The following is a 72,089-nucleotide window of genomic DNA, read 5'->3' as shown; positions in this document are numbered from 1 at the left end:
GAGTGCATTAAGGGAGAACGAGCAAGCAATAAGAACTGTAAACGTCGAAGGTATGTGAGGCTATTCCCTTTCTTTCAAAGGCATGATCCCTAGCTTACGATTTCATAAATGCTCCCATCTTTTCCTTGCTATCAAAGGTTAAATAATCTAAGATTCCGAAGCACGATTTCCTTCTTGATATTTCATAAATGTTTTCCAAAGTACTCCTATTTTCCAAACCAAAGGTTGCGATTATGTGAGCGTTATGATAACGACCGTGGATATTGTTTTCAATAACAATGATGATGTCAAAAGTGAAAGTATTATTATGCTGACCATGATGAGAGCAAATCTTATGTTTAAAAGTTTCAAGTTTACGATTTCAAGGACTATATGAGAACGTCGAGCTATTTACTGATTTCTCAATTTATTCATGGATGGTGACTTTATTCTAAATCTTCCAAAGTATATGAATGGATGCCTTATGAAGTTCATGATTTTATTCTATGCTTTCTTTTAATGCTATTCTTCATTGATAGTCTCGCCTTATAATAATTGTTCCTTCAAGGTAAGAAAAAGCGACGATGATTACTCCATAACACAATCGGAGGCTTTCGACCTTACGTCACTCCAACGTACTTACAGCTTTTCCTTGGGCTCTCCAGCATGCTATGTATATTATGTATGTATATATATATGATATGAAAATGTTTTCAGGGGAAAGGGGGGAAGGTGAGGCGCTATAGACGCATAGCTACCTGTACAGCTGGCATATCATGATTCCATCCCGGACGCGGGATGCCCGGACGCGGGGTATATGGGTTATGGATCGGGTCGTACGTTCCTCGGCACTAACTTATTATATTTATGGATCGGGCCGTACGTTCCTCGGCACTAACTTATTATATTTATGGATCGGGCCGTACGTTCCTCGGCACTAACATATGATGACATATGGATCGGGTTGCGCGTTCCGCAGCAATTTACTATATGATGCTTTATGAGTATGCTTGCATGGATCCGCCTTAAGAGGCAAGCAGTTATCGATTATCTCCTTGTTCTTACTTTACTTTACTTTCTTATTCTTACTTTATTTCTTGATGTATGCCTCACATACTCAGTACAATGTTCGTACTGACATCCTTTTCTTTGGATGCTGTGTTCATGGCCACAGGTAGACGGGAAAGCGGTCCAGACTGATAGGAGTCACTAGCCGAGCAGAAGAGCACTCCATCTTCCGGAGGTGCTAATTGGTTGTTCCTTTTGTGTATATATTTGTATGTCACTCAATAGAGGCTCATCGATGCTCGGTGTGGGTTGTGTGGTTCCACAACATGGGTAGTACGCATGTGTATAAGTATATTGAAATATGTTTCTGTATCAGCGCGTTATATTTTTGTAATGAAAAGCAAATCCTCTTTTTAAAGTTAACCGGAAATAGATGAATGATTGTTAAATGGGTTAGGTAAATGATAGTACGAGCGGTGCTCGGTGGTTAGTCCCGGGTACCCGTTGCGGCCCCTAGCCGGGTCGTGACAATTAGTTATGTTCAAAATAAGTGTTTAATTTAGTATTTATTTCAAATTTGTTAATAAAGTGATTTACGACTTAATTCCTATAATCTGTATTTATGAAATAGATAGTTTACTTTGTTAAATCAAGAAACTTGATTAATTAATTGATTAATGATTCATTTGTAATTGTGTTTTAACCTGGCTAGGCCACAATTTTAAACCAAACGAGACTATTTTTTTTTAATCCTAAATAAAATCTTCTTAAACAGCCCCATTTTCTATCATTATTAGCCCCTATTTTTGGCCTAAAACTGTCGATTAGCCCATTTTACCTTAAAACACCAAGACCCCTTCTCTTTGTCATTTTTTCATCCAACAACAAAATACCATCCAGCCCAAACTTCACCATACCCGGCCCACCGAAACCTTTAATCCCCCAACACCCACTTCAGTAAACATTTTCCTAAATCAACCAGCAACCAAACGAACCCTAACTCCTCTAAACTCTTCGACGCTGCCTCATCTTTCTCTCAAACACCTAATTGTCTTCAGCCCATTTTCGGCTAAATTTCAAACGTACTTCCATCCTCACAGACCTTGCCTCGCCATTTCGGGCTAGGTCATTAATGGAAGTTTGTCCCTTCTATTTTGTCCAACTGTATTCGAATGGTAACACTTCATTTTTCCCCCTCTTTTCAATTCTTTTTTTAGTTTTCTTTCTTACTTCCAAGAGAAGATTCAGATTTCAAATATTTTTCAACAAAAACTGTTTCAAATCCGAAATTCATGTGTCCCACGTCTCTTTTCAACCTAAAACCCAACCATTTGGGGTTCTATAATAGAACCCCATAATCTTCATCTCAGACCATGGCTGGAAGGGCTAGAACATTGTTCTTACAAAGCAATTGGAAAAAGGATTCTTATTCTAACCAATTTTCTGAGTTTAAAGCTTTGAAACCTAAGTTATTTTTCACTTAAATTTTCTCTGCTTTTTTTCTTCTTTCGAGTCATCGCTGGTGAAATCGGTCCTCGACGCTCGTCGCCTCAGTCCGTTGCTCAGAAAAAGGAAACTTTCCCGAACGGGTCCATGGACTCATCTCTTCTCTTGCATGATTCTGTGTTGGGCCGGTGGCGCAACATAACATCTGATCGAGTCCGATCAACCTCTTTGCCCAGCAAACTAAGAAGGCATTTTTGGTTCAAACCTAAATGGTTTAGAAGCAGCAGAAGCACATGGGCTAAGCCCAATTTAGCTATTTCTATCTCTACTCGTTCCATTTCTACTTGTGTTTGTGTTGTAAAAATTGACTAAAATTTCACTTTGCTTTTTTTAAAAAACTCAGATGAATCCCAGCGGAATACATGAAAACATTAGTTGCTCAAAGCTTGAGATGTAGTTCTTGTGATAAACCTTTTGTTTTTAAACATTTGCAATACTCGAAAAAGCAACAGCACGTTATTTTTTCTGGAATTGGCTAAAGATAGAGTATTGTTTTGGTACTAAATTTTACAAGCACTACGTTTTGTTTTCTCTTGTATCCTAACATGATTTTGAAAATTTGAGCTTAAGGCTCAAGAGGTATTTTTAAAATTTAGGCAAATGTTATCTTTTTTTCCTTCAAATCTTTAAAATATTTGATCAAAGTCCAACTATGATTTTCTTTAGAGGTGCAACAGGTTCTTCAAAATAGTCTAAGGGTGGATGGACTTTTCTGAAATCTCAAGTACTTGTCAAATGACTTAGGAGATTTTCTCTTTGGTTATAAACAAGGAAATCCATTAACGGAATGAGAAGTTGAGCTATATTTAAACTCAAAGTCTTAATAAACCGTACACATTTTGAAGAGATTTATTCCTTCACAATTAGCTAAATTATAGGCTTAACTCATTAATTGAATTAAAGATATAATTGAAACGCTAAAAATGATTTTCAAAGTCAAAACACTTGTTGAAATAGCTTAAAGATCTCTCGTATCTTTTGAGTCATAAATAGGTGAATTCATTAGTGAATTAAGAAGTTGAGTTATAATTTGAAGTCTTAATAAACCGCGCACATTTGAAGGTATTAATTCCTTCATAATTAGCCCAATTATAGAATTAATTCATTAATTGAATTGAAGATATAATTGAAATGCTAAAAATGATTTTCAAAGTCAAAACACTTGTTGAAATAGCTTAAAGATATCTCGTATCTTTGAGTTATAAATAGGTGAATTCATTAACGAATTAAGAAGTTGGATTATACTTGTAATTCAAAGTCTTAATAAACCGTACACATTTTGAAGTGATTCATTCCTTCATAATTAGCCCAATTATACAATTAATTCATTAATTGAATTGAAGATATAATTAAAGTGCTAAAAATGATTTTCAAAAGTAAAACGCCTTTAAAGCTCATTCTTCAAATGAAATATACTTTCTTTCCTTTTTCTAATTAATTAGCCATGAATATGCTTCTTTCAAACTTTATACATATAACTATTTGAACACATTTTCTAAACAAGTTATACAATTTTTTATCCATAAAATGTTAGATCTGTAGGTAAACCGCATTGGGCTGATCCTTAATACTTGGGTGCCTAACCCCCCCCCCCCCCCCGGGGGGATCACCAGAACCCTTACCTGTTCTCTGGATTTTGTTTTAAAAGTTTTCAAATAAAATTAACCCTTAAAACTGATTTCCTAATTCTCGTTCAATAAATTAGGTGGCCACTTTGTTTGTTCACGACAAAGAGCCAAAGTTATGAGAACCTTTTATGCGCGAGCGTAAAAGTGGATCGTAACAATAACCTAATCTCAAATCTATCTTTGAGAACCATTTAGCACCCTCCAGCTAATCAAATAAATCATCGATCCTCGGAAGTGGATATTTGTTCTTTATTGTCACCTTATTCAGCTGCCTCTAATCTATACACATCTGCAAGGAGCCGTCTTTCTTTCTCACTAATAGCACTGGTGCTCCCTATGGTGATGTGTTAGGCCTGATAAAGCCCTTTTCAAGCAAGTCCTTTAGCTTCTCCTTCAATGCTCTCAACTCAGCAGGCGTCATTCTATAAGGTGGAATGGATCTTGGCTTAATATCTAGTAATACGTCGATGACAAAATCAATCTCCCTCTCTGGTGGAAGACCTGGAAGCTCATCCGAAAATACATGTGGAAACTCATTAACCACTGGAATAGATTAAAGAGTTGGCGACTTCGCTTCTGTATCCTGAACCCAGACTAGCTGATAAAGACAACCCTTATCACTCATCTTCCTTGCATTAAGATAGGAAATAAACCTACCTTTCAGCGATGCTGTATTACCCTTTCACTCTAGAACTGGTTCTCCTGGAAACTAAAATTGAACTATCTTCTTTCTACAATCAACACTAGCATAACAAAAGGCCAACCAATCCATTCCCAAAATAACATCAAAATCAATCATATCTAACTCAATTAGATCTGCCATAGTATGTCGATCACAGAATATAACCACACAATTTCTATATACCCATCAAGCTATCACTGGATCACCAACGAGTATAGATACTTCAAAGGGTTTAATTGACTACCCCAAACCGACTAGCAATAAAAGGAGTAACATACAATAATGTAGAACCCAGATCAACTAATGCATATACATCATGAGAAGATACTGATAGTATACCTGTAACCACATCAGGTGAAGACTCAAGATCATGTTGACCCACCAGTGCATAAATGCGGTTCTAAGAACCGCTCGAGCTGGATGCTCCCCCTCTACCTCTACCACGACCTGCTGAAGTCTGAGACCCTTGCTTCGGAGGGCGTACCGATGATGACGATCCAGCTGCCGATCCTATGGGCTGAACTATACCTCTCCACCTCTTGATGGACACTCACGCATAAGATGGCCTGGCTGGCTACAAGCATAGCAAGCATCTGAACCCAGGCGACACTGTCCAGTATGTAATTTACCACACTGAGTACATCATGATAAAGGTGGCCTCATCTGACCTGAATCACCTCTATACTGAGAACCTGAGGCTGTGGAACTCTGACCTGGTCCTGAATAAATAGGTCGATCAAATCTCTAGCCTGCAAATTGCGGAGGTGTACTGGCCGCTGGATAGCCTGAGTGTCTAGAATACTGCAGCCTCTGACCCCCTCTGAACTCACTATCATCACTGGAAGATCTAGCTCTCTTACTATAACAGCTATCATACTCACGCTTGACCCTTCGCTGCTATTGACGCTTCCCAAGATTCTGAGCGTGCGCCTGAATGTGGGAAATATCCATACCTATTTGAAGTGAGGCCGTTAAGCAATCATCAATCAAATGTGGTCCCAATCCACTCACAAATCGGTAAATACGATCTCCCATGTCAGCTACCATAGCTAGAGCACACCTAGCCAAAGAATTAAAATGAAGACTATACTCCCGAGCACTCATCTTCCCCTGTCTAAGTTCAAAAACCTATCAGCTCTGGCCCGTCAAATCTCTGGCTACAAATAATGTCGAAGGAAGACATCTACGAACTCTTGCCACATGGGTGGAGGTGCATTAACCCCTCTGGATGAAAACCAAGTCTCATACCAATGAATGGCAATATCCCGTAACCTATAGGAAGCCAACTCCATTGACTCAGTGTCTGAAGCATGCATCACCCGCAACATCCTCAACATTCCATCTATAAAGTTTTGCAGGTCCTCATCTGGTTTCGACCCAAAGAATTCTGGAGGGTCTAAATTTATAAAATCTCGAACCCTGGCACTAACAGCCCTGTCACCATGACCCATACCCTGACGCTGGGCCTGAGCGGCTACTAACTGGGTCAACAAATGAATAGCCTCTCGCACCTCCTGGCCTGAGGCATCCGGTGGAGGAACTGGGGGTACTGTAGCTGCAGCCCCTCTAGGATCTGCTGGGCGGAGGGACTCTAAGATGACTGGGATGGGACCTCACTCTGAGATTCGCCCTGTCCCGCAGCTATCGCTGGCACTCTACTGGTACCCTCATCTACCACAGCCTTTTCTCTCTGGCTGGCTGAAGTTCTCCTCGTCACAAGCATCGCTGAAATCATAACATATAGTTAGGAAAAAAAGAATCCTCATAACATGGCTCTATCGCACGATCTAAGATGTGAAAGAAAGGAAATTTTCCTAAATGTCCTGCAGCCTTCTGCTTATAAGTGCGGTGCACTGCATACCTATAAACAAAACTCTACTTGACACGACTCGTAGATAACCCTAGGACGAACTGCTCTGATACCACTTTTGTCACGACCCAACCGAAGGTCCATGACGGCAGCCGGAGTTGGTCTACCGAGCACCACAAAACGTACTTCTCATATCTACTTCCTCCAACTTCAAAACAACTCCCAAACAACCATAACAACATCAACAATACCATAGCCAAGAGATTTATATTCAAATTAGACTCAAATCAATCCAAAACTCCCTTTCAGTACTAATCCATAGCCATCAACTTCCACTTAATTTCTTATGATTTCTCTACTATGATTCCCTTCACTTTAAGACTTACTAAACCTCCAAATCAACAGATGAAGAACATACCTTTTTCTTGAAGATTTTTAGCCACACACAACTTACTCAAAGATTTAATTCACCACCAATCAAACTAGAAGCAAGGACACACCTCTTTCATGAACTAGCTTAGGGTTTCAAAGTTTGATCTTCTCTTGAAAAGGTTTAGGATGATTTGGGATGATTAGGAAGGGTTGAGGGAGCTTGGAGAGGGCCACGGATCAGATTTTTGGTGAAATAATGATCCCAAGTCGTGGCCCCTCTAATTTATAAAAAGGGAAAATTTTCCACTGCCTCAATTTCACGGTACACTTTCACGAACCGTGAAAAATTTCACTGGCCGTGAAATTGGTCTAGTGGCTCCTCCTCACTGTCACCATTTCACAGTAGAAAATTTTTCATTTTCACAGTCAGTGAAAATGGGCCGTGAAAATGTCCCTGCTTCTCAGATTTGTATTCTGTTAGTTGCATTGGAAAGAAGAGTCGCTGAACTTGAATTTACATAGGTTATGCATTCCATAACTCCTCATATTCTAGGAGATATACTTCTCTCAAGTTGGACCAAAAATCTTGTCCAAAATTCTGCGAAGTTTTTCCCAAATTTTCGACAAACTAGATTTCTTTGATTCGTTTGTTCTCCAATCCTTTCATAACTTACTAAACATGAACTTAAACCCTCATAACCATAAGATAGGCATGTATAATCTCATATAACCTTGAAGATAAACCCGGTGTCCACGACTAGGACAACTAACATCCAACGAATCTCAACGTACAAAACTACGAGGTGTAACAAATTACCACTGAATACCAAGTACCATGTTACACCCTCCCCCCCCAAAGGAAATACAAACTTATCTGAATCAAAAGAGACACCCTATATTTTCCACATCAAATTCTTGCACATATAATTGTTGTAAACATTTTTGTCACCAGCAACTAATACAGCAAAAGGAGATATAGCAGTTAAAACACGCCCTAATCTCTTAGCAGTATTGAGATCCAAGAAGTTGTGGGTACTGCATGTACCAATCAACACATTAATAGCTTTTCCGTTGACAGAAATAGTGATTCTTATGGTCCTAAAGTCATGGATACCATTCATAGCATGAACTGACACGTGAGGTAATATGGATCCCTCGGAACCACCCTTGTCCTAGCATAAACAAACACTCAGCAGGATCAAATGTCACTTCTTCTAAATCAGTGATCTCTTCACCCTCTTCTACTTCCATGGAAAATAACTGCCTCTTCTTTTTGCAAATGTGACCAAAAGTGTATTTCTCATCACAATTGAAGCACAGACCCTTGCTTCTTCTCTCATCCATTTCAACAAGTGTTAGTAGTTTGGCTTTTTTGTAGGGTGTTTTGGGTCCTATACTTTGGGGCTTGAAGGATACATTGTGGGATTTGGTGGGTGGATTTTGGTTCTGGCTTTGGGAAAAAGAACTGGCATGGTATGGTGGTCTAGTATTTGAGAATCTTAACATATTTCTGGGATTGAAATTTGGATTGGGAAGCATACCGGTAAAAAGTTGTTGTTGGACAACAATGGTTTGTTCTTGAATTTTGGCCAAACTAACAGCTTTAGCTAGAGTTCTTGGCCCTAACATCTTGACAGTAAGCCCAATTTCAAGTCCTAACCCTCTTACAAAATAACTAACTACATACTCCTCAGGTAATTCAACTCTAGTTAGCAATTTATCAAAGATATCTACATACTCTTGAACTGAAGCTACCGGTTTGAGTTCTTTGAAATCTCCCATTGGGTCATCAAACAATTCTTCACCAAATCTGGCATACAAGCACCCCACATATTCACCCCATCTTGGCCAATCTCTAGTCAACCTACTTTTCATATATGACTGGTGCCATTGCAAGGCCTTTCCTTCCAGTCTACATGATGCCGTTTTTACTTTAGCACACTCCTCTATGTCCTCCACATCAAAAAATTGGTCACACTTATACAACTAAACTTTCAAATACTGTCCATCAAACTTGGGAAATTCTAATTGATATTTCCTATTAGTAGCAGCTTCATACCTTTCCTGTATGTGATTCCTCTCAGGTGCTGCATCAACAACTGCTTCAGGAACTGCATTTCCTTCATGAACTGCTGCGTATCCATTGGTATTCCCCCCCCCCCCCCCCCCATTACCTAGTAACATTCTCTTGATTCCATTGCTTGTGCCACTCTTTCATCAACCATATTGTGCATATCAGACACTAAAGTCACAACTCCATCCATGGACTTTTTGAGAGAGTCGACTTCCTTCCTTAATTCTAGCAGTAGTGTGCTATGATCACCCATTGTCTAGGTCAGAAGATCAAGGCTCTGATACCAATGATGCAACTCAGGACTCAATGAGAATCAAAAGTAGCAATTAAACTAGCCTAAAGAGTAAATGTAACAGAATTACTCTTGAAAACAAAGCTTAAGAACCATAAATTGGGATTTCAATCGAAGAGAAGAGAGAAAGAATATTATTTCACTTGTGAAAACTGATTGAATGCATTGAAAATGATTGAAACTATCATTTATAGATTAATCACACTTGAGCGGCAAAGTTAGTTATAACTAACTTTGTGACAGCTCAAGTCACGTGCACTGCAGGTGACTTTTAACTGCCAGCTAATCTCCCTTAATTTCTAGAAAATTACTTGAATTAAACGAATTACATGGATTGAAAACGAAAGAAAATGCTATTAACAAGTTTGGATCATATCAAAAGAAGGCAGAATTTTCTTTACCACATTTTCACCAAAAATTCAAAATATTTATGTGTATAATAAATGTATAAATCAATCTATAATCAGTATATAATATACAAATCAATGTATAATCACTTAATAATGTATACACACCGATTATATACATATTATACAATAATTATACACGAATTACACAATTTATTAATGAATTATTTTTTGCATTATCTCCAAAATATCAATTCCTAAAATTGTTTCAACAATTGCATCATTCATTGTCCCCAACACATTACTTCCAGGTGTTAAAGAAAACTTAGGTGAAAGGAATGTATAATTGCATCATTCATTATCTCCAAATCATTTATTTCCAACGTTGAGAAAAATTGGACTTAAGAAGGCTGGAAAACTATTACTAGATCTTCACCAAAAAGCGCTAAAAATTCTAGGAAATTTATCCGTGTATAATAAATGCATACAAGAATGTATAATTAGTATATGTATACATAATGATTATATACACACATATTATACAATGATTATATACATATTCATACAGTGACTATACATTGATTACACAATGTATAAATGACTTCTTTCCTCTATCTCTCAAATTAACTATATACAAATTATACAGCTATTACGCAGTATATGTACGGTTGTGCACACTTCTCCCAGTCACCATTAAATCCCGTCCAACTAAGTGAAAAATGTCACTATTTCTCAACTGAAAAACTTTTCAATTTCAGGTTCAGATTTGGAATTGAAAGCTTTTCTCTCCATTTTCGAGTATAATCTATGAAAACTAATTGATTTTGTTGCAAAAATCAGAAAGTACCCACCCAAAAACTTTGATAAGAATGGGGGAATATGGGTTTATGAATATTGGAGAAGAAAAAGTTGTGAGGGGTGGGTAAGGTTACGTAACGGAGAAATTGTAATAGTCAGTAGAGGATAAAACTCTTATAACTTAAATAAAGCCTAAAAATAAGGAAAATTATGGCTTAAAGCTAGTAATACTAATCCCTAAATTGTAGGCTTAGATAATGGTCCCTAAGTACTTGATTAATCGGCTAAAAAAAAGAAAAGAGCTATCCCTGGACGTTTAAAGCTGGTAAAGAAAATTAGATAGGGTTATTTTAGGTTTACATTAGTTATGAGCTATTATATGAGTTAAATTTTCTAAGAAAATATTAATTAAAAGGATAATTCGACTAAACTATACATAATTATTTCTTGATTTCGATTTAATGCTACTGCCACATTCAGGAAGATTAAAGTGTAACACGGATGGAGCAAGCAAAGGCAACCCTGGGAAAAGTTCTTAAATCTTCACATTATAAGTAAGGTTTAAGGTGGAAAAAGAAAATTAATTCTATCTTGGTTTTCTAAAATGACAAGTACTCTGGACCAAATATTTATAGTGACCATGACAAGTAAAATGAATTGGAGGGAGTATATCATTATTCCTTATCAATAAATTTTAATATTTGTATGTTCTTAATCTAGTTGTTAATATCCATGTAGAGATCCTACTTAGGAATAGTCATATTGTCAGATCGTTATATATTTTCCTTGAAAAAAAATCTTTTTAATGTTTAAATTTGATATATATTACTCTCCTTTCCAATTTATGTGTTACTTTTCGCTTTTCGAGAGTCAATTTGACTAAACTTTGAAGCTAAATTGTATCCGATTAACTCAATATTATAAGATTAAGTTTTATATTTTTGAAAACTACATGTAAAGTACTACAAATTGCAACTTTTCTCATATCAATTTGGTGAAAAAGTACATCTTAAAATGTTGGTCAAAATTCATGCAGTTTGAATCTCGAGAAGTGAAAAGTATCACATAAATTGAGGCAGAGGGGTAGTAGAATTTTACTTGAGAAAATGGCCAAATGAGCCCCCAACATTTGGTCGAAATCCCAACTACACACCATACCTTTGAGGGGTATTTTTAGCAAAATAGGTGGATGAAAAGTATTTTTAGACTTTTTCTAATGGTTTAAGGGCATTTTTAGCCCTTTTCCATTCTCTCTGGAGCCAAACTAAACAGGACAGAAGTTAAGGGGGCCGAACATACGAGTCTTCCCAGCAGGAGGGACGAAAAGTAAGAAACAAAAAAACGAAGCGCTACTATTCAATCTTCACAACCCCAAACCCCTTTTACAAACAAAACAAAGCACTTACACAAAAATCTTAGCTCAAATTTCATTCACTTTCGATCGAACCATCACAAACCTCAAAAAGGAGAATTGATTCTTCCAAAGTGTTCTTAATTCTCTTTCCCATATATATATGCATATATACATGTAGTTCTCCATAGCTGCGATCGGGTAAAAACCCTAATTTCTTACTTGTCACTCCAAAATTCGAATAATTTCTTATTTAACCCTTTTTCTGTGAATAATTTGATATTTAGCCCTTTTTCTGTGTGTAATTTGATCTTTGCTAGTTGGAACCTTCAGTGGTTAGTAATTAGAGTGAAATTTAACTGTATAGATTCGTCATTATATTCAGCTACATTTAGAAACTTGATTAAAAATACTGTTTTTTTCCTTCTGATAGTTAACCCTTTTTATGTGAATAATTTGATTGTTGCTAGTTGTTACCGTGAGTGTTTAGTAAATTGGAGTAAAATTTAACTGTATAGATTCGTCACTATATTTAGCTACATATATATACACATACATGTAGCTCATTCATTCCTCGAGCTGCAATCAGGTAAAAACCCTAATTTTTTACTGTTTTTTTTCTTCTTTTTTCGCTCTGATATTTAACCCTTTTTTCTGTGAATAATTTGATTATTTGATTGTTGTTACCGTCAGTGTTTAGTAATTGGAGTTACATTTTAACTGATGATAGGTTTGTTATTATATTTAGCTACATTTGGTAACTAGAATTAAATATTTTATTCTTTCTCGTATTGAAATAGTGAAAACAATTGTGCTCTACTTTTTAACATACTAGAAAAACCTAACTGTGGTTGTTATAAACAGGTTTCTCGTCATTTACCCTTTTTGGGTGTTCTAAGTGGTTCTAGAATGATTAGTGTCTTGTTTAAGAATGGAATTTGGTTGTTGTTTACGGGCTTTACTGTATAATTAAACACTGAAGCGGTGTGTAGAAGAGGAATAAATGGTAACTTTACCTAAAAGTTTAGTTTGGTTTAGTGTGTGTTTGGTATGAAGAAGAATATTTTCCATGGAAAATGTTTCTTTCAAAATAAGTGGATTTCTTACTTATTTTCTAGTGTTTAGTAAGTAAGCAAAACAATATTATTCAAAGAGCATTTATAAGTAATTTAGTAAAACATTATAGGGGTGGGATGGTCAAGAGGGATGGGTGGGTGGGGAAGAGTCAATGAACTTGGATGTTACCTTCTCAAAAAAAAAAAAAAAGAGTCAATGAACTTGGAATGTCACTTATGAAACTTGTTTCCTAGAGAAAATATTATTCAAATCATTTTGACCAACCAAACATGAGAAAATTGGAAAATATTTTTCGGAAACTGTTTTCTCCCATACCAAACACACCCTTAGAAGTGACTCTTTTCCCTGGAAAATTTCTGAATTGAAGGTTGAAATTTTAAATTAGAAAAGTTAGGGGGAGGGGTTTGGTGGCAGTTGCTGCCCTTGCCTAGGACTCCTTGGTTCAACCGCCACAGTGATGTACTTGTTGCTTACACTTTTCTGCTATTGGTGAACCCATAGCAATCAGTAAGAAGTGCTACTCAGTCTTCCCGGGGAGTGAACTCCACCAAGAGGTTCTTCTCATGTAATTTCGTCTGCTCGTCCATTTTGGTATTGGAGGAAATGAGATTTGAACTCATGAGTAATTTTCTCGACAAGCAAATGCCCTGGATAGATACGAGAAGGATGCACTTAAGTACCTGAGCTATACAATGGGCTTGCTCTCCAAAGCCACTAGCACATTTATTAGTTGCGTGTTTCAGTACTTGTATAGGATGAATTAATGGTGACCAGATGCTTTGAGTTATCCTTTTGAAATGTTGCAATTGGGTGGAAGTTGGAAGTGATTATTTCGTGCTCTCCGTTTGTTTTCTCTTTCTTTATGGTGCTGGATTGGATGTTGCTACTAAGTCATGGGGTTTTTATATGAGTTATGACTTATGAGTTGCTAGATTTGACTTTTTGCAATTTTGTGTAGTTTGAGCAAGATGGCCAATCCAAATAATGTTGAGCTGGAGGCAGCAAAGTTTCTGCATAAGCTTATTCAAGAGTCTAAAGATGAGCCGACAAAATTGGCTACAAAGCTTTATGTGGTGTGTTTACATCTTTATGTTGTATGGTTTCCAAAGTTTGAGTTATTTACCTGTATTAAGTTGTACTACTCATGACTCAGATTTTACAACATATGAGATCCAGTGGGAAGGAGAACTCAATGCCCTATCAAGTAATATCAAGGTATAGTGTCTTAAAATCCATCCATATATTTAGAGAATTATAGAATTTCTTGCATATTGCCTGCATTTTCTGGTCCCAACCCCTTTGTCAATCACCTCTCTGTTCAATAATTATTTTTCAATCATTGTCTTATTGTACTTTCCAGTTACGATGGGGAAGTATAACTGTCATAGTATAAATGGTAGTTGCCCATGATACTGTGCCTCCTGGCTTAACAAAATGCTGATGCTAAAATCTACTAAGAGTTGATTGTCATATAGTTCAGAGTTCTGATACCCGTCTCTGACTCGCCGTACTGTTACAATTTTCTTAACTGCCCTAATTTTCTTTTGTTGATTCAAGGGCCATGGAGACTGTTGTCAAGCAACATGGTCTTGACATCGAGGCTTTAATGTCCTCGCGTCTTCCTATGTCTGCGGGAGCACAAGTAGGAGAAGCTGCCTCATCACAAGTAGCTGGTAAAATGATACTTGTTGCAATTTAATGCACTTCACTGATATCTCAGTGCTAGCAGTCCAAGCTCATCTCTTGCTGGCTTTATTTTTATATTTTACGAGTCGAAAGTGTTATTGCAGGATCTTCACAGAGGGCTGGGGTCTCTAGAGACTCTAAAGAAAATTTGCTGGCAAATGAGATGGTTAAACCAGATGCATATGCTTCAAGCAGTGCAGTTAGCGGTCCAAGCGGCACCGGACATGGTATTTATCAAGCATCTGGACCCCACATAAGTGGTAAGTACAAAGAATTTGTCTGCTAACTTGCAACTATGGCAGATCATTCATTTTGTCTAGTGTTGGAAACTAATATATTCACCAAACAACAAAAGAAGTTTACAATTTGATAAAACATATGTAGATGGCCAATAGGCATTTGGTACTGCGCATTTTCTACATTAAATTTTAGGATGGGAGAATGGAGAAGAAAATGAAACAACAGATAACCATGTATTGCTGCCAAAGGTTTGTAGTAGCTTGCCCCTCGAGCAATTTAATGCTGCCTCTTGATCATGTTAGTACCACTTTGATGTAAGACACAATATCAAGCAGTAGTCCCACTCCCAAAGGGTGGCTTGGTGGTCAAAGAGTCGGTGTACAACTTCGAGAACCATGACACGACTTTAGGAATGCGACATAGGTGAATTCTTCCTATATGTTTAAGCCTTTGTGGACAGAGTTACTTGGTACTTATGTTGCGGGAGGTAACATGTATTTGGTGGATTAGTTGAAGTGTAGTGGTGTACGCAAGTGCGAACACCTCTGTTACTTCAAAACAAAATTGAGGTGGCTTGCTACAAAGCCTTGCTTTTGTAAATAAAAAAATTGAAACTTGAGAGTCAACAACAAATTAAGCTGTTGGACGGGTTCCTATTTTGCTTGAGGAGTGAGTGAATGCAAGTTAACCAGTATTTTGTGGGTTTGATTTTTTTGACCAGGAATTCTGTTTTAATATTGGGGAATTCCCGGTAATATAATACCAAAAAGTAACTCCCAGCATAGCCAAAACATTAGTTGATTTCTTCCCATTTGCTCTAGCCTTGGTGGATAGAGTTACCTGTGGGAGCTAACAGGTATCTTGTGGATTTAGTCGAGCTGGCTCAGACACCACGGTTATCAAAAAAGTTAAAAAAAGTAGTATACCGAAGCATGCCTAACACTAGAAAATTTGAAGATAAGGGGTTGGAAAATGTGCAGCAGATGCTACTAGTGTGAGAAAGCTTGCGAATCGGTGAATCATATTTTTGTGTACTGTTAATTTACCTGGCAGGTGTGGTCCATGTTCATTGCTAACTTTGGCATTCATTGGACAAGTCCACATTTAGGAGTGTGTTAGAGGGTTGGGAAGCTGCATGTCCAGATGCACCCTTAAAAAAGATATGGAGTGCCATTCCTCTTAGCATAGCTTGGACTATATGGATAGAAAGGAATAAGAGGTGTTTCGAAGGCAAAAAGGAGCAGTTGCAGTCCGTGAAATATAGTTCTATGCACAACGTGTACTATTGGAAAGATGGAAATGTAGTGATGAATTTAGATGACATGCTAGACTGCTTAGGTTTCTAATGTACTCTAGCCTGCATTTTCTTTGTACTTTCGCAGTATCACCTTGATACTGCTTTTTAATAAAACTTTACCCTATCAAAAAAAAAAAAAAAAAGAGGTAGTATACCGAAAAGTAGAGAAACCTAGGCTAAAATATGGTTTTCCACAAAAATCACCCGTTCACCTATCTATTTTTATAAAAAAAGTCAGTCAATCATTTATCCGAACCAGTGTTGTCAACGGCGCGCTTAAGCCCTGAAGCGAGGCTCAAAACATGTTGAGTGCTTCGCCTCGCTTTATGTTCACTTCAGTGTCATCATCAAGGCTCTAAGACATACTTTTCCTTGTCAATGAGCCTCTCTTGAAGGGATGACACTAGATAATTCACATTTCACTTTATCGTAATGTTTTTACAATTCCTTTGTCCATATATTTGTTATTCATGCTTATTACTATTAGTCTTGGACTAAACATATATGGATTTGTATTTTTGTACCATTGCGCCTTTTTTCATTAAAGCCCACACTTTATTTGCAGTTTGCGCTTAAAGCTCTAGCTGACCTTAGAGATTTTTTGCGCTTTTCGCTTTTGATAACACTGATCCAAACAAGAATCTCATGGTACACTAAAAAGAAACTAGAGACACAAGACTATTTCTCGCACGTACAAAAACATTCTCGGCTCCTCAAAATCTCTCCTACTCCTTTTCCTCCATAATACCCACATAAGAGCTAGTGGTGTTATGTCTCGTGCCGCGAGTTTTCTCTCCCTTCTGAAAACCTAGCTATATAGTGCCTCTTTTATTGTACTCTACATGACCTACTATATTCTAAACCAATTCAGAACTCCCACCATAGGCGATAGCTACTTGACAATGTAATAAGAGGTGATCCACATCTTCTCTTGAACATCTACACCTATAACACCAGCTGATGTATGTGATCCTCCTCTTCCATAGGTTCTCGGCTGTCAGTATGGTTCCCTTACATGCCAAAGCACACTTTTCTGGTCACCCTGGTATCCAAATCGCGAGATGCAGGAAATCCACTTCATCCCTCAATCTCACCAATAGTTTTTGGTAGTATGATTTGACTGAGAACTGTCCATCTCTCCCATCTCCCAGTTCCATCTGTCATGCATTTCAAGTTTTGTAGGTTTCTTTTGAATGTGAGATCCCAATGTAAATAAAATAAAAGCACCTGTCTCATGTACTTGCACTGCCAATACTGTCTAGCTCGAGACTTTATATATATTAGGCAAGGAACTTTCAACACGTTCTCTCTGCACCACCTGTCACCCAAAGCTTATTTTGCTTCCATTACCAACCTTGACTATAATGTGGCTGCTGAATGCTTTGCATTCCATCATAATGGTCTTCCAAAGTCTTGTGCCTGAACAAAAACTTGATAGTTTTGGTCCTCCATCCCCATCGACGGTACCATACTTTTCTGCTATCACCTCCCTTCAAAAACATGCTCCTCCATCCTAAATCTTCATATCCATTTTCCTAGCAAAGCTTTGTTGAACACCTTGAGGTCTTCACTCCAAGTCACTCAAGTCCATCGCACTTTTTGGGGATCGTAATGGGCTTTAATAAATTATTTGACTAAGTATACTGGTTCCATATATTGTATCCCAAAACATATTCCTTCGGAATGTTTCTAGATTTTTACTTAATTTGACTCGTATCCTAGACCTAATCTTGAATCCTACACCGGTTAATGATGCGAAGGGGGAAGTTTTTTTTTTTTTTTTGAGACTTGTCCATGGCCAATCCCGATCCCCCCCCCCCCCCCCCCCCCCACACACACACACACACACACACACATCCTAGCTCTATAATCCACCCGTCTTCCCCAATCCTTGAAAGCCCTTCTAATCTTACATAATAATAAAGAAAGTTACATCTTTATTTGTTTATCTCACCCTTCTTTCTTTTCTTCGATTTTCCTTTTGATTGAGTACCTCGTTTGCTATCATATTAGCCTCTTTTCATCTCTTTCAATCACAACATTTCACTCTGTTAACTCAAGATATTTTGATAACAAAGCAATCCCATCCAGAAGATAAAGCTTAATTGTATTCGATTTTTGCATTTTGGTGTACAGAAAAGTATATAGAAGATACAGAGACTCTAATACAGTTCCTAGAGTCTCTTTAGTTGCTAGTTGAGTTTCTGTAGCTTTTATAAAGCTTCCTTGTAACTATGGCTTTAACTTTCCCTTTTGGATATCGATACAGCTAGTTACCATGTCAAAAAATAAAATAAAAAAATTCACTCTGTTAAATCCTTGTTGGAAGCAGCAAAGGCAAGCCAAGGTACCATATAGATGAGCGCTTGTGCTTGGTCTTCAATATTGTTCGGCTATCCAACTTGTATAGTCTCACATCTCTTGAAGTTCATCTTGACTCCTAGCTAAACATTAAACCATACAAGATATGCTTCAAGTATGTTGGCGGAGATAAGTTTGCATCACAAAAAACCAAAGTATCATTCACAAATAAAAGATGTGTAAACTTGGCCGCGCTTTGTCCTCTTGTCACTACAGTGACACCCCTCAACAAACCTCCAACCACATCTTTGTCCGTCATTTTACTTGGTGCTTTGATCACCCATATGAATAACATGAGATATGAAGAATCCCATGTCTCAAAATCCCGTTTAGCCGGGCATAACTGTAGAAGTACAAAAATGATCCATCTCCTCCATCTGTCTCCAAATCCCATTCTCATCATGTAGTCTAGAAACTCCAATTCACATGATCGTAGGCTTCTAGAGTTCTAGCTTGCAACAAACACCCAACGGTGCATTCTTTCTTCTGGAATCAGCCACTTCATTCGCAAACAAAGCTGCTTCTAAAGTCTGCCTTCCTTTTACAAATGCATACTGTCTAGGCCAACACGTTATTTAGTTTGAAATAGACCATCTTAGGAATTACCTTATATATGCTTTTAGACTAAAAGGATTGTAGTCTTTGATTTTCGGTGCACCTCCCTTTGAAATGATAGTTCTGATGGTTGCGTTGGGACTTCTTTCAAACTCACTAGTTTCTTGAAACTCTGCAATAGTCTCCATCACCTCGCTGTTAATTGTAGTCCAGCAGTGTTGAGGTTTTGATTTAATATCAATGTTGATTATATTCTATAAGTCTTATCTTTCCATTCTAGTTGGCAACTTGTGCTTGGGAAAATTGTTAATTTCTTCTATTTTGTGGGGGCGGGGGGAGGGAGGAGGGAGGGAGGGTTAATGAATGCTTGTTACGTCATTTGTACCAGCCATTCTATGTGTAGGATCAATGTTGATATCCCCTGTTGAGCTGAGTGAAAAATTTACCCTATCAGGAGAATGTACTTGAAAGTAGTTCTACTATTCACGGCAGTTTAATGTAGTGAAGTGCTGCCCTAATTCAGGTACAGGTGTCAAAGTTCCTGTAATGGCACCTTCTGCTTCTAATTCCTCTCAGCCAGTAGAACCAGGAATTTCAAGTTCAATGCAGTTTGGAAGTCCTTCAATTGATAATCATGGTTATGCATCAAAATTGCTCAAAGATGGAAGCACAGAACCTTTCTCTGGGTCTACCTCGGTTGATCTTGTTGCTGGCAGAACTGCAGCAGGAAGAACACTAGAGCATGAAGGAGGATCTAGTATGTTAGGAAATGCAAGCAAGATCAATCAGGTACTCATTTTCCTTCTTTCCACTATCCTTTTAAATTAAGGTGTATGTTTGATGACATTGTTTTCCCTTATAATGAGCTGTTAGTTGTTGGACAAAGTTTTGTAAATCTGTCATATAACATTCTACCTTGATTTGATGTAAGTTCACGTTTTTTTAAATTAATAAAGAGCTGTTAGTTGTTGGACAAAGTTTTGTAAATCTGTCATATAACATTCTATCTTGATTTGATGTAAGTGTACATTTTGTTTATTAATAAAAAAGGTATTTGTTTACTTTTGAAGTTGGATTCTAAGTTACTCAGACTTGGCAGTTTGGGTGTTGTACCCGTGTCGACACAACACTGATATGGGTAAGGGTATGGGATCTATGTCGGATCCGGTCAAACGAGATTGGGTGTGTTGACCAAAATTTTAGGGAAAAATCTAAGAATTGATTTACCAAAATCAAGATTTGAAGAGATGGGAAACGAAATACCTTCAATTCCGCTGCTATGTAGTAGTAATAGAGACATGGGTCGTGTTGTACTGGAAAAAAAAGAGACATGGAAAAGATTTTGTTGGGGAAGAAGATTCAGAGAAAACGAAGAAGAAGACGTAGACGTAGAGAAGAACAAAGAAGAAGAAGACGCAGAGACTAATTAGGAGTTGACCACTTTGTTAATTGACCCCTTTGCCAATATGCTGCCACGTTGGTCTATGAGGATAACCATTACATATACTAATTATTTTTGGTACAATTAAAACTCTATCTTTTTCACACCCTTTTCAAAAAATAAAATAAAATGGTTTTAATCTAAATAATATACAATTATTTAATTGTAAATTAAAGATCTGTATATGCTGCACACATTTTTCATTTAAATGAACTTCATATTATATATATAACAAATAAGTATATGCTCTAAGTAAGCAAATTTTATTAATTAACCTAATTATGCTATTTATAAATGTCTTTAATTAAAGATCTGTATATGCTGCACACATTTTTCATTTAAATGAACTTCATATTATATATATAACAAATAAGTATATGCTCTAAGTAAGCAAATTTTATTAATTAACCTAATTATGCTATTTATAAATGTCTTCTTGGAAAAGAGGGATAATATTTTTTTTTGAGACTTGTAACAGTTAATCTATATATCCACAGGTGTACTACATCAAAATATGTAGTCCCCCTCCAAAAGGTTACATTTCCAGCATTGATATCTACAATTGTCTATTCTTACAAGAGATCTAACACATCAAAAATATCTTCTGTCTGATCTAGAATTTCTTGTTTACACCAAAAATAAAAAAGAGCTAGGCAGTTCATCTTTAACTTCTGTAAATTATTCTGCTTGTTCTCAAAACATCTCTGGTTCCTCTCTTTCCAGACAGCCCACCATATACATGATGGGACAATCTTCCATCTCTCCTCTTTTCTTGTTACATTCCCATCCCTGTTCCAGCATTTTAACACTCCTTCTATGCTCCCAGGCTTCACCCATATGATCTTCCGCAGGTTGATAAACATCCTCCATAGCTGGTCTGTCCATTTGCAGTGCAAGAAAAGATGACTGATTGTCTCATTATGATCCCCACACAAAAAACATCTCGAACATAAGTGAAAACCTCTTTTGTTCAAGTTTTCATGAGTCAACACTGCCTCTTTTGCCAATAGCCAGTTAAAACAGTTCACTTTATAAGGTACCTTTGTCTTCCATATCATCTTCCATGGCCATCCTTCTTCTTGAAAACTTGATACATTCAGGTCTTTGTATGCTGAGTTAACAGTAAAAATTCCTGTGCTATCCTTCTTCCATTCCAGAATATCCCTTTCCCCTGTTAAGTTGTTGAATGCTGCCATTGTATTGTGAAATTCTGCTACCATCTCCATTTCCCAATCATTCAAGTGTCTTCTCAGATCCAGATCCCACCCTTGTCCAGTCCACATCTCAGCAACAGTAGCATGTTGCTTTTGGCTAAGGATGAACAAGACAGGAAATTTCACCTTTAGAGCTGTGTCACCCAACCATATATCATTCCAAAAGGATACCTTTTGACCATTACCAGCTTTACATCTAATTCTTGCAAGCATTATTTGCCAGTGATTCCTGATTGCCCTCCACACAGTGCATCCATATGGAGTATTAACCATGTTTGTCATCCACTTATCCTCCAAACCATATTTAGCAGTAATGACTTCCTTCCATATCATGTTTTCCTCTGTAGCAAATTTCCATAGCCATTTCATCATCAAACTTTGGTTTTGCAATTTCAGATCTTTGATACCCAATCCCCCTGTCTTCTTGCTCACAGTCAGTTCCTCCCACTTGACTAAGTGAAATTTCTTCTTATCTTCATTGCCCTGCCACAGAAAGTTCCTTCTAAGGATATCAATTCTCTTGATTACATTGACAGGTATTGGGAATATGGACATCATATAAGATGGTAAGGCATCTAGCACACTATTGACCATGGTCACTCTTCCCCCAAGAGAAAGATATTGGCTTTTCCAGTTTGTCAGCTTCTTCTCACATTTTTCTAGAACTCCATTCCATATTCCTTTTGACTTGCTCTTGGCTCCCAAAGGCATGCCCAAATATGTAGTTGGAAGCTCCCCTAATTTACCTCCTAATTTCTCTGCCAAGCTCTCCACCTCTGCAACCTCATTAATTGGATAAATGAAGCTTTTACCCCAATTAGTGTGTAATCCTGAAACTGATTCAAAGATGATGAAGATAGTTCTTAGGATTAAAATGTTCTCTTCCACTGCTTCACAAAAGACAAGATTATCATCTGCATATTGCAGACGAGTAATCTCCAAGTTTCCTGCATCCACCTGAAATCCCCTTATCCAGCCATTCACCTTAGCAGTCTGAAACATATTGCTCATGCCCTCCATTGCGAGGATAAATAAGAAAGGGGACAAAGGATCACGCTGTCTCAATCCCCTTTGAGAAGGAATAAAATCACAAGGAGTTCTGTTGACCAAAACTGAGAACTTAACCGAGCTAATGCAATGTTTTATCCATTTGATCCATCTAGTTCCAAACCTCATTCTCTCCAACATATTGATTAGAAAGCTCCAGTTCAGATGATCATATGCTTTTTGAATGTCTAGCTTGCATAGAATACCAAGTTTCTTACTCCTCTGTCTAGACTCCACACACTCATTAGCTATAAGAACTGCATCCATGATCTGTCATTCCAGGACACTATACTCAACTTCATTGATCTTTTATTGCTAGATATCCCCCCCTACTTGTAGTACCATTACTCATGAATTTAGTATCTAATTCTAGCCCCTTCAATTCATTCATCCCCTTCCTTTTGGTGATTGATTGTTCCCCCTTATTCTCGTGCTTGTTGCTATCTATCTTCATGAATAACTCTTTGGCTTTCTCTTCACACCCTTTAAAGCTAGCACCAAACTCTGTGCTAAGTCTGATTATATGTTGTTGAATCCATTCTGGAGTTATTGATGCTGGAATGGTTGCTTCTTCTGGTAATTGAATTTTCAGAGGGGTAACATCTTCATTTATCTCTTCTGTATCTATTTCTTGCATCTGTATTTGTAGATGTAGGCCCTTGTCTTCTTTTTCTGTTTCTGCTGGTTCCTCTTCTTCAGATGAATTTCCCATGAACTGTTCAAATTGATTATGTTGAGTCTCCTTTTCTCCATCACTGTTCCCCAGTGGTTCAAACATATTCTGGGTTATTAGTCTTGACAAGTTAGCTTGTATTTCTATACTAACCATGTCATCTAAATGGGCTTTAGAATTTGACTTATGAATTACTACATCAAAAGGGTCAAAAATTCTGCCCACTTGCTCTATTCTATTAACTGGGCCCAAATGCTCTATTCTTTTAATTGAACCCGCAACTGCCTCCATTGGCCCTTTCCCTCTTGTTTCCAGCCCACTTGTCCAATTCAAATTATTCCCTTTTCCCAAAGTTAGCATTAAAGTTTTAAAGTGGATAGTAGCAGTATTTATTGAAGCATCCAAATTACAGGGGAAGGTGGTTAAAAGATGGAATTTGAAGGATCACTTCTCTGAATTTTTCTGCACTCTAAAACACAATGAGAGTGGCAGATACATCAGTTTCATAGCATTACAAGGCCAAAGCAAATCTGTCATTATTACACCGGAGACTACATTCAATGGAGGATGGGGGAATATAGCTCACAAAATTGCAAAGTTTACATATGAACCAGAACAAACACAGAAGCCGCAGGAACCTACAACTAAACAGCTGGATAAAACCTTCAAAGAGGCCTGCAGCAGCAATAGATGGGTGACGGAGGCCACGAAAAAAGCACAAGTTCAGAGCACGAAAGACAATATAAAAATCTCAGGGGGGACTTCAATCTCTGAGATAGACTTGCTGAGCAGATGTGTAGTTGGGAAGTTTCAGAGCCCAACACAAGAGATAGCCACTCTAAATGATGTAAGAAGATGGGCATGCAACACTTGGAAGACTGCTTTTGGTATAAATGTCCATGCCATGAATGATGGCTATTTTCTCTTTGAGCTCCCATCAAGGAAAGAAGCAGAGCACATCATGACCGGAGAATTGACCTGGAAAAAGATGCAGTTGGCACCTGAATGGTGGAAACCAACTACAGGTTGCTGGCCTGCAGAAATTAAAAGGGATTTGGTGTGGATCAGACTGCTAGGGTTTCCATTATGCCTATGGTCACAAGAAATCTTCAAACAAATTGGAGATCAATGCGGAGGGTTTTTAGAAACAGAGGAGGAGACTTCACTCAAGAACCATCTTCACTGGGCTCGAATCAAAGTGGCAGGAGATGGGAAGCAGATTCCGAGAGAGGTGGAAGTGTCCAATGAAGAATATACCTACACTATTCCGATATGGTGTGAAGTTCCGGTGGAAGTCAGAGCAAAGGAAAGGAGGAGAGAGGAAGAAACCTTTTGTCCAATGGTCAATAAAGGAGTAGGGTCTTATCAAAAGTTAGCAGAAATTAGGAAAAGAGGGATAATATCTAAATTAATTATTAACCCAGTGTTGTCAAAGGCGCGCTTAAGCCCTGAAGTGAGGCTCAAAACATGTTGAGCGCTTCGCCTCACTTTATATGCGCTTCAGTGTCATCATCAAGGCTCTAAGACATACGTTTCCTTGCCAATGAACCTCTCTTGAAGAGCTGACACTAGATAATTGATATTTCACCTTGTCGTAATTTTTTTACAATTCATGCTTATTATTATTAGTCTTGGATTAAACATATATATATATATATATATATTTGTATTTCTGCACCATTGCGCCTTTTTTCATTAAAGCCCACGCTTTATTTGCGCTTTGCGCTTAAAGCCCGAGCTGACCTTAGAGTTTTTTTGCGCTTTTCGCTTTTGATAACACTGATTATTAACATGTTAATTTTCATAATTATGCATATTTTTATATTTTTAATTTATTTTTTGCTGAATCCCGCACTCGTACCCGTACCCAGATCCGTATCCCTGAATCCTAAAATTTTGATCATGAAGGATCCGACCTTCAGATCCGTACCTGTGTCGGACACCCGCATCCGAGTAACTTAGGTTGGATTACATTGTTTCTGAGTTTGATTACTACTCCCTCCGTCCCAATTTATGTGATATAGTTTGACTAGGCACGGAGTTTAGGAAAGAAAGGAAGACTTTTGAACTTGTGATCTAAAACAAGTCATAGAGATTTGTGTGGCTATAAATCATTTCATTAAGGGCAAAAGGGAAAGTGGAAAGTGTATCACATAAATTGGGACAGAGGGAGTACTTAATAGCTGCTCTACTTGCAACTATGGCCCAATACTTTAGTGACGGCAAACTCGATTACTTTTTCTTTAGATAGTTAAGGTTAAGGGAGGAAAGTTCTTAGAAATGCCATACACGTGCAGTGTTGTTAGACGAGAAACTGGCTATTGTAACGCCGGAGATTTTATGTGATCTATTTCCCACTAGCTGGAAAGAAGAATAGGAGAGCCAAGACAGTTAATTAGGGAAGAGACAGATGGTTGGGGTTGGGGGAGGAGGGGAGAGGAATAGTTTTACAAGAAATTACTTGGTGGTACTCTCTTTTTCCCTTCTAACGACTTATTTTATACTCGAGGATTGATAAACCAAATATGTTATTCTGGTCGCAAATTTAGTAATTGGAAACTACTAAATGTTTATTTGAGAAGGTGAAGGTGAATGAAAAAATGATTCACATTGAATAAGAACTAGGTCAAATAAATCAGAGAACTGATAAAAAAGGTTCAAATTATTAGGAGACATGTAGAATATTGGCAAGGAGTTCAGAGGCAGCATATAACGTGTAAAATTTCACGGGGCACCCTATTTGGTCGTCCCAACCTGTACCCATTTTTTAAAAAAGTTTACTGGTATCCAGTATAGGTAACTTCAGACAAAATTGTTGTTTTTCCGTATTTTTTTCTCCTCCTCCTCCTCCTCCTCCTCCTCTAGCAATTGAAGTATAATTCTTTGAAGAACTCAAAAATGTTTTTGTTAGATTTGTTGTTGTTTTGACAAATTGATGATTGAGGTCTTTTCTGTAAGGTATTTTTTAGTCAAACGTTTGGTAAGATGGATAAACGGGCTTAAATGGAGGGACATAGACAGTGAAGATTCTTATATCCGACCTCGAGTTGCTTGAAATTGAGGCGTCGTTGTTATTGTTGTGGTGCAGTTGTTGGAGTGCACTGGATATTAGTAAAGCTGTGGCAACAACAACGTGCTATTGATAGAGTGAAATGGACTATCCATAGATCTTAGAAGACTTTTTTAAGCACTGCTTCAAATATCATAAGTAGAAGTAAGTGAAAGTTACTGATTGGAAATTCGGTAGTAAGACCAGAATCAATTGTAGGGATTTTGTGTATCCTACATTCCTACTGCATAACATAATAAAATATTGCCCACTTTTGTGAATGGAAGAATTACTGGGCCCTAAGCATCAGGTGCTTTGACCTTCTTAATTTCCAAGTGCATGTTCTTTGTAGAGAAATTTGATACAAAATACAAGTATGTCTTTTGAAGAAGGGTGGCCCAGGTGCCACTTTGATTAATAAGGTTCATTTTATTTGGGTCAGCTCCTATGTTTGACCTAATGAATTTAATCTTGACGGAAGCCCATTTGTGGAAATCATTCTCTATCATTTGCACCATATCTGCATCCCAAAACCCTCCCAATATTAGAAAAAGGAAAATACCCATTGTGATAATCGCGACAATAACATCAGTGGCATTCTGAAAAAGAAGATTCGAGATACCTATTTACAACATTTGTGTATTGATAAGACCGTTTACTATTTTTTGAAGCTCAATCTCTCCCCCGGATGAACCATATAGCCAAGAGAAACCATGAACCAGAATAGAAGAGCTTAAAGAGGAACCTCATGTAAATACCATGGAATAAGGTTTGATCCTATTCATGGAGATTCCATAACTATTCCAAAAATGGAAAGTTCGACACAATTGGGATCAAAAATAGTTTCAAAAAAAATATACGTGAACTCACTTATACAACAACTATGCTCAACCCCAAGCAAATTGGAGTCAACTATATGAATCCTCTTTGACCATGCTGCTCCTTTTAAGCTCTTTTTTTGAATTCCGTTTTTTTTTTTTGACGAAGTAGGATTCATTAATGGCATCAATAAGATGCAAAAAGTAACAAAAGAGAGATTGAGTCGGCTCTTCTTGTGGACTCACCTATCCACAAAAAGAAAAAAAATTGGAAGGAAAATCTTATCTGAACTCTTTTTTCTGTAGCAGAGTCAGATACTTCAAAATTCATAATCCGCAATCCTATTTTCTGTTTCTCGTAGAATTACGTTTCTTTTACTTCCACCTTTCCTTCAATGCACAGGGAAGCAGGCTTCATTTAATCAATTCTTGCATTTCTCTGGATCAGTTTGTACCTGAACTTACATTGACCAAACTTTTTCTCCCCAACTTTTTATACATCAGTAGAATGGATAAATAACAACATGTAAAAAGAAATAGAATGGGAATAAGCTTATAAGTTTTAGTTCTACAACATTTTGATGCTTGAATTATGCATACTGCTGTAGAGACAAATGCACTTATCGAAGAGAAAAAGAGAACACACATGAAGCTTAGAAGAAACTCATCACCTTTTCAATTTGTAATTGCCACACCTTCATGTTTACTCGAAGGATAATACCGTGTTGCAGAGATACTTTGTAAACTTTTTTTTTGAGACTTGTAACAGTTAATCTATATATCCACAGGTGTACTACATCAAAATATGTAGTCCCCCTCCAAAAGGTTACATTTACAGCATTGATCTCTACAGTTGTCTATTCTTACAAGAGATCTAACACATCAAAAATGTCTTCTGTCTGATCTAGAATTTCCTGTTTACACCAAAAAAAAAAAGAGCTAGGCAGTTCATCTTTAACTTCTGTAAATTATTCTGCTTGTTCTCAAAACATCTCTGGTTCCTCTCTTTCCAAACAGTCCACCAGATACATGATGGGACAATCTTCCATCTCTCCTCTTTTCTTGTTACATTCCCATCCCTGTTCCAGCATTTTAACACTCCTTCTATGCTCCCAGGCTTCACCCATCTGATCTTCCGCAGGTTGATAAACATCCTCCATAGCTGGTCTGTCCATTTGCAGTGCAAGAAAAGATGACTGATTGTCTCATTATGATCCCCACACAAAAAACATCTCGAACATAAGTGAAAACCTCTTTTGTTCAAGTTTTCATGAGTCAACACTGCCTCTTTTGCCAATAGCCAGTTAAAACAGTTCACTTTATAAGGTACCTTTGTCTTCCATATCATCTTCCATGGCCATCCTTCTTCTTGAAAACTTGATACATTCAGGTCTTTGTATGCTGAGTTAACAGTAAAAATTCCTTTGCTATCCTTCTTCCATTCCAGAGTATCCCTTTCCCCTGTTAAGTTGATGAATGCTGCCATTGTATTGTGGAATTCTGCTACCATCTCCATTTCCCAATCATTCAAGTGTCTTCTCAGATCCAGATCCCACCCTTGTCCAGTCCACATCTCAGCAACAGTAGCATGTTGCTTTTGGCTAAGAATGAACAAGATAGGAAATTTCACCTTTAGAGCTGTGTCACCCAACCATGTATCATTCCAAAAGGATACCTTTAAACCATTACCAACTTTACATCTAATTCTTGCAAGCATTATTGGCCAGTGATTCCTGATTGCCCTCCACACAGTGCATCCATATGGAGTATTAACCATGTTTGTCATCCACTTGTCCTCCAAACCATATTTAGCAGGAATGACTTCCTTCCATAGCATGTTTTCCTCTGTAGCAAATTTCCATAGCCATTTCATTATCAAACTTTGGTTTTGCAATTTCAAATCTTTGATACTCAATTCCCCTGTCTTTTTGCTCACAGTCAGTTCCTCCCACTTGACTAAGTGAAATTTCTTCTTATCTTCATTGCCCTGCCACAGAAAGTTCCTTCTAAGGGTATCAATTCTCTTGATTACATTGACAGGTATTGGGAATATGAACATCATATAAGATGGTAAGACATCTAGCACACTATTGACCATGGTCAATCTTCCCCCAAGAGAAAGATATTGGCTTTTCCAGTTTGTCAGCTTCTTCTCACATTTTTCTAGAACTCCATTCCATATTCCTTTTGCAGAAATGCAAGGTAAGGCTGCGTACAATAGACCCTTGTGGTCCGGCCCTTCCCCGGACCCCGCGCATAGCAGGAGCTTAGTGCACCGGGCTGCCCTTTTTCCATTCCATATTCCTTTTGACTTGCTCTTAGCTCCCAAAGGCATGCCCAAATATGTAGTTGGAAGCTCCCCTAATTTACCTCCTAATTTCTCTGCCAAGCTCTCCACCTCTGCAACCTCATTAATTGGATAAATGAAGCTTTTACCCCAATTAGTGTGTAATCCTGAAACTGATTCAAAGATGATGAAGATAGTTCTTAGGATTAAAATGTTCTCTTCCACTGCTTCACAAAAGACAAGATTATCATCTGCATATTGCAGACGAGTAATCTCCAAGTTTCCTGCACCCACCTGAAATCCCCTTATCCAGCCATTCACCTTAGCAGTCTGAAACATATTGCTCATGCCCTCCATTGCGAGGATAAATAAGAAAGGGGACAAAGGATCACGCTGTCTCAATCCCCTTTGAGAAGGAATAAAATCACAAGGAGTTCTGTTGACCAAAACTGAGAACTTAACCGAGCTAATGCAATGTTTTATCCATTTGATCCATCTAGTTCCAAACCTCATTCTCTCCAACATATTGATTAGAAAGCTCCAGTTCAGATGATCATATGCTTTTTGAATGTCTAGCTTGCATAGAATACCAAGTTTCTTACTCCTCTGTCTAGACTCCACACACTCATTAGCTATAAGAATTGCATCCATGATCTGTCTTCCTTTAATAAATGCCATTTGTTGCCTGTCCACCAGTTTATGTATTACCTTTTTCAACCTTTCTGCCAGTAGTTTAGCAATGATCTTATATACTCCCGCAATCAAGCTAATAGGCTTGAAATCATTGAGCTCTATAGCTCCAGCTTTCTTTGGAATCAAAGCCACAAAAGTGGCATTCAAACTTTTTTCAAAATAACCTTCAAAGTAAAAGTTCTGTATAGCAGCTACAAGCTCTATCCCTATGATATCCCAATACTGATTGAAAAAAGCCATAGAGTATCCATCAGGACCTGGAGCTTTGTCCTCTACACATGCCCTGATGGAGTCCAGTATCTCTTGAGGTTCAAAAGGGGCCATAAGAGTTGCATTATCTTCAGCATCCAACCTAGGAGAATTCCTCATATTAAATTGTGGTCTCCAGTTTTCCGTCTCTGAATACAGCTTCTCATAATGTGACACAATTTCTTCCTTCACTTCTCCAGGATCCTCCAGAATTTCTCCATTTACTCTTAACTTGTCTATAGTGTTTGCCCATTCTGTGTGCATTTGCTGTTCTGTGAAAGAAACTTGTGTTTCTGTCTCCCTCTTTCAACCAAGTTGCCCTTGATCTCTGTCTCTAAGCAATCTCTTCATGCCTAGCAATGTCTTCAAATTCCATGGTTAGGGCCAGTCTAGAAGTTATCTCCTCCTCTTTTAGGATTCTATGATCTTGTATTTCTTCCAGTTCAGCAAGCTGAGCCAATACCACTTGTTTCTGCATTCCCAAATTCCCTTGTGCTGTTTTACTCCACTCTTTCAATTTTCCTTTTAAAGCTTTCAACTTTGCTACCAGTATAAAATCTGGCTTTCCACTGTAATTGAAGGATTCCCACCATGTCTTCACTCTCTCATTAAAACCCTCTGTCTTTAGCCACCAGTTCTCAAATTTAAAATAAGAATTGGTTTTCTCCCATTCTCCACTTTGAAGTAACAAAGGTGAATGGTCAGATGTCACCCTATGTAATATGGACTGCCTGATGTTCCTAAAGCTAGCATCCCATTCTTCTGATATCAGGAATCTATCAATTCTTGCTGCAATATTGTGTCTGTCTCCTTTCTTTCAAGTAAACTTCCCTCCTGTCAGGGACAAGTCCACCATTTCCATGTCTTCAATGAAATCAGAAAAATCAGTCATTGCCTTGTTGATTCTTCTGCAGTTCTTCTTTTCAGATGGATATCTAACTGTGTTAAAGTCACCACAAAGGACCCAGGGCCCTGGAATAAGACTCCTTGCTGCACCTATTTCCCCCTAAGTTTCCTCCCTTTCCATTCTATCATTTGGTGCATAAACTCCAGTCATGTTCCAACTGAAATCTTGACTCCTTCCGGTGAAACTACAAGAAACAGAGTACATGCCCTCACTACTGATCACCCCTTCCCAATCCCTTTTGTCCCACATAATTACTATCCCCCCTCTTGTCCCACTAGCTTCTAATGAACATAATTGACCCACCTGCCCCCCCAAACTTCTCTCACTATATCAGTGATATCCCCTTCCACTTTTGTTTCCTGGAAACACACCACATCTGCTTTCCAGGTAAGTAAAATATTTTTTATCATACTCTTTTTTTTTACTACAGTTCAGACCCCTAACATTCCAGGACACTATACTCAACTTCATTGATCTTTTATTGCTAGATATCCCCCCTTACTTCTAGTACCATTACTCATGAATTTAGTATCTAATTCTAGCCCCTTCAATTCATTCATCCCCTTCCTTTTGGTGATTGATTGTTCCCCCGTTATTCTCCTGCTTGTTGCTATCTATCTTCATGAATAACTCTTTGGCTTTCTCTTCACACCCTTTAAAACTAGCACCAAACTCTGTGCGAAGTCTGATTATATGCTGTTGAATCCATTCTGGAGTTATTGATGCTGGAATGGTTGCTTCTTTTGGTAATTGAATTTTCAGAGGGGTAACATCTTCATTTATCTCTTCTGTATCTAGTTCTTGCATCTGTATTTGTAGATGTTGGCCCTTGTCTTCTTTTTCTGTTACTGCTGGTTCCTCTTCTTCAGATGAATTTCCCATGAACTTCCCATGAACTGTTCAATTTGATTATGTTGAGTCTCCTTTTCTCCATCACTGTTCCCAGTGGTTCAAACATATTCTGGGTTATTAGTCTTGACAAGTTAGCCTGTATTTCTATACTAACCATGTCCTTTAAATGTGCTTCAGAAATTGACTTATGAATTACTACAGCAAAAGGGTCAATAATTCGGCCCAATTGCTCTATTCTATTAACTGGGCCCAAATGCTCTATTCTTTTAATTGAGCCCGCAACTACCTCCATTGGCCCTTTCCCTCTTGTTTCCAGCCCACTTGTCCAATTCAAATTTTCCCCTTCTCCCGAGGTCCCCACATGGGTTCCCCTTATTTCTGCTGACTTCTGATAAGACCCTAGTCCTTTATTAACCATCGGACAAAAGGTTTCTTCCTCTCTCCTCCTTTCCTTTGCTCTGACTTCCACTGGAACTTCACACCATATCGGAATAGTGTAGGTAAATTCTTCATTGGACACCTCCACCTCTCTCGGAATCTGCTTCCCATCTCCTGCCACTTTGATTCGAGCCCAGTGTAGATGGTTCTTGAGTGAAGTCTCCTCCTCAGTTTTTAAAAACCCTCCGCATTGATCTCCAATTTGTTTGAAGATTTCTTGTGACCATAGGCATAATGGAAACCCTAGAAGTCTGATCCACACCCAATCCCTTTTAATTTCTGCAGGCCAGCAACCTGTAGTTGGTTTCCACCATTCGAGTGCCTCTTCTTCCGGGTCCATTCTCCGGTCATGATGTGCTCTGCTTCTTTCCTTGATGGGAGCTCAAAGAGAAAATAGCCATCATTCATGGCATGGACATTTATACCAAAAGCAGTCTTCCAAGTGTTGCATGCCCATCTTCTTACATCATTTAGAGTGGCTATCTCTTGTGTTGGACTCTGAAACTTCCCAACTACACATCTGCTCAGCAAGTCTATCTCAGAGATTGAAGTCCCCCCCTGAGATTTTTATATTGTCTTTCGTGCTCTGAACTTGTGCCTTTTTCGTGGCCTCCGTCACCCATCTATTGCTGCTGCAGGCCTCTTTGAAGGTTTTATCCAGCTGTTTAGTTGTAGGTTCCTGCGGCTTCTGTGTTTGTTCTGGTTCATATGTAAACTTTGCAATTTTGTGAGCTATATTCCCCCATCCTCCATTGAATGTAGTCTCCGGTGTAATAATGACAGATTTGCTCTGGCCTTGTAATGCTATGAAACTGATGTATCTGCCACTCTAATTGTATTTTAGAGTGCAGGAAAATTCTGAGAAGTGATCCTTCAAATTCCATCTTCTAACCACCTTCCCCTGTACTTTGGATGCTTCAATAAATACTGCTACTATCCACTTTAAAACTTTAATGCTAACTTTGACTCGTCTCATCAAATTCCTGCTGCGTTCGACCCATTCGTACCAAGATTCTGCACCAGATTTGCATTTAGTAATATCATAGGACTTAAAACCGGCATTGTAGAATATACTATTTTCCTCTAGAGAAAAGGATCCAGCCATAGTAGCCTAAATCTCTCCGTTTTTTTCTTTCTTTTCAGCGTAGATGATAGAAAGAAATTCCGGGAGAAAGTCACCGGAAAAGGGTTAGTTCCCCTCCTAAGAAGTAGGAGAGAGAACTTTCTTGGGGAGAGTGCCTGGGAGCATTTATTGACTATGTCTCTTATAAAAATGTTACTAAAAAGATATAAAGGAAATTTCTGGAACCAATTACACCACAGCTTTACTACATTTGTAGTTTATATCAATACGTTACCTTTAAATTAAAGTAAAATACTCTGTCTATCAATTTTTGTTTCAACTCTTTAGGGAGCAACATATGATGTATTATTTTTGCAATTAAAGCACTATCAATGAAGATGATAACCATTTCTGCCGAAGGCCAATCTACATCTAGATATTTGGTTATACCTTGTCTTTAACTGAGGATACTGTTATGGTTTGCCAAATTGCTCCTTTAACTAGGTAATTTTGGATGATTTGGAACCAGCTAATACCGAAATCTAGGCTAAAGTTTGAATCTTTTCTCATCAAGAAGTGAAAAAAGGAAATATAGACAACTTTTTCCTTTCTCTTGCCACTTAAAAATGTGGAATGCATTTTTTCTTTTACTTTGGATAAGTATTAATTTTGAGATATGTACATGTATCTAACATGGAAAAATTTAATTTTACTTTACTTAATTTTTCTATATCTTTTTTTTTACTGATTAAAAAAAGTTTTCTATATCTTTTTAATAATCATGTGTTCCGATGTATATAGACTCTTTTGCCATATTCAATGCAAGGCAAAATTCAATTTTAATTGGATACAACAACAACAACAACAACAACCCAGTGAAATCCCACAACGTGGGGTCTGGGGAGGGTAGAGTGTACGCAGACCTTACTCCTACCAAGGTAGGATGGCTGTTTCCGAGAGACCCTCGACTCAATAAAAAACATAACAAGAGGTCAGATACGGCTAAGAGATTCAAAGCGATATGGAAATGAAGTAACGCAAGCGACACAGATAACATAGAATAATCAAAGCACAGGAAATAACAGATAATAGCATAATAGCATAAATTAGAGCACAAGAAATTATACTACGATAATGCGACTATTAATAAGGCAGGGTAATGAGACTATCTACTAGCCTTCTACCCTAATATGGGTCCTCCAAACCCTCCTATCTAAGGTCATGTCCTCGGTAAGCTGTAACTGCGCCATGTCGTGTCTAATTACCTCTCCCCAATACTTCTTTGGCCTACCCCTACCTCGTCTGAAACCATCCATGGCCAACCTCTCACACCTCCGCACTGGGGCATCCGTGTCTCTCCTCTTCACATGCCCAAACCAGCTCAATCTCGCTTCTCGCATCTTGTCTTCCACCGAGGCCACTCCCACCTTGTCCCGAATATCCTCATTCCTAATCCTGTCACTCCTGGTGTGGCCACACATCCATCTCAACATTCTCATCTCAGCAACTTTCATCTTTTGAACGTGAGAAACCTTAACTGGCCAACACTCCGCCCCATACAACATAGTCGGTCTAACCACCACTTTGTAGAACTTTCCCTTAAGTTGTGGTGGCACCTTCTTGTCACATAGCACTCCGGAAGCAAGCCTCCATTTCATCCACCCTGCCCCAATACGATGTGTGACATCATCGTCAATCTCCCCGCTGCCTTGCATAATAGACCCAAGATACTTGAAACTACTTTTCTTCTGGATGACTTGGGTACCAAGCCTCACTTCCAAGCCGGCCTCCTGAGGTGCTTCACTAAACTTACACTCTAAGTACTCTGTCTTGGTCCTACTCAGCTTAAACCCTTTAGACTCCAGAGTTTGTCTCCAATCCTCCAGCTTAGCGTTAACTCCGCTACGAGTCTCATCGATCAGGACTATGTCATCCGCGAAAAGCATACACCATGGCACCTCACCTTGAATTTGCCGCGTCAATCCATCCATCACCAAGGCAAATAAGAACGGACTAAGAGCTGATCCTTGATGCAACCCCATCACAACTGGAAAGTGCTCTGAGTCTCCTCCTACTGTCCTTACCCTGGTTTTGGCTCCCTCATACATGTCCTTGATCACCCTAATGTACGCCACAGGTACACCTTTAGCCTCCAAGCATCTCCATAGGATTTCTCTTGGGACTTTGTCGTAAGCCTTTTCTAGGTCAATGAATACCATGTGTAAGTCCCTTTTCCTCTCCCTATACTGCTCCACCAGTCTCCTCACAAGATGGATGGCTTCTGTAGTTGAGCGTCCCGGCATGAATCCGAACTGATTCTCTGAAATAGACACGCCTTTCCTCACCCTCATCTCCACCACCCTTTCCCACACTTTCATAGTATGGCTTAGTAGCTTGATACCTCTATAGTTGTTGCAACTCTGGATATCTCCCTTGTTCTTGTATTTTAATTGGATCTTGCATAAAATATTGTGGAAGCTTATTTTGGGGAGGAAATTAGCTATAATCACGATAATATACATTATCAATAGGGTGCCTGTCTTTTGGTGTCATCAGTTTTCTGGTCTGGTTTCTATGATGTTTGGAGATGATGGTATTTTGACTTTGTGACAACAATTTATCATGGATCTCTTCTGGGTACAGATTTTGAACCTTATGACAGGTTGTGCTCCCTTGGCAATGTTTGATACCTAATAAGTCTTCTGTTTTCAGTGAAGAGTCTCTAAACACGATATCTAGTTCAAATAGATGCTTATCCAAGTAATGTAAAACACAGTTGAGTAGAAGCCCCTGCAACTATTTTGCCTTGTTATCGGGATAAAAACTAATACTGATTTTGGAGATGGCTGCACCTCTCATTTTCGAGATTCAGTTAATGTTTTTCCTTTTGGAAATTTGCAGTATGAAGTCAACGCCTTTCATAGATTATCTGCTCAATTGCTGTTTTTGTTTATTCATTTTATGTTCATGCATGAAGGGAAACATTTTGATTTTCATTCACCACTTTTAAGTAATTCATTGTGTAGTATAAAGTCAAAATCGTCACTGTTTGGTATAATCAAAACGTCTTTTTAAATATTGGATTGAGACCTGGTTACATGGAGCGACATGGATAGTGAGGATTGAAATAGCTGACCTCATCTAGTTTGGGGTTAAGGCATTGTAGTTGTTGTAAGAAGTCAAAACCTCGTACTATGAAAGCAGCAAAGATTTCATCTGGTCAACTTATTCTTATGCATACAGAATCTGTTTCCTGACGTCATAGAGCGGCATGTGAGGATGATACAATTGGAAAATAGCTTTCTTTATCAAACTTAATGAAAAACAACTCTGGTTGTATTTAGTTGGTTTTCTTTTTCAGCAGTATTCATTTGCTCTATGTGCTTCATCTTTGCCTTAATTTTTTTTGTGTCAACAGGGGGGCATGCCTAAAAATATCCCAGAGAAGAGTATACTTGGAAGTGAAACAATGAGAGATGCAGGGAAGTTTCCTGTTGCGGCTCAGGCTCCAGTATCGGCCATGCCTTTCAAAGAACATCATTTGAAACAGCTTAGAGCACAATGTCTTGTGTTTTTGGCTTTTAGGTATGTAGGATGATGCATTTGATTTTAGCATTAGTCACTGTGCAAAGAAATTTTTGCTTCCAGCTACCAAAGTTTTTAATATCTCCCCACTTATAGGAATGGTTTAATGCCAAAGAAGCTTCATCTTGAAATTGCACTTGGAAACTTCTATCCTAAAGAAGGTATCTGCTGCTTGATATCTCTCTTTTTTCTCTGATTAAAAAGTCATATAATCTGTGTCATGTCCTAATATGCTGTGTTCTACAGATCGCAGAGAATTGGTTGACCATAAAGGAAGGGAGCAACTGGGTACTGACCAAGGCAGTGCATCTGAAGTCACACGAACATTTGGAGGAGCTGGCGAAACTGACAGGCTTTCTTCTGGCCCTACGCCTTCTGGAATTCTTGCTGATACAAATAAGTTAATGGAGGCTCAGAATGCAAACTTGATGGAAGATAAAAGTGGTCAGCTTGATCCTTGTGAGCATGCCGACGAAAGGAGGTCTCAAAGAAAGATCAGAATGATTCAGGATGCTGAAGTGCCCATCCAGGATGCTAAAGAATCACAGGCATCTGCTCTTAGAGGAGTTCCGACTGATTCGAAATCCTTACCTCCCTATAATCATGAGCATGCTCCTGCAAACATTGGACAACTTGGAATGTTTCCCCAAGCTTCCTCTGTTATGGGCACAAGCAAGCAATTGAAGCCTGATCTGAGTGGTTGGAGTGGAGCTGAGGCTTCAAAGGTATCACCACCTGCCTCTGCCAATACCCATGAATCTGGTCCGCTAATGAAAGATAATCATGCTGGTCAATTTCAAAATCTTGCTGATAGCAATGCTCAAGGAAATCGACATGCTAATAGTAACTTGCCTAGTTTACCCTTGAGGCAACAGTGGAAATCTGTTCCTGGAGTAATTAATCAGAGTCCTGCAACAATGCAAGTGAAGGATTCAAATATACTGCTGAAAAATCTGTCACAAGGTCTGAATAATATCTCTCAATAAGAATGTCACCTCATATATATTTCCTTACAAAAAATCACCTTCTCCCCCCTTTTCTTTTGATTTAGTTTTAGTTTTGGGGATCTAAGTAGGCGTTTTGCCATGAAAACCAAATATTTTTCACTTTTTTTAGAATTTTGAAGTTGGAGTTGTGTTTGGTTATAGTGTTTGCAAAGAATATTTGGTTGTTTGAATGTAGTGAAAGTGAAAAAAGTGAAAACAAGGTTTTAGGTGTTTTCCAAATTCCAAATACAACTTCAAGTTGTATTTGGAATTTTCATGGCCAAACGCTGATTTCCAAATAAAGTGAAAAAAATTCCGGAAAAAAGTGAAAACGGGGACTAAGTAAGACAAACTTCTTCTGCTATAACTTACATGAACAGATACAGATTCCACCCTTTTTTTTCTCCTTTTTTTGCCATTATGGTGTGGTCCATGGGATTGATTTTCCAGTGCATTGAGTGTACATACATATTTATATTTGCCTGTATATTTGTATGGCTAGTTATTGTTTCTAATGTCTGCACATTAAGTTCTAACATTTGCGCATTAAGTCCATTTACAGTGCAAGAAACAGATCAAGAAGATGAAAATATTTCAGCACCCACGGATAGGTTACCATCTCCAAGGCATACAATGATGGAGAAATGGATTTTGGATCGACAAAAAAGGAAACTTATTAGTGAACAGAATTGGTCGGAAAAACAGCAAAAAACGGAAGAAAGAATTGCTGCTTGTGCGGAGAAGTTGAAGGTTTGCTATTGAAAAATCTTTCTTCCTTATGGGATGCAATGCTCTTATCAATAATTTGTGTAGACTGGATTTTGGGGTTAGCTTTGTTGACACTTATTAGATTAGGGACTGTATAAGGCTTACCTCTGGTGGAACGTGATTCCATATTAGCTTTTTCTTCATGCGAGTTTGGTAGATAAGATCCTATCTACTCATTAGGGTGTGGCTTAGTGGTCAATAAAGTGAGTTGAGAATCATGAGGTCTCAGGTTCAAATCCCAGCAGAGGCAAAAACACGGGGTGAATTCTTCCCATCTGTCTAAGCCATCGTGGACAGAGTTGCCCGGTACCTGTGCTGGTTGGAAGTAGAGGTACCTTGGTGGAATTAGTCAAGGTGCGCGCAAGTTAGCCCGAACACAACAATTATTTTTAAAAAAAAAATCCTTTCTAGTTTCTACTTATCAATTCAAAAAGTTGTCTGACTTCCTGGTGGGAAAGAATTCGGTTTTGTTCCCATCATGATGGTGGGGGATTTTTTTTTGGGGGGGGGGGGGGGTGAGTTTGTGGTAACTAAATGTACTGTTTGCTCAATGGTCCATGACCCATAAAAATCCTCATGTTATGTCAGGCTTTCTTCTTTGTCTTGACTAGAGCTTTCAGTCACCTAAAACCACCAACATATATAAGCAGTGGATACACCTTTTTTTTGGGGGGGGGGGGGGGGGGTTCTTACATTGCCAATGGAACTTGTGCCTTAGCTGGTGCTTTTTGTGAGTAAAACAATAAAACTTTCTGAATATTCTCGTGTTATGCCTTTGCTTTAGAGTTCTTGAGGCTATTACTTTGAAATTTTGGGTGAATTGCATATTTTACTTCCATGTTGATTGGTCTTTTATGCATTGGTTATGCTCCCCAAAGAAAGACAAATAAATAGTAGATGTATACAAACACAGATAGGGCAATTTTATGCATTGGTTATGCTCCCTAAAGAAAAGAGAAATAAATAGTTGATGCTATGAGTTCTTTTCCAAAACCGAAAAGATTATATTGCCCACAAAAAATACAAGAATGGTGCAAATAGTGCATACACATTGGATGTAAGCTCCATGTAGAACAATAATATGCTTTTTGACTTCATTCCAACCATTCTGGGGTCATCACGTGTCTTTTATTACACTGCACAGTTGATTGTGTTAGAAGAGAAAGAGCCACAACCTATTCCCTCTAAAAGTTTGAAGTGCCAAATTGCTCAAAACTAGACCTATTCTTCCTTAGCACAACCATTAAATTTGGCACTTCAACGTTGCATAGGTCTTTTTTTATGGATCTTGAGTGCGTCTATGAATTTATCCAAAAAAAAAAGGATTTCACTAAACCTTGCATAAGCTGTTTTTGATGCTGCAGAACCAAATATTTTTGAGAAGCAGACTTCTTGTATTTTTGGATATTTCTACATCCCATGAAAAAGGGTACTTATACATTTGAGTCCTATGACTTATTAGGAAAGAGAATCAATACAATAAATACAATGAATAAAATATTCTATTCTCCAATAATTAAGCTAATCAATCAACAATATCCTCTAATTAAGCTAATCAATCTTGGGTGCAAACAATTTTTGAGGGCCATCGGACTGGGGAAACCCTGAATTACCCGTGGTGCACTTGCGGGAAACTCCTTGCCGAGGGCCCGTGCACCCCCGGGATTAGTCGGGGCTCAAAGAGACTCGGACACCCGGCGCTAATAAAAAAAAAAAAAAGCTAATCAATCTAGTATCAAAAAAAAAAAAATTAAAAAAAAAATCTAATCAATCAACAAGAACCATTTGATGATATGCTCTTCCAGCGTGTGATACACATGACTGGCTACTACAACCTGATTTATGTGACAATGAATCTTATATCCCGGTTAAGTTTCATTTCTCACATGTGATAAATGCTCGTCTTCATTTATGTGGCAGGAATCTGTGAGCTCCTCTGAGGATATCTCTGCAAAAACAAAAAGTGTCATTGAGCTGAAAAAACTTCAATTGCTGGAGCTGCAGCGTCGTCTACGGAGGTGATCGGTCTTGGTTAACTTAATATTTTATGCATATCTAGATGTATTCCACATTGTTCCTACTGTCTTATTTTCCAACTCTGCCGCCACTAATGGATATCATATTTTCTAGGAAGGTTGTCACATAGTCAAAAAATTTGATAATTCTGTGGTTAGCTTTGAATTTTTTGCAAGTTCAGTACATCTCTCTGTCTATATATACACACGCACACACACCCGTGCACACACACACACACACACACACACACATATATATATATATACATATATATATACGTATATATATGTATGTATACTAGTGTTGTTTGGCACCAAACCAACGTTAAAATTCAATTTGTAGATATTTTTAAATTTTTTTCTGCTCTTGCTTCTTTGTTTTTGTAACATCAGTTTGACACTTTCGAAAGACTTCTAAAATATTAAAATACAAAAATGTATCTGAAAGTTAAAGAAGATATTTTTCTTAATTAATATTTTATTTTAAAAAAAATCAACAATTGAAAGCTCTTCTAATTTCTATTTTAGTAAAATTTTTTAAGGTTAAAGTCACAGATGATCCAAATCAAGCTTTTATATGTTAACTTAATCTAATTTGTTTCTTCAAATTGAACCATATTGTCTAACTTATTTTTTACCAAAAGATACTACATTATCCAATTAATATAAAAAATATTCAATGCGAAAATATTGTTTTATGATGATATCAATAAAGTTAACTTATAAATAAATATAAATAATTAAATACCTTGACATTGGAAGATGCATTCGTAGATGTTCCTTTCAAATTATACAACACAAGAAATACTTAAAAGTTAATAAAATTAAATTGTTTTTAATTTAAGCTTTCGTTTTACTTCCAAAAGATGCATCTTAAAAAATAACATCCTTTTTCTTTTTCTTAATTTAATGAACTATTTTGTGAAATTTACATTGCATTAACTTTTTTATGTCAAACTTAAATATTTTGTCCTAAATTATATAAAATATTGATTACCCGATATTTTGCAAAATACTTTTATATTAAAAAGAGTAAAAAATATACTTTTGGCAATTGTCTAGTATTATTACTGTTTGGAGATCAAATTGTATTTTCTTTAACTACAATAATTTTTCCAAAACATTTTCATAATATATATAAAAATAATTTATTTATAGTTTCTCTTTTAGTATAGTAATTTATTAGATAATTTTTATATTAAAAGTGTGTGCATGTATAATTTGATTAATTAACTACCGTATTTCGGAATTCATTTTTCAATTGAGCCGGAAGGGCTATAATTTGCATTTTTGATACATTTTTAAAGTATTTAATTATGATATAAGTTATTGCATATATTCTTTTAATTTAAATCTTATTCCTACTTTAAGTGAAATCTTTGTTAATTACTTATGTTTGTTAGCATGTACGACACAAAATTACAAGAGAAAATGAAAAAAAAACTTACATTTAATCGGAAGAGTAAAAATTTAAAATAGCAAATGATAAATAGCATCAATAAATAATAAATAATATTATTAGAATAATATTTTAATTCAATAATTAAGCCTATATTAAGATATAATTTGAATGATAGGATAATTCTTTACATGCCTATAATAAATTTTTAATGAAAAATATTTTTTGTAACAAATTAATAATATTTCCACATAAAAGACTCAAATATGTATCAGTAAGCTTTGTGGGGCCACTATGGCCTTATTCATGACATCATCATTTTAGTGGCATGAAAAAGCCCTCAAAATTCTTAAAATTTACAAAAATGTGTGAAGATTTAGAAAGTCATAAAAAACTTCAATTAGGGGTAAAAAGAGACAACAAAATCATGTGAGGACTACAAAAAATGGAGATTCTCCCTTATATATAGTAGTAATGTATTCCACACTGTTGGTACTGCCTTGTTTTCTAATTTTGCCTGCCCTAATAGACATCTACTTTTCGAGGAAGTCATTTTGCAAATATCTAGAGTTCGCTTTGAGTGTTGCAAGTTTGATCTTTAGAGATTATGAATTAATCATTTTATAACTGTAATTCTTATTAAATACAAGACTTCTGAATGAACTAGATGACTGCAGGGGCCAATGTAGTTTTTTCTCTTTTTCTTATTTTGTTCGCTTTATTATTTTCTTGTTTTGATTTGTTTTGTTTTCTGATTTTATTAATAATTAGCAGATTGTGCAATTTTTGTCAAAAGAAGACTGTGATGACCGGTGGAATCACAATCACATTCTTCTGTCATATTTATTTTTTATTCTCTTTGAGATTTTGTTGCTTCTCTGGCACTTTGTAGCATTTGCCCAAATTTGAGATACTTTACACAAGGCTTTTGTCATACTCCAAGTTCTAAAACCCTAAGAAAGACCTTTTTTACAAATTTTTATAGCACAATTGTGTTAGCACGATATAAGTATGAGGGCCAAATAAGTATGTTGGATCAAATCAAGATGGGTAAAGCAGTAAATATATGATTAAAAAAGACTTAAGTTCAACAAAAAATGCTACTATACAAACAAACATAATACAATCTTTAAAATACTTATCATTTTCAGCTTACACCAAAAGTGTTTCAACTGTTTTTCAGATACAAGTATCTTATTTTCTAATATTTTCCATTTTGGCATTGGATTCATTTTCATAGTGTTCACACTCTTTCAATATAAAATACTTTATAAGGTGGATAGCGAAGAACAAATTTTTTTAGTAGGAAATTTATTATATTTGCCGAAGATGGCGAAGAATATTATATACTGTGATTATAAGGTAATATGAATATTATAACATGTGTAAATTATTCTACCATCCTCCAGTGAATAGAGCACACGTAAATACCTCAACACTAATGTGGTCTTGGAGGTCTTCAAATAAGCATGTACTCGTTTTAACCAAATATTGTATTAATCAAAATCACAAACACATTGCTTGAATATTGGAGTAACTATCTAGTTTGTTACTAACGACTAACCTTACTGAGATGATAAAATACTGTTTAAAGTCTAGAAATTGTACGTATTATAATTCTTTTTTAATAAAAAAATAGTCTTCCTTACCTTATATAGTCTATAAGTAAAAATAAGGGAAAAGAAATAATATATTTTAAAGAGATAAGACAACTGATGTGTGTGTGTGTGTGTGTGTGTGTTCAGATGTTTACTCTTACAATAAAATAATATAAAAATCACCCAAAAAGATAATTTCTATAGCTTAAACTACTTTAAGAATATCTAAAATTGTAATTAAGAAAAACTGTTTGATTTCAAATAGTAAAGGTGGGATTAGTTGTTACCTGTCAAAAACAAATTGTAAAGGTGGGATGTTTTACTACTTTTAAATGGACTGAACTCCCTATTAAATAAGCTCAAACTCAGCTGTTCAAAGTTAATTTTATTTTTTTATTTTTTAAAACTTGTGAGCTACCATTTGCTTAAAAAAAGCTAAACGAATATCAAATATGTACATGAAGATTAGTATTTGAAATCAAATACAATATGAGCTGACCATTTTGTTTCTTGAAAGAATGAAGCTTTGAGTTTACTTATGTTAGAAAACATTTATGAAAAGTGAAGAACTGCAAAAGGGACAATCTGGCCGTTCTCGTTTTCACAAAAAGATGTAACCAATGCGTTTCTACTTGGGATCCATACTATTGTATTGTAATAAAAAATGTTTGGTTTATTTGTCAAACAAAATAGGAGCTCAAAACTAAGCCGTTGAGCCTAGGGCTCAAAAACACAACGCAGGAATATCCGTGAAATGACTAAGATACCCTCATTGCTAATCTTAATGACTTCAAGCAGCCATGACAGGAATATTTTTTCATGCTTCTATATAGTAGAAAAATTGGTACTCTGAGGTATTATTGAAACATGGATTCAAAAAAATTATGTCACATTGGTTGAGATTATTGTTGAATGACATAAAGACCATAACTTCACTTTCACTGAAGTTAAGCTTGTGGATGACTTGGTCCTTTTATTAATATTCATATTAATTTGAAAAGACATCTGGGTAGTTGGGTCCTAGATGGTTTTAGTTTTTATTGGATCTTATAAGAACATTCGCAATAAGAACTGCAATGTGATTTCAAATGTGTGTGTATACATACCCATAGTATTTGAACATGTTCTTGTATTTCTTCTTAAGCTGGGGTTCAAAAATGCATGTCATATTTGCAGTGTGTGAACATTTTCTTGTATGTACGCGTAGACTTTGGTAGTTCTCTTGTAAACATATATTTCTTCTTAAAGCTGGTGGTCTCACGCTCCTGGTCTCCCCGGTGGTAGCCAAGCTTTTATATATGTCGCTTAGAACTGTTTAGGTTCTTTCATGTCACCCTTCATTGTTTCACATTATCTGTCCAAATCTTGTGACCTTGTGACAATCTGTTGGCAGTGTAATTCTCACTGATTTTTTCAAGCCAATAGCAACTGACATGGAGCGGTTAAAATCAATCAAGAAGCACAGAATTGGGAGGAAATCAAAGCAACTTGAAAGATATGAACAAAAAATGAAGGAAGAGCGTCAAAAGAGAATTCGTGAGAGACAGAAGGAGTTTTTCAGTGAGATTGAAGTTCATAGGTATGCTGTTACTTTCCTCATCAGGGTTAATCATTTGACTTTGCTCCTTTAACAGTAAATGATTAATGACTTCTTTTCTGGTTTTCGTATTATTGTTTTCTTTGAATTATTCTGATCTCCAGGGAAAGATTGGAAGATGTATTCAAAATGAAGAGAGAACGTTGGAAAGGTTTCAATAAGTATGTGAAAGAGTTCCATAAAAGGAAGGAACGGATACATCGTGAGAAAATTGACAGGATCCAGCGTGAGAAGATTAATTTACTGAAAATCAATGATGTTGAGGGATACCTTAGAATGGTTCAGGTATGGCAAGTCTATTTCTCTCCCAGAACTGCACTCTGTTCCACTTATCCTGACAAATACTTTGGTTGTAGGACGCAAAGTCAGATCGTGTTAACAAACTACTAAAAGAGACGGAAAAGTACCTCCAAAAGCTTGGATCCAAATTAAAGGAGGCTAAGTCAATTGCAAGAAAATTTGAGACCGACATGAGTGACAATAGAACCTCAGGTGCGGTTGAGGAGGATGAAGTTGACTTTGGTGATGAGGATGAAACAGACCAGGCTAAGGTTCTTTCAGATATTTTCGTATATGGTTAAATGCACATATTGCTAGCGAGCATGCTGGCTGTTCTTTGCTCGCATGTGTCATTTCCTGATTTTGTTATAAGTTTAATTTTGTATGCAGCATTACTTGGAAAGCAATGAAAAATACTATACGATGGCACACAGGTAATTCCTGCTTATAATCTCTTTCATGGTCTTGTAGGACTTGACACTATAGATTCTTCAATTTAATTTGATCTACATTCTTTTGAGTCTTAGTATCCTTCGCATTCTAGGGTTCTATTAAATAGCTGTTATTGATTTGGCTGATTCAACTTTGTTATCTGTTCAATGTCAGTACACACTACTCAAATCTCTCTGGTTCAGACACTAAATAACTACATGTATTTTCTGCAGTATAAAGGAGACCGTCGCAGAGCAACCTCGTTCTCTCAAAGGTGGAAAACTACGGGAGTAAGTTTTTCATTTCAGAATCAATTGTCATTGCCTATCTATGTTCGTGGGTGCATTATTTTAATATTTAATTTTCCACTCAGGAGATATTTCCTATTGCCTTCATCTAGAGTCTGTTTAATCTTGATTTTTCTTTCAGGTACCAAATGAATGGATTGCGATGGTTGGTTTCACTCTACAATAACCATTTGAATGGAATTTTAGCTGATGAAATGGGACTCGGTAAAACTGTTCAGGTACAGTAATATGTAATTACTTTAGTTGTTACTTTTGCTTGATTCCTAGTTTATAATGTTTCTCTAGTTTTCCTTTTAGAGTTTACTTTAATTTCAAAGTTATTATCTCATGAATTTTTGGAGGATCTCACAAAGACAACTTTTTAGGTTATATCCCTAATGTGTTACCTGATGGAAACCAAAAATGACAGAGGACCTTTTCTGGTGGTAGTGCCATCCTCTGTCCTACCTGGATGGGAGTCCGAGATAAATTTTTGGGCACCAGATATGCTCAAAATAGTTTATTCTGGACCACCAGAAGAGCGGAGGAAGCTTTTCAAGTACGCCATATCAATTATTTCATATTGTTGTCTAGAAGTTCTACTACTCCCTCTATCCCAATTTATCTGATACTTTTCGCTTTTCGAGAGTCAATTTGACTAAAATTTGAGGCTAATCTGGATTACATTAACTGAATATCTTAAGATTAAAATTTATATATTTGAAAACTATTTGAAAAGTACTATAAGTTGCAACTTTTCTCGTACAATTTGGTGAAAAATACATCTTACAATGTTGGTCAAAATTTCATGGCGTTTGAATCTCGGGAAGTGAAAAGTATCACATAAATTGGGACAGAGGGAGTATTATCTTGTTACTTCCATTGCAATCATGCTGTAATTATTGGGTAACTTGTAATTGCAGGGAAAGAATTGTTCATCAAAAGTTCAATGTTCTTTTGACGACATATGAGTATTTGATGAACAAACATGACAGACCAAAACTAAGTAAAGTTCATTGGCACTATATCATAATTGATGAAGGGCATCGCATAAAAAATGCTTCTTGCAAGTTGAATGCTGATCTGAAGCACTATCGCAGTAATCATAGGTTGCTGTTGACGGGAACTCCTCTTCAGGTTCATATTGTCTATGGGATTTTTATGTCTTACATTTTCTTACATCTTGTGGGTTGACAAGATAAATGCTCCTCTGGCATACAAGGATGATGTACTACTTCTTGTTTTGTTTCTTCTGGTGCTAATGTGATCTGAATTTATTTATTATTCTGTCCATGTAGAACAATCTTGAGGAACTCTGGGCACTACTTAACTTCCTTTTGCCAAATATCTTCAATTCATCGGAAGACTTCTCACAATGGTTTAACAAACCATTTGAGAGTGGTGACAACTCACCTGATGAAGTATGTTTCTTACAGTTTCCACTCGAAAGTACGACTTCCTTGTTGTTTGAGTTATTTCTTGTACTTTGTTCATTTGTTGATCAATTACTTCGCTTTTCCTGCTGTTAGGCTTTGCTCTCAGAGGAGGAAAATCTTTTGATCATAAACCGTCTGCACCAAGTTCTGCGTCCGTTTGTACTTAGGAGATTGAAACACAAGGTATATCTCTTCACCCGTATTATGCACTTCCCCTCAATTGGTTGTCAAACCTCAAGCTGTGTGTATCAAATTCTATCATTGGAGGATGCATATTATGCTTTTGTTTTTCTTATGTCAAAAGCTTTTATTGATACCACAACAATGTGGTATTACTTACAAAAAGTGTTGTAGCTGTACATCATGGCTTCAAAAAATCTAACCAACTATTCTTACAAGTGGAATGTCAACTGTACACTGAAAATGTAAAAGAAACAGAAGAGAATTTTTGACCCTTGATAACGTACTTTCAACTCCCTCAAAAGTTTTGCCGTTTCTCTCCATGATACTCAAAAAGATGCAAAAAGCGCGTCTTTTCCAAAATCTGCTACCTCCAACTTCCAGCTTGCTCTATCTCCAAACTCTCCGGTGTGCCCATGACTGTGTTAGATAACACCCATTTGATGTTAAAATTGCAAACATCAATGACCACAGCTGGCAGGCAAAATTACAATGCATTAAAGAAGGATTCTCATCCTCCCGTTGTTTTTTTTTTTTTTTTTTTTGCATAAACAATAATACATCTTCGTCGTCTTAATAATAATTTGCCTCCTATTAATTTTTTGATGCACCGCATGTTATACTTGTTGGCCCCATCCGTGACCAAGAAAGGGAGGAAATGGAAAGAGAGATCTAAATAGTGTTGCTTGAATTGAATAATGTTAAATAAGGGAGTGGGGGTAAGACATGTGGAGGGGCACCTCAAAGGGGAGAATCTGTCGGAGTGTTGCTATCTTCTGAACGAGCATAACACTAAGGCCTCATTTGTTTCCACTTAATAGATGTCTTAATCTGAATGGTTCCGACCTTAGGCCATTAAGTGCATTTGTTTACATTAAGATTTAAGCGCTTATTTGATCTGAATAGGTCTTAATCATTAAGATCTGAAACAAAGTCTTAATATCATTAGGAGGTATTTTTGTATGAATAATTTTCACCACCACTCTATCCACAATCACCAGCTCCACATCCCACCCCACCCCACCACCCCTAACCACTCTCCACCCCCCACTCGACCTCCACCCTACCGGCACTAATCAATTCTGTCATCACAACCACCACTACCATTGTCAACCACCACCCCCCACCATTACTAACCACTTTTGCCATTACAACCACTACCACCACTGCTATCAACCAACACCACTTTCAACCGCCACCGCTGTCAACCAACACCACTTTCAACCGCCACCGTCGTCGCCAACCACCAGCCATCACCAACCATCTTTGTCATCACAACCACCACTGGCAACCACCACCGCTGACAATCACGATTGTCAGTTGCTACCACACCTTCCACCTCCATCATTATATATAATTGTATCAACAATCACCACTGCTGTCGCCGCCACCATCGCTGTCGTTGCCGCCACTACCACCATTGCGACCAATCTTACTACTAATCACCTCACCCATCATAACTAACACCGCCACTAACTACCACCAACACCATCTTCAACCACCACCACCACCACCACACCACCAATTACTAACATCAACCAACTTCACCATCACAATCACAACCACTACTACCAACCACCATTATCGCTTCAGTCACTACAATAGTACCAACCACCTCCACAATCACAACTATCACCACCATCATTACTAGCCATTAGCGCCAACCATCACCACCACCACCACCACCACCACCACTATAAAGCATCTCCACTATCACTAATGAATTTAAAATTTTATTTTTTTATCAAATACAACAACAACAAATATTTTTTTATCAAATAATATTTTTATTTTATAAATTTATATTTATTTTCTAATATTTAGTTACTTTTTCTTTGAATTGTATATTTATTATGTTTAAATAAATACATCATGCACATTCAGATGTTTGAAAACAAAGTCTTAATTATTCAGTGTTCAGATTTAGAGACTACATCTTAATCAGTCAGATGTGCATTCTGATTCAGTCATTCAGACGTCTTAATCTTAATGAAAACAAATGAGGCCCAACTCCAAAACTTCCGGGCAGCCCCAATTTCAGATGAGGAAAGATCGGACTAGTAATTGTTTACCATGCACGAAGAGGAAGAAGATGCAATGACTCTGGTTGGTTAAGAAAAGGTCATCGCTGTCCACAACCTGTTGAAAGAAAAACAACAAATTGTGGAGTTTAGAGCATCAGAAGTTTGTCAGGTGGATGAGGTTGGGCCGTCATTGTGGGTGCACAAGAATGTTATGAAATTAAGCAAGCAATATGGGGTGGATTTCTAGGGTTGCGAGATGGAGGCATCGTGTCCATTCATGAAGCTGGACAGCAGAAGAAAGAACAAGAGAGTAAAAATCACTATGAATAGCTGCATGAAAGAACAAGAGAGCAAAAATCACTATGAATAGCTGCATGGCTCCGAAGTCTCGGGGTTCAAGTACAGGGATGATGGAAAAAGTAGGGGAAACAAGGAAAATAAACATCATCTCATGGCATGTTCGGGAATGAATAGTAGGGCTAGAAGAAGGTTAATTAATTTGTTGATATACACATGGAAGATGACGTCTATTGTTTTCAAGAAACAAAGCTGGAAGGCAACATTGGTCCTTTAATAAAACGATCTGAGCCAATAGAATAGTAGAATTTGGTTCCTTGGAGTCAAATGGGAGAAGTGGGGGAATTAAAATATTTTGGAACAATAGGGTCCGGAAAAGAGAGGTGATCAACATAGGGTCTTCACAATCACATGTAAATTTTTATGAGTGTCAAACAATTTCTCATAGCACCTAACTGGGATATATGGGCCAAATACTAGGCAAGATAAACATCAACTATGGTGGGAAATTGTAGCGTTAAGAGGGATGTGTTAGGCCGTGAGTGATATGTAGTGACTTTCAAGACGATCAGGTTTGTGAATGAAAGGAGAAATTGCAATAGAATTACAAGATAAATCATATATTTTTTAGAATTTCTTGAAGATATGGAATTGTTTAATCCTCCCCTTAATGGAGTTATTTCTACCTGGACCAAGGGTAACATCTTGAAGCTTATTCAAGGTTAACTAGATTCCTTTTTCAGTTGAATGGGATGAAGATCAACAAGCACTACCTAGAATTTCCGCTGATCATACACCAATTCAGTTACAATGTGGAGATGTTATGAGTCTAAATCTGATTTCAAGTTTGAGAATTGGTGGCGGGGGCTGGCAAATTTCAATGACAATGGGAAAGCTTGGTTGACTTTTTTTGTGATGCAGGGCAGGCTCGATTTCATCCTGGTATGGAAATCAAGAATGTTGAAAGGCAAACTTAAAGAATGGAGTGCTACTAATATGACAATTTGGATGCTAGAAAACACTACTACTAGTTTGATGACTGAGATGCTTAAATGAGGATGAATTGTTGCGGAAGGCAAATATATCTATGGAACTGGAAGAGATGTCAGAGGTCGAGAGGCCTTTGTCTTAAGCAGGGGAATAAAAGCACCAAATCTGTTCAGAGGATCGCTAATGCATCCAAGAGAACAACACCATTAATAACCTGGATATTAATGGGGCAAAAATGGAAGACTCGGGGTTCATAAAAGGGGAAACAGGAATGGAGGTTTGTTTTCAATTTAGGTAATTGCCCCAGTATCAATGGTGAGGAGGAAAAGTGGTTGCAAAAATCTTTTGAGGAAGAAGTATGGTTAGGTATAAAATTATGTGTACCTGACAAGGCTTCTGGTTGGGGACGCTTACACTATGAGATTCTTTCACTCTAGTTGGATATTCTGAATGGGGATGTAAAGGAGAATGTAATGTAGAAAATGAAGAATTTCCACTCACTAAAATACTTTGAGAAAAGTTACAATTCAATCTATGTAGCTTTAGTTCCAAAGAAGAATGGGCCAAGAGTTGCGAGAATTCAGGCCTATAAGCTTGAATTGGTAGTGTTTAGAAAATCACATCCAAGGTTGACCAAGAGACATAGAACAATGATACATTAGTTGGTGGATAAACAACAAATGTTGTCCGATCCAGGTTAAATGTAGCTTTGGTAGCAAATGAATGTGTTGATTCTAGACTCGAGGGACATGCGATTTTAGATAAGCTAGATATTGAGAAAGCTCACGGCCATGTTAATTGGAAGTTCCTTTTAACTGTTGAGAGACATGGGATTTGTGCGGAACTGGATTAGATAAATTCTCTGTCAGGGTTCCTATTTTGATTTATGGATTCCCAAAGTTTCCTTTCCATCCCAAGGAGGATTGAGTCGAGGATATCATTTCTCCTTTTCTCTTTACAATAACAATGGAGGTCTGAACAATAAGGTGGAAAATGGTGGAGGGGTTTTGAGATTACTCATCTGTTGTATGTGGATGATACCTTTTTTTTTTTTTTTAGAAGTTAACATGTGTATGTGGATGATACCTTGGTGATCTGCGATGCCAGTGTTGTACAGCTAAGACATCCGATACTAATTTTGACTGTTTTTAAAGCAGTTTCCATCTTTAAAAGGAGGAAAACATGTTTTTCATGTTAATGAGATGACATAAGTTCAAATGTTAGCAGGTGTGTATTTCCTATCAATGAGATGACATAAGCTGAAACGTTGGTAGGTGTACTTGGATGTGCAGTTGGTGTTCTTCGAACTAATTATTTCGGCAATGCCATTGGGTTCTAAGGATAAATCTCTAGAGATATGGAGTGCCGGAAAGCTGTGAGAAAAGATTAGCTAGATGCAAATGCCAATACCTATATCTACGAGGTAGAGTAATACTCTCTTCGTCCCAATTTATGTGACATTGTTTTGCTGTGCATGGAGTTTAAGAAAGAAAGAGGACTTTTGAAACTCGTGGCATGAAACAAACCTTAAATATTTATATGGTTATAAATCATCTCATTAAGCGTAAAATAGTAATTTTAAAAGTTAAATTGTTTCTATGTATAGAAAGATGATATTCTCTTTGGGATAGAATAAGAAGGAAAGTGTGCCACATTGAGACAGAGGGAGGAGTACGGGTAACAATGTACTAGATGAGCTACATATGTGATGTCTCTCTTCCTTGTACCTGCGATAGATGCTATAAGAAGGAATTTCATTTGGTAAGGAAACAAAGAGAACAAAAGTTAGGAACCTCACCATAGAAAGTAATCAGGAGGTCTTGTTTGGTATAAGAAGCTTGATACTACCCAACAAAAGCCTTGTAATGATTTCTACTCTGTTGGGTAGTATCAGGCTTCTTATACCAAACAAAAGCTTGTAATGAAATGATTATGGCGATTTAGCATGGATGACCAAGCGTTATCTATTGAAGTTATTAGTAAAAAATATGGCCTAGAGGGGCAGTGGCGTTCATATGTAGTGTCTACAACATCTGAAGTCGGTGTTTGGGGAAGTTGAGGGTTTTGTAACCAATGTGCACATCAAAGTTGGGAAGGAAAGGAATGCATCTTTTTGGAATGACAAGTGGATAGGCCAATGGTCCTCTAAAAACCTGTTTCTTAATATTAAATGCCCGACATTACATTATGAGGCTATACTAGGGGACAATTGGAGACAGCAGGGGTGGACTTCCAATTTTAGAAGGCTACCAAATGACCAAAGGTTTCTAGGTTTGCTAAATTTCTTAAAACTCTAGCACCGCGCGAGGGAACCACTAGAGAGGATGATGGTTTGATTTTGAAAAGGCACATTATTTTAATGGTTACTATATAGTGAAGTCAACATAAGTATGTATCAAACTGGTCAGCAAACTTATAAATGGCACGGGAAAGCTGTTTGGCAAGTGAAGCTATCTTAAACTTTTGAGGTAGCAGATTTTGTGGGGGCTTACGAAGCTACTTTGGCGGCTATTCTTAAATATGATAGGAATGAGATGGATCATGCCTAAGACTGCTGGGATCTGTTTTCATGCTGAAACTGCTGTTGATGGTTTAGTTAGGCAGTGAAACAGTGAAAAACCATTTCTGGTTGCATATGGTAGACTATATGGACAGAAAGAAACAAAAAATGTTTTGAAGGGATTAGTAGCTCCATTTAGAAAATCAAGATGAATTGCCTTCCTTTGTTTTATTTTTAATGTAAAGAAGATTTTGTAGGTGATGTAGATTCACAGTTTGGCATCATAGTAACCTTGTAAGAAGAACAAGGATATCTTCTGTTTTGGTTTTTGTAATTTGTAAAGATGGGTCTTCGAACAACCTTTGTGCTAAAGATATAACAATCGTTATCATTTCCCAAAAAAAAAAAAAAAGTTCAGTGCCTCTTGGCAATCTAAACATGCCGGTTGATAAGAAATGGACATTGAGCCTAACTCGACCCAAAAGCTAGCTCATGAGGTAAGGATTGCGCAAATACCATATAAGGAGATAACAATCTAATTTCCTCCATAAATGTAGGACACTTAACACCCCAGCATGCCCAGGATTGCACTTTTGGAGCATGAACAACATTGGATATACCAAGAATAAAAATGGTCCGACTTTGAAACCATGATAAGGAATGGGCCTTGGACCTAACTCAATCCAAAAGGTAGCTCATGAAATAAGAATTGCCCAAAACCATATAAGAGGATAAAATCCTATTTCCTCGTGGGACACTTAACATTGGTTATCATGAGTATTACACGCGAATCTCACACAAGTTGGAGTCAGCTATGTAAATCTTTTATATCCATTTCACTGGATATGGGCTTGTTTATCCATTACTCGATAATTTTGGCATTTCTCTAAATATAGATTGATACTATCTAAATTTCACACCTATCCCTACATTGTACATCCATCTTCTAGATACTTTGGGTGATAGATGCCCGATATCTATCCCATTTTAACATTTTTGGTCTTACAACACTTTGTCGTTTTCTTTTTAACAAGAGACCTAGCCTTCTTAGGAGATGCTACGCTATTGAGGCTTTATTCTCCTATGGGAAACAAATAATCCTTCTTTATGCGAAGAGCGCAATCTAATATCCTATTGCCTTGTGGAGTAGAGTCTCTGCCATTACTTCTTGTGATTGACCCTCAGAGATACAATCCAAATTTATGTTTTGTTGTCTTTATCCAAAAGATAATAGTAATGTTTTACATAACATGTTTTGCAGGTCGGTTTCAGTTTTTCTATTTTGATTTTGATGTGTTAGATACTCATCTATCATAGCATTCTCTTGGTGACACTAAAGCTAGAAACTTAAATTTTCTGCAGTTAGACACCATAATGCTTCTTTTAAATTTGTTCTTCTTGTAACGGCTAAACTTTTTTCTTTGAAAAGGTAAGACAATGTCATACAGAAACAAGCACAAAGGATGTGATGTAACAGCTGAACATTATTTACAGAAGCAAAAAAAAAAAAAAAAGTTTTGCCCCTTTTGTAACGGCTTTATAGTGCATATATTCTGTTTTGATTTTACTTGTCTAAAATACTTAATCCCCACATTTTTTTCCTTAGCTCAATCTTTGATGGCTCTCTGCCTCTCGCTAATTCATTGATTAATACAATTTCATCTCCAAATAAAATGCTCTATAGAACCTCATTTTGCATACTATTATTAACTCATCCATAACTAGGTGAAAATTATGGGCTCAGGGCAGATCCTTTGTTAACCCACAGTCATGGGGATACCCGTACCTCATCCCACTATTTTCACACTTGTGATGACTTCTTCTTTTATATCATTTATCGCATTTGTATATTTGATATGAATTATTTTCTTCTCCAAAACCATAACTGGTGACAAGTCTTATAGCACACATGGTGAAACTTAGATATGTTGTACGGTGTTGTTACTTATGTCGCTAAGAGGACGGATAGTCTGTTGGTTATTTCATTGATGGATAGTCTGTTGGTTATTTCATTCTTTGAGGTTCTTGATAGTCTGTTGTTTATTTCACTCTTTCAGGTTCTTGATAGTGCAATAAAACAAACAATAACTTCATACAGTATATGCTGCCTGCTGGCGAATTTGTCTAGATCCATTACGTGACCAAAAAATTGCTTCCTAAGATTCTTCCAGCATTCATTTTTTGACAGTGTTGACAGCTTATTCGTCTGTCTTTTCAAATGCTTGTCTTAGGTTGAGAATGAATTGCCTGAAAAGATTGAAAGACTTGTTAGATGTGAAGCTTCTTCATATCAAAAGCTTTTGATGAAGCGAGTGGAAGACAACCTTGGTGCATTCGGAAATATAAAGGTTTAGCCTCTCTGTTGTTATTTGAGTTCAATTATTCATGCCCGAGAATATCATTTAATTCTTTTTGTGAGATAAGTTAAGCATAACAGCTATTGCAGCTCATGTATTTTATGTATATAAATAAAAAATTGTGCTTCTATATGTTCGTGTCAATGTCCACAAGGATTCTGACCATCTATTTGGTACTTGCGTTTCTTGTACGTTATTAATTTCCTTGGCTATATGAGGTGAAACGTCTGCTAGTAGTCCTATGGTTAGAAATGAACATATATGCTTATCCAGAGTAAGAGTCATTGATGCATATTATGAAGTGATTCTTTTCATTTATCATAAAAAGAAAAGAAAAGAAAATATGCTTATTCAGGTATGTTGTTCTTACCCTTGACCACACTCTTCCTTTTCTAGGCTCGCTCAGTCCACAATTCTGTAATGGAGCTACGCAACATTTGCAATCATCCGTATCTTAGCCAGCTTCATGTGGAGGAGGTTTGCTTCTCCCTCTTCTATTCGTATGTCTTTAGGATTTTAAAATTGATGTGGAGCAGGAATAACTGGATAATTTCATGCTGTGCTTCTGCTTTTGAGAACATATATTTTGAACTCGTTTTTTATCTTCAGAAGTTGCTCAAGGTGGCGTGTTGTTGCTTTTTGGTTGTCTGATCATTTTATTTTATATGTCAGGTTCATGAGTTAATTCCTAAGCATTATCTGCCGACTGTTGTGAGACTTTGTGGGAAGCTTGAGATGTTAGACAGACTACTGCCCAAACTTAAGGCAACAGATCATCGGGTACAAAATTGCATGTTTGCATTTCAGAATTGTTTTCCAAATAAATCTTAGTTTCTAGATCTCTCTTCGAGGTTGTGTATATTCATGTTCTGTTAAGCCTTCTTAATATCTGGTTATATTTGGCCTTATAAGTCCTTTCTCCTTGTTCTTTATCCGTTGATATTGTTTTTGCCATTTATAAATTTGAAAGGATTCTGATGCTTGCTATTTTGTTGATCACAATCCTTTTGAGAGACGAGGCTGCAAGAGAAGAAAGACTTGGAATATATTCCTTCTTGATAATGTTCCTTTTTGGTCATTGTGCAGGTCTTGCTTTTTTCAACAATGACCAGGCTGCTTGACGTAATGGAGGATTATCTCTGCTGGAAGCAATATAAGTACCTTCGCTTGGATGGACATACGTCTGGGGGAGACAGAGGCCCCCTTATTGATAAATTCAATCAGCCTGACTCTCCCTTCTTTATATTTCTGTTGAGGTAATTGGCTAACTTAGGATTGCCTTAGATTCAAAGTTGTGGAGTTTAAAAGATGTAGTCTTCTCGATAGTCATTCATTTTGTCAGGATGAAGGTTTGCAAAATTGAAAATTTGCTGAAAACTTAATTTTAGTTTTCTGTGAGTTTTGATACTGCTCGAAACAAAAAAATTTACTAACTACCAAAATAGACTAATAAAGTTTACTTCACTGTCGTGGATTCCAACATTTGCAGACAATAGGTTAAAGTCATATAACATCAGAACGAAGATCAACTAAGCATCCAAAATGTATAGTTTCTAGTGAAGAACTCAATTTCTAAATCTAACTGAATATTACTATCTTGTCATTTACATGCAATTTAATTTGATTAGCATGGGTTTGACAAGTTAATTTGATTTTTATCATTTCGGTAGAATCAAAGAAATTGTTATAGCGAGTGAGAAGTTAGTGCGATGAGGTAGGCTTCACATTTTCGTCGAAATATTAATTATTTTTTGGATCTAATAGATGCAAAAGAAATTGTAAAATGCCGTGTCATGGACGATGTTCCAAACTTGACCATTGCATATACTTTCATAATGGGGATACAGTGTCATGGACGATGTTCCAAAACTTGACCATTGCATATACTTTCATAATGGGAGTAGGGTTTAATTGTTTCTAGGAAAAAAAGAACTAGTAGGTTGTTTGTAGGACATGTTTTGACATTCCTTCTAGGTGTCAGCTTGCTCTTTTTTCTCTGCATTCGTCATTCATGAAAGCATTTTCTCTTAGACTGATCTTTTCTAAAATGGTGCCAGTATTCGTGCTGGGGGTGTTGGAGTAAATCTTCAAGCTGCTGATACAGTTATAATTTTTGACACGGATTGGAATCCCCAGGCAAAAACTCAAACTTACTCTTTTGAGGATCTTTTATATTTTGGTTATGTGGCTTTCTATTACTGCTCTCTTGGTTTGCTGCATTCAGGTTGATCTCCAAGCACAGGCAAGGGCTCATAGGATAGGTCAAAAGAAAGATGTTCTTGTTCTTCGATTAGAAACGGTAATTACTTTTTGACTTCTGTCAAATTGTCTGCTCATGCTTTTGCAGATTCATGCTTTTATTTGTGCAAACTGATGGTTGTTCATGCTGTAAAATTATTAATGAATCTCCTTTGATAAGACTGTGGTCTGCTGTTATATGGAACATGGTTCGTTCTGATTTATTTAGTGTAGTACATTGTTAGCCCACTTTTTTTTTTTTTTTTTTTAAGATGTATCTTTAGCTCGTTATTCCTGTCATTTCTAGATACTAATACCATTCATGCCCCATGAAATCTTTGTTCTCCAGTTTAGTGGCTGAAATAGTGCTTCCTTTTGTGCCTAGCGGGATAAGACTTTGTAGTGAATCTAGTGATTATTATGGTTCTAGGACAGGTATAGAAACTTGGCATGACTTTAATAAGTATCTTTTGTTTTTTATTTCTTGCATTTTCTACTATCTTATAAGAGGGAGTAAGCACAGAGCAGGTCAACATGCCTGCTTAGACTTTGGAGGGCAATTTGGTCATTTCGGTAAAATTTAAGCAATATGGTTGGCTTTAAAAAAAAAACTAGTGTAGCTGCTATAGAAATTTAAAGTGCCTTTGACTAACTTGCCATATTGCTTGTGTCTTCATTTATCATCCCTGCAAAAGCCACAATGCCTTTTCGTGGTACGTGGAGGGATATCTTCTTTGTGCTCTATGCTTTCTCTCTCCAGCTGTTACATTTTAAGTATTTGTTTTAGATTTTACCTCTTTGATAGTCACACTCAAAGCTTCATAATGGAGCCATCAAAGCATGTGTATTCACCTTTTTTGTTCTTCGCTTCTTTTTCTCCTACTTTCAATCAGCAATTACTTCATATTATTAAAAAAAGGTTTACTTTGCTAAACCAACATATTATATATCTGAAATAATGATATATCTTTGGAAGCAATTGGATTTTTGTTTGCTTATTATTATTATGTTTTGAGAATTCTTTTGTTGCTTATGTTACCTGTTTGAGTAACGTGGAAATTTGATTTTTTCATTGATAAATTTTGTCATTTTAAAAGTGAAAAGTGCATAGTTTCATTCATTAGCGACGTTAATTAATCTTCTATATTTCAAATTTTGAATATATCTTCTTATTTATTTATACATATTGAATTTTGAGTTGTGAATTCAAAGGTTTCTTTATTTATAGTGCATATTCATTTATACAATTATAAGAAAAACAATATCGTAATTATTTGTCTATTTTAAAATAAAACAATTCAAACAATATTTAGTTGAGGTCTAAATATTTAAAGTAGAAGTTGAAAAAAGAGTGTACGGATGTTATTATAACTATGTTTGGACATGAACCTAACTTGAAAAAGAAAGGTTGAAAATTGTGAGTAGTAGCCTTATTTCTTTAGTATGTAATGCCGATTAAATAAATTTTTCAATATTTCGTCATTGTTTCAAATGCTAACATTAATGATAATTACATCACTGAGTACAAAACAACTATTTAAACTTCTTAAGTTTTGGTTTGTTGTTAAAAACTACCATACTTTATTGTTTATTAACTAAGTGTTATGTTTAATTATCATTTCTTGATTTTTTATCTATAAATGACATGATTTTTTATGTTAGACCATTAATATGGTTATTAAATAAGAAAAAAAGCATCACCGTATTAATAAAATCAAACATGCTGCAACTGAAACTATTAATTTCAGACAGTGTGATTGGGCCCGTGCCGAGCACTTTCCCTTTCTAGTGTCTGTTAGATGAGCCAGTTCTATTAGTGCTATAATCCCCGTTATAGTACTTCCTTTCACTTCTACTCTGGATTGAGAGGCAGCAACCTTTTTATTTGGGATACCAACACTTGCCTGAGAAATAGATGTCTTAGCGGACAAAAAAACTTCTGTTTAGAAGTTGAGTCTGATTGCATCACGGATGTTTTTTTTATCTGTAAATTGGAGTTGGTTAGTTATGCTGAATCCCTTTTGCAGCTTATAGAAGCTTTTGTATAGACAGTTCAGGGCTTTCCTTTACTTTTATCTTTCTAGAATTTTTGGATGTAATTCTGGTTCTCTTACATCAATAATACTTACCTGTTCAAACAAAAAAAAAAACAAAAAAAGGAGGAGGCAACGAGAAGAACCCAGTCTTAGCTTTTAAAACTCCAAATGTGAAGCTTTGCCAGCATTTTAAACAAATGCTTGCCCCTTATCCATGGGGATGACATTGAGAACCCAGTCTTAGCTTTTAAAACTCCAAATGTGAAGCTTTGCCAGCATTTTGAACAAGTGCTTGCACTTTATCCATGGGGACGGCATTGGCCTGCTGCAGTGAAGGAAAAGGCAACAAAATATGAAAAAGAATGTTCTCTAGGTTGCCAAATCTACAGTTACTTCGTTTTTCTTTTTTCCTTCTTTCTGCGATTGGGTAAAACAATTAAGTGTGCAGTCCTTAAACAATCATTATTTAGATAAGTGAATATTTTTCTTATGAAAGCAATTGAAAATTCTGTTGGACCTTACTTCATTAATTGAAGCATTCTTTGTGAATTCCTGATAGAGTAGAGTTGATGGGTTTTTGGTTTCTTCAGAACACTATGTTCTGATCATCTTGAACATTGAATGATCGTCGAGAGTTTCTCAATGCTTCTTGTCGCATTAATTGTTACCACAATTTATATTATCAATAAAAACATTGTTACCACAATTTACCTGTCAAATACTGACTGATTTCTTCATCCAAATATTCGTTCGGAATTGCACCCACAGTATCTCTAACTCGTGCATTTCTACAACCTTGTGAAATTAGGTCCAAACTGTTGAGGAACAAGTTAGAGCTGCTGCTGAGCACAAACTTGGAGTTGCTAACCAAAGCATTACTGCTGGATTCTTTGATAACAACACAAGGTCTTTTGAAGGAAGTTTTGGAATTGGAAAATCTACTCAACCTTTTGACTACTTTGGTGAATATATTGTGCTTATAAACGTATTTTAACTTGGATGTAGTGCGGAAGACCGAAGGGAGTACTTGGAGTCCCTCTTGCGTGAAAGCAAAAAAGAGGAAGCTGCACCTGTTCTTGATGATGATTCTTTGAATGATCTTATAGCGCGAAGGTAAAATAGAAGCAGCAAAGCGCTCTTTTTCTGCTGTAAATTCATTGATATCATAATATTATTTCCAATGACTTGTGCAGTATGACATCTTCTACATCAGAATAACAAAGCACGCTATGTTAGGTTTTATCTAGTTCACTCCAGGCAATATGGCACTGAAACTGCATGTCAAAGCCCATCACTCTTCGGACCAAATTTTTTTTTGTCGGAAAAGCAGCAGTTGAAACTCAGTGCTGACTATCATTTTGTCTTTTCCCACCCCCCGCTATTTTTGTTCTTCTTCCGTTGTTGAGAGCTGGAGGTTACTGGCTAGTCATGAATTCATTTTTATTCTATAGCACTGGGTGCTGTGTTTCTAATGTAATTAACATGAATTTACAAGAACTATTGGGCCTATTTGGTGATTCGCCATCAGGTGCATAACTCTCATATCTCTACTCCCTACGTGCAGTGAGCCAGAGATTGAAATATTTGAATCTGTTGATAGGAGAAGGCGTGAAGAAGAGATGGTAATCATGTCAACACTTCATCCCAGGCTGTTTAGTTCTCTCATTTTCTTAACGGAGTCCTCCTAATCCGGCTGAACAGTTATCACTCAATTAGTTTATGATTGTTTTACTAATTCAAGCATAGTAATGCAGGAAATCTGGAAGAAGTTATGTTCAGAAAGTGGAACACAAAGTTCAGAGCTCATTCCTCCTTTGCCCTCTCGGCTTCTTACTGATGAAGACTTGAAACCATTCTATGAAGCAATGAAAATATCTGATAAGCCAGTTGTGGCTCCTAACCCTGGGTTAAAACGGAAGGGTGGGAGTCTTGGGGGTCTTGATATCCAACATTATGGACGTGGAAAAAGAGCAAGAGAGGTTGGTTATACTTTTGGAGACCGCAGGCACTTGCAATCATATTTTTTTTCAATGCTTATAGTATCTGTAAATAATTTGTTATCCACTAATTTGTTCATTTTAATTCTTGTCCTTAGGTTCGCTCATATGAAGAGCAATGGACGGAAGAAGAATTTGAGAAAATGTGCCTTTCTGAGTCTCCTCAATCACCTAATCTAAGGGAAGAAATTCAGGAAAAGAATTTTGCTCCAGTCTCTGGCACTTGTCCTGCCCATGTTGTTGCCATTAGTGAAATACAAACACCAGCACCGTATCAACCTCCTCCCCACCAGCCTGTGCAGGAACTTCCTCAACAGCCTGTGCAAGAACTTCCCCAACAACTTGTTGGGCCCATAGTTCAACAAAGCCCTGTGACTGTGACACCGCCATCTAAACGGGGCCGGGGAAGGCCAAGGAGGACAGCGATAGTGACTGAAATCTCACCATCCCCTGTCGTTATTTCAGCAATTGGAGCTAGTGTAAAGGTGGATAGCAATACCATTGCAGAAAATACTTCTACCAGTCAGGCAACTTCTGTGCCTGTTTCTGTGTCCATTCCTTGTGCTTCTTCCGTAGAAAGTACCAGCGCAACCATCCTACAGAATGTTACTGGTGTTGCTCCTGGCTATCAGTCAATTGTTACTTCTGTTGCTTCTCAGTCTAGTCCTCCTTGCCCTCCTACAAGTGGGCAGGGTAGGGGACGAGGGAGAGGTCGAGGTCGAGGTCGAGGTCGAAAGCCTCAAATTGGAGGAGAAGCTCCAGGGCGTAGAGGGAAACGACAGAACGTTACAGCAGAGGCTTTTCCCACCCCTCCAACTCAAGCAATAAGTGAGCCTGTCTCTGCAGCACAAGGTGTGAATGTTATGAATTCTTCTAGTCACCATGTGCCCCCAACGCCTCCTGCAATGGGTAAGCCTGATCTGGTGCAGCAGGTAGTGGCAGGTCTGGATTCTAAAAACCTTGGTCATGCTCCTGCTTCCGTGAATTCTGTTGTGCCCCTTGCATCATCTTCCACGAGCAAAGAATTAAGCCCTGTTTTGACTATTCCTGTTATTCCATCATCTTGCGCCAGCCAGGACCCTTGTACAATTTCACCTGCACCTGTCCTTCAATCATCCTCAAGAAACCATTCTGAAGACCATCTTTCCCTCTCTACTGCCCAGACTGAAGCTACTCTGCAGGCAAACACAATTTCAATAGTGCCTCATAGTTCATCTTCAGCTGGCAAGGAACCAAGTTCCGTGTCACCTGCCCCTCTTCATTCATCAAATTCCAAGGACTCCAATTCAGTTTTACCTGCTCCTGTTCCTGCATCATCTTCGGCTTTCGTGGAACCAAGTTCAGTTTGCCCTGTTCCTGCTGTTGCATCCTCCTCTTCCAGCATAGGTCCAAATTCGTCTGCACTTGCTCCTCTTCTTTTAGCATCTAATGCAACAGGCAAATTAGATTCTGGGTCAGATAGGGGGACATTTTCTTGCTCTTCTGCTATTTCAGGTCATGATTCTGTATGTGATTCTTCTAACTTGAAGAACATTGTTCAGCCTGAATCTGGTGTAGTAACTGCTCATACTTCTGATCCAGTGCCACCAGTGCCTGCGATTTCGTCAGTTCCACAGTACAGCACTCCTCCCACTGCACCTAAGCCAGGTCGAGGTCGAGGACGCAAGCCTCAAACTGGAAGTGAGGCATCACGACGCAGGGGGAAGAGACAGGATTTGGTTGCTGCAGCTGTTATTGAGGGGTTAGGTGCTCAGGATCCAAGTTTAACTGAACCCCCACAAAAGAGAACCAGGTTAGCCGTTGGGAGGAAGCCCACTACAAGAAGCAAGCGTGAGAATGAAACTCAACAAGTAGTAGACCAGTCGGTTGCATCTCAAAAGACTCCAGATTTTGCTGGTGGACAAATCCCTAAAGATATGGTTTTTAGTGAAATTAATCCACAGAACAATGCTATCAACAGAGATGTGTCTCAATCCGATGCTATTCTGGTTCCTGGTCAGGTGGGTGATAATGTAAACAGTGACATTGCTACTACTGAAGAGGTTCTCGATGATGCTCAGCAGAAGGCAACTGCGGTCCAATCTGTTGCATCTCAAAGTTGCCCTGGTCCTCATGTTGAGCCACAGATTAACACGGTCAACTCTGAGGATTCTCCTGCCCAGGTTGGTGTATATGCTGATAGGTTGATACTTCCAATATAAACTATTAAACTGCTATGACTAATGAGGTTCTCCAGGAAGTGCAGGAACAAACAGCTATTGTCCAGTCAGATGCATCTCAAAAGATTGTAGATCCTGGTCAGCGGAAGGCGACTGTGGTCCAATCTGTTGCATCTCCAAGTTGCTCTGGTCCTAATGTTGAGCCACAGATTAACACGGTCAACTCTGAGGATTCTTCTGCCCAGGTTGGTGTATATGCTGATAGGTTGATACTTCCAATATAAACTATTAAACTGCTCTGACTAACGAGGTTCTCCAGGAAGTGCAGGAACAAACAGCTATTGTCCAGTCAGATGCATCTCAAAAAATTGTAGATCCTGGTCAGCGGAAGGCGACTGTGGTCCAATCTGTTGCACCTCGAAGTTGCTCTGGTCCTCATGTTGAGCCACAGATTAACACGGTCATCTCTGAGGATTCTCCTGCCCAGGTTGGTGTATCTGCTGATAGGTTGATACTTCTAATATAAACTATTAAACTGCTCTGACTAACGAGGTTCTCCAGGAAGTGCAGGAACAAACAGCTATTGTCCAGTCAGATGCATCTCAAAAGATCGTAGATCCTGTCGCAGGACAAATCCCTCAAGCTATGGCGTGTTGTGAAGTTGAGCTACATAGCAATTCTATCAAATCTGTCGCATCAAAATCCAGTGGTGATGTTGCTAGCTGTGAAGCTGCTACAACAAAGGAAGTTCTCAGTGAGGATCAACAAACAATGAAGGTTCAGTCAGCTGCATCTCAGACGCCTTCAGTTCACTCTGTTGGGAAAATGCCTGAAGATATAGTGAGTAATGAAGTGCAGCCACAGTGTGGTGCTATCCGAACAGATGCATCTCAATCCCATATTACTCATGCCTCTTCAGGATCAATGGTTCCGGTTAGTGATTGTCTGGTGGAAAAGAGTGAGGGTGATTCTAAGGGTGAAGATGTTGAAAAGACTGAAACTAATTCTGAAGATGGGTCAAACATGGAAGTTCCTATTGGAGCGTTGGAGCTTACATCATCTGGCAGTCTGAACAAGAGTGGAGACGCAGAAGGGCAATCTAGCAGCGCTTTGAATGGGGTCCTTCCAACAAATTCTGAGGTAGTTCCCTGTCCAAGCGTAAAGGCAGAGGTATATCTGGGTTCAGAAGGCTCCGGGAAAGTAGGTTGTAATTTGGGATCAACTCAAAGCCTGTCTGAGAGTGTAGCTGCAAAAACTGATGTTGAACAGTTACAGACTGCGGATCTTTCTCTGGATAAATCATGTGTTTTTAAAACTGAGGCAGCCAGCATTGAGCATCTTGCTGGTGGCAGACTCAGAAAAGAACAAGAAACAGGAGACACCGTGGAGGAGGAGACTGTTGTTTCACCTGCTGTGGGTACTGACAATCAGAATGTGAAGGGAATCACATCCTTTGCTTCTCCATCTACCGAGGCAGAAGCTTTAGTGGATGAATCTTCACTATGCGGATCTTATAAACCAGCTAAGGACAAACTAGAAGTAGCAGCAGAAGGAACACATTCTGATAAAGTTGCAATGGCCGAGGTTTGTGAACAAGATAAGTTATCAGTTAACAAGCCATTGGAGATAACTAAAGATTTAAGTAGGGTGGAGAAAGAAAAATATTTGATTCCAGAAACTTTTGAGAAGCAAGTTAATGTTGCTGACTCCCTAGCAGAAAAATGTGGAGGTGATCTTGCAGCAGAGCGTCCAGATATGAAAGATTCTGATGTAAGTGAGGTTGCACCAAGCCCTAGAAATGAGTCCCAATCCAGTTTCACTGTTGGAACATCTCAAAGTGAACCTGAACAACAAGCAATTGCTGAAGCAAACTTGGACACAGGTATTTCCAGTAAGGACTATTCTTTATCTAGTTCGGATAATCAATCTGATAGAGAGTTCGAAAGGCAGAAGCAAATCTATTCCGGTACGCCTGAGGTTTGTGAATCTGACATGATACCTGTTAATTTTGTAGACACTTTTCCCAGCACAGAATCTGGTGCTCGGAAGGAATCCCTTTCACCTAGGCTTGCTTCAAATGCTGAAGCTGTTGAGGCTCTAACAGAAACATTTTCCAGCCGGCATGACACAAATTGTGTAGCTGAATTACAGGGCAACTTGAGTTTGGATGTAAAGGATGATCTTGCTAATTCTGAAGCTAATGTGTCTCAACTGTGTCCAGCTGCTGGGTCGTCTGAGAATCTCCCAGAAATAAAACAGGTTGTGGTGGAAGACATGAGAACTAAAATCTGTGAGGAGTCTGCTTCAGATGAAGTTGATGATATTATACCAACTCAAACAGAGAAGGCTGGCGGTCAGTGTCGCGATGATTTGTCTGTTGAGACACATGAGAGCAAAAGATCTGAAGATAATGTTGATGTTTTAAATGGTGAATTAAATAGACCTCTATCCAGCACAATTGCTGGAACATCTAAAGAGGTGGCAGATCTGGAGTTAGTTACTGAGGAAAACACAGGGAGGATAAATGATGGCTCAGTAGATTCAGGTCAGGTGGCAGAAAAGTCCGATGATATGGCAATCCGGGATCTTACTGTTGAAGGACAAGAGCGAAAGGGAACTGATGCCGCCAGAGATACTTCAACATCAAAAAATGAGGTGAAATCACAATCTTCGGTCGTAGAAAATATAGAAAAGACGTATAACAAGTCAGTAGGGTCAGGTGAGGTAACAGCTGCTGAACCTCTGATAGAAAAGGCTGAGAACACGCATGTCCTAGACCTTGCCATTGAAGTACAGGGGAACAAAGGATTTGATGCCACTAAAGATGTTTCAAAATCAAATTCTGAACTAAATGAACCTCAACCTGGTGGAACATCTCAAATTGGGATAGGGTTGCAGTTGATTGCGGATAAAAACTCAGAGACAATGAATAAGGTGGATATTTTACCTGATGCTACAGCTGTTAAGCCCCAACCAAGTATCTCTGAGAATTTGAGCACTGGAGATCCTGCACATCAAGGACCAAAGAACCAACGATCTGATGCAACTGAAGACGTTTCAACTTTAAGTGTTGAACTTAATGAATCTCAACTGAAAGCAGCAGGTGGAACTTCTGAAGTAGTGGCGGAGTCTGATTTGGTTTCCAAACAAAACATGGAAATTCATGTGGAGGTTGCTACAGCGGATGTTACAGTGGAGAACGCTGCAGTAGGGAAGTCTGAAAATTTTCCGTCGATAGATATTGCTGTTGAAGCAAAAGGGAAGAAAGAATCTGATGTAACAGGTGGAATTTCCAATTCTGAACTCAGTGAACCAAAAACCAGTCAATCCGCAATTGAAGTGGAAACACATTTAACATGTGAGGAGTCGGGAATGAATGACAATGAGGTAGCTTCACTTGAAGTTGAAGTAGTTGAAACTCCGTTCAGGGATTTGCCTTGTTGTTCTGGCAGAGACCTGGCAGTTGAAGGACAAGAAAAAGAGGAGTCTGCTGCAAGTAAAAGTGTTTCTGACCCCGAGAATGAAGAGCCTAAATGTAGTCCAGGTGCTAAAGCAGAATCACAATTGCTTGCTGAAAGGGACTCTGAGACAGTTCTGACGAAGGAGGTAATTTCAGGTATAGGGAGCTCAAATCTGAAATTCTAATTGTCTGGTAGTAGCACCTTCAAATTGTTTCTCATCCGGATTAATAGATGTTTTTCCTGCTTCAGGCAAAGAAGAGAACTCCAGTAGCAAGCAGGCTGGAGATGAAGATGTGCGAACTGGAGCAGAGTGTGGTGATCAAGCATTGTCGTCTGCTACAGGGGCTGGTGATGATAAAACTGTGGACCACTGCAATCATTGATGCTTGATCTGGCATTTCTCCTGTATTTCAGGTAATGTGCTGCTCTTGCCTTTTATAACGATGTTTTAGAACTTGGATACTTTTACCATGTTCCGGTTTTTGTTTTATTAGGTAAATTGTTATTCAATTTAGAGCAGATAAATATTCTTTTTATTGCTGTTATTGGCCACTGCCTGCTTGGATTACTTGTTATGTATGAAAAGGGTTTGTTAAATGCTGAATCATTTTGGTATCTTATTACCCAATTACTAGAAGGTTCTTACTTTAATATCCATTCTCACATGTTATAATTCCTTACTGTAACTTTCTTCTGTATGGTTTATTGTAAGGAAACAGTTGATAGGCTGAATTGCCTCTTGTGCAGAATCATGTCATCTGTTTGCCAATAGCCATTCCTTGGCTCATTTGCCTTTGCTATGTAGGATTTTCATATTGCCTCAAGGGTTCTACTTTGCTTGGGCTGTTTTATAATTTTTGTATCTGCAATAGTCATGGCAAGTGGTTTTTACCAAGTTGGGTAACAGCAACAAATAGTGCTTTAAAATATTTTTTGACATTGTTGGGATCTTATGTTTACTAATTACAGGCAGAGTGGAATTCTCTGAGCTCCTTAGGCTTCCTGCATCAAATCTTCTCTTTTTAAAGATGGGTCTTTGGCTCTTCGTCCCCTTGGGGACATCCAATAAGAAAAAAGTTTTACCTCTTTTTTTATGATATAGTAAACTTCAACTCCCAAACCTTTACCCTGGAGTGCAGCAGTGACCCATTTCCACTTTCTGACTCGGATTATAACCATATGAGTGGAAGTGGAGGTTCTTAGCACTAGGCTGCCACTCCCTTGTCCCTTACATTGTTTTACCATTTTGAACACTAGCCGAGCTCGTAGTTGTTTCTCTTTTATTTCAGATTTAATTGTTTATTTTATTCATTTTCTTTTCTTTCTTTCTTGTGTGTGCGTGCAGGCAAGCAGTAGAAGGTGGAATCATGCATCTTATTTAAAATGCACTTGTGAAGAGTTTACATTTTGACAATCTTGGGAGGGTAGGGACTTGTATAACTAGCAATAGTTCCTGAAGGATCTTAAGTTCTTCATCCGGATCTCCCAGCGTAAGTTGTGCATTAATCTTTGTTGTCAACAAGAAGCTAAGTGTCTTTTCACCGTATTAGATGGTGGATGAGCAGGATTAGCGTGGCCTTAGCATTATGAAAATCTGCATCTTCAAAGCAGATGGTTCAGGCAATACTCTAGATTTATATAGTAAGGAAACCGGTTGGGACACCTAATTTGCTGTAAATTATAATGTAGTTATTAGCTCATTCTCTCCCTCCCTCTTTACCTGGGTTGTATGCACTATAACCTTGTCTGAAATCTCTGCAGCTGTATCAATATTATTTCCGCTCTAGTCAGAAGCTTCTCTCTCTCTCTCTCTCGTGCCATTCCGAGAATGCAAATAGATTATGGTAAAGTTTGATAATTTGCCGCTACTAAGGCAATAAACCTAGGCGTTCACAGTTGAAAGGTTTGTTATTGGCTAGATTGCCATGCCTTGTGGTTGATTTTAGGTGCACTTGAACTATTCATAGTCGTCTATTTACCGGGCTATACTAGATAGTCAATCAACTAATTTTACCACTTCCTATCTCATTCTTCAACCATTTGTTTATATAATATGTGAAGTTTAACTAATGAAAAGTGCTTATGAATTATAGTAGCAACAACGCAGGCATTCCTCTCAGAAAATGGAGGCTGTTAGGTTAACACTTGACCTCAATCAATAGGCAAACGAAACTGATCAAATAAAAGAAAACCATGCCATATAACGCTTAAGCGCCTTTATTACAATGCTTTATATATAAGGATTTTTACATATTTACTTAATTTTAGCTATATTTTACATAAGCTAGCAGATTAGCAAAACAAATGTAGGTCTTTGTCACACCCGTAAATCTGGGCATAAAAAAGAAAAATTGATTGCCCATGAATCCTCTCTATTCCCTCGTTCAATTTCTAGGCATTTTCTCTCCCGCAAATCAATTTCAAATCTGTTAATCTCATTCAAAATTCATCGTTGAGGTTTCCAATCGTTAATCTCTCATTCAAAATTCATCGTGGAGGTTTTCAACTGGAAGAGACCCGTGAAGTGCCATTGTTGCAAGGTTTCTGCCATGCCACTGTTAAATCTTCAATTACAATGTACACCGTCGTCGGAAATTTGATGTCTTTTGGGCTATAAAACTAGCTTTGTCCTCCACTCCATCTTTAACAAAAAATTCATCAATACCAGCTCCATGTGCTATTTTCATCAATTACTTAATCTTTAAAGAGTTTGGTGTTTGATTTGCGCCAAAAAATCATGGGAGAACAAGTTGAGACTCCTAGAAAGATGATGAGCTTAGCTAAAGGATCGTTTTCTATCTCTCTGTTTTTCTTATATTTGTTGAGAATAAAACTTGTTTAATTGCCGAAAAATTAGAACTTGATCAGAAGAATGGTTTCTCGTATAATATGATCTGAAAATGAGGAAAACAAACATACCAGGTAATTGAATCTTGAAATGCAAAATAAAGGACACTGCCAAATGGGTCATATCCTTTGGGAACCTCAATATATTCATCTTTCTTTAGATGAAGAAGAAGAAACAAAAAAAAAAAAAGGGGGGGGGGGGGGGGGGGGGGGGAAGGTGCAAATATACCCCTCAACTTTGCGATTTAGAGCATATAAACGTCGTTAAAAAATAGTACATATATACCCCTACTATTGCATAAATGGCGTAGATATACTCTTTTTGCTGACGTATTTTTATTTTTTTTACGGAAAAGGGCCAGATCTTCTTGTGGACTATACGATATTACACGCTTATGGCCGTCGTTTCAAGGGTGGTACAGACGTGCCCTTACCGTTATATATCTCAGCCACTCGTGCCCTTTATTTAACGGAAACTCGAAAATATATTGGAGGGCATATTTGTTCAATCTTGCATAGTAGAGGGGCATATTTGATCCATTGATGTTCCTGAACTACATATTGTACCAACAGTTCTCAGATTTTTTTTTTTTTTTGTGTGTCCTTTATGCTAGCCAGTGTTTTTTTTAGTACTGCATGTTGAAACTCCACACTTATAGTGCAACTCCAACTTTGCTCTCTTGTTATTTCACTTGCTTATCAAATGTCGGAAGCTTCGAGTTCATCAAATAGTCGTGGAGGGACTCCAATATGGAGTTGCTGCACTCCATCTCACATCCGGAGACGTTTCTTCAGGTGTCATAAGTCTGATGTAAGCTATCTCTTTT

At 37.6% G+C, this 72,089-nt stretch overlaps 1 protein-coding gene across 6 annotated transcripts; it reads left to right on the top strand.

Annotated features, from left to right (window-relative positions):
- Positions 1 to 11,866: 11,866 nt before the first annotated feature.
- Positions 11,867 to 70,221, top strand: LOC132643692 (chromatin structure-remodeling complex protein SYD). 6 transcript variants are annotated; one of them, XM_060360209.1, is made up of 38 exons: positions 11,867 to 12,048; positions 13,883 to 13,997; positions 14,078 to 14,139; positions 14,482 to 14,597; positions 14,715 to 14,870; positions 19,587 to 19,852; positions 37,213 to 37,379; positions 37,476 to 37,540; positions 37,626 to 38,342; positions 38,928 to 39,115; positions 41,054 to 41,151; positions 45,539 to 45,724; positions 45,847 to 46,027; positions 46,099 to 46,293; positions 46,412 to 46,455; positions 46,687 to 46,743; positions 46,883 to 46,979; positions 47,127 to 47,299; positions 47,664 to 47,877; positions 48,039 to 48,161; positions 48,270 to 48,359; positions 56,399 to 56,515; positions 56,921 to 57,001; positions 57,197 to 57,304; positions 57,611 to 57,780; positions 58,582 to 58,660; positions 58,749 to 58,823; positions 61,607 to 61,704; positions 61,804 to 61,911; positions 62,363 to 62,420; positions 62,553 to 62,777; positions 62,894 to 64,957; positions 65,041 to 65,199; positions 65,274 to 65,441; positions 65,516 to 66,845; positions 66,969 to 68,570; positions 68,647 to 68,829; positions 69,761 to 70,221. In XM_060360209.1, the coding sequence occupies exons 2-37, from the start codon at positions 13,893 to 13,895 to the stop codon at positions 68,796 to 68,798; spliced, it is 9,894 nt and encodes a 3,297-aa protein (XP_060216192.1). In that variant the 5' UTR covers positions 11,867 to 12,048; positions 13,883 to 13,892; the 3' UTR covers positions 68,799 to 68,829; positions 69,761 to 70,221. The 6 variants fall into 6 exon arrangements, with proteins under 6 accessions (XP_060216192.1, XP_060216194.1, XP_060216193.1 ...); XM_060360211.1 differs by having other exon boundaries at positions 65,032 to 65,199; positions 65,283 to 65,441; XM_060360210.1 differs by having other exon boundaries at positions 65,032 to 65,199; positions 65,525 to 66,845.
- Positions 70,222 to 72,089: the final 1,868 nt, after the last annotated feature.

Source organism: Lycium barbarum, chromosome 6 (genome assembly GCF_019175385.1).
Source record: "Lycium barbarum isolate Lr01 chromosome 6, ASM1917538v2, whole genome shotgun sequence".
NCBI lineage: Eukaryota > Viridiplantae > Streptophyta > Magnoliopsida > Solanales > Solanaceae > Lycium > Lycium barbarum.
Note: the sequence above shows the minus strand (reverse complement) of the source record. Positions and strands in the feature narration are given on the sequence as shown.

Excerpts from the sequence above, each read along its gene's own strand:
- LOC132643692 (XM_060360206.1), top strand. The coding sequence starts at position 13,893 with ATGGCCAATCCAAATAATGTTGAGCTGGAGGCAGCAAAGTTTCTGCAT. Across the intron at positions 46,028-46,098 it reads GATACCTTAGAATGGTTCAG|GACGCAAAGTCAGATCGTGT; the intron begins GTATGGCAAGTC and ends CTTTGGTTGTAG. Across the intron at positions 47,300-47,663 it reads GAGCGGAGGAAGCTTTTCAA|GGAAAGAATTGTTCATCAAA; the intron begins GTACGCCATATC and ends TTGTAATTGCAG.